This window comes from Carettochelys insculpta, chromosome 23, assembly GCF_033958435.1.
Source record: "Carettochelys insculpta isolate YL-2023 chromosome 23, ASM3395843v1, whole genome shotgun sequence".
NCBI classification, from domain to species: domain Eukaryota; kingdom Metazoa; phylum Chordata; order Testudines; family Carettochelyidae; genus Carettochelys; species Carettochelys insculpta.
In genome coordinates, this window is record NC_134159.1 from 15,964,672 (window position 1) to 16,035,565 (window position 70,894).

The 70,894-nt window shown below is 52.2% G+C and overlaps 1 protein-coding gene across 1 annotated transcript; it reads left to right on the forward strand.

Moving 5' to 3' along the window:
* The first annotated feature begins 3,291 nt into the window (after positions 1–3,291).
* Positions 3,292–39,293, forward strand: TMEM278 (transmembrane protein 278). Its single transcript, XM_074975908.1, has 2 exons — positions 3,292–3,561; positions 39,024–39,293. Exons 1-2 carry the CDS (start codon positions 3,292–3,294, stop codon positions 39,291–39,293), a joined length of 540 nt encoding a protein of 179 aa, XP_074832009.1.
* The last annotated feature ends 31,601 nt before the right edge of the window (positions 39,294–70,894 follow it).

Below are 70,894 nucleotides of genomic sequence, written 5' to 3' on the forward strand. Positions count from 1 at the left end.
TCTCTGAATCATTCTGTGTCTTCAGCACCAACAACGGAAACGAGCAGTTAAAAGCAATCCTCCCCTCTTCAAAATAACCCCCCGACCACCCGCCCGGACGCTGAGTGGGAACCAGACAGCCGTTTGCATTAACACCCAAAGGTCCCACTCAGAGTCGGGGCAGGGTGGCTTGAGAAGCAGTGGGAATAAGCAAGGGCCTGTCCCGGCTGCCCAGGGTGGCAGGGTGTTACACACATTTCATTTGGCCCAACGGTTACAGGGTTGTACAGGGAAGGTCTCCGATCATGGGGCCAAGGCACTCCACTAGATCAGCTTTCAGTTCTCTGTGTGACATCGGGCAAGGCACAAAATCCTTCCACACCTCCATTCCCTCTGTGTGAAGAGGGGATCATGATCCTTCCCTTGGCTGGCGTGTCTATTTAGGATCCTTGGGGTGGGGCCCATCTCACAATGCGTGCATAGTGGGGCCCCCGTTTCCACTCATGCGACTAATGAAGACTATCCCAGACCACATTCTGCACTGAGACTGTGGTGCCTGCACTCAGCACTCACATGCTCCTCGAACCCTCTGCTGCTCTCGAACAGCCCTGCTCGTGGCCGAACACAGCTCAGCAGCAGCAACTGCCTGTGAATGCTGCAGTTCCTTGGCACTGTCCGATCAGGAGCCAGGGTTTCCAAGCCCCGCTTGTGGGGGGGGCTTCTCTTCCTGTGAGTGGATCCCATGCACTCTTCTGCCTGCCTTGCCCAGCCCCAGATTTCAAGCCCAGAGCTGCATGAGGGGAGCCTCTCTGGTGCTCTGGCGTCTCACTCCCAAGACAACCAGCTCCGTAATGGGGAGCAAAGAAAGTCAGTGGGTGCCGCTACGGGGGAGACATCGCTTGTTCCAAGACCCTCTTACCATGGCCTTTGTTTGTAATGCATGGACATGGATTGAGTTGAACAATGTTCATGTACGTGTGCTGGAAAGACCCAGGACTCTAACAAGTCGAGACAGAAGCCTACACACTTCTCTGCTCCCCCAGCTCAGCTGTGTGAGAGGCCCCATTGCTGAGCTCACATGCACGACAGCCTGATTTTCCCTTTCTCCCCTGTGCAAATCAAAATGTTATTCCTCAGTGTCTCCCTGTTCTTTCTAGTGTCGCCATCCCAAAGGTGCTGCAGCCACTCCTGAGGCTTCCGGCTGGCTGGTAGAACTCTGATCTGCACTAGGCAAGGAAGTTTATTGAGGACACACAATTCTAGATACAGCAATTGTGTAGCTGGAATCAAGTTATCTAAGACTGACCGTCTTCACAGAGGGAGGTCGATGGGAGAAACTCTCCCGTCGAACCTCACGATACTGAGGAGTACAAGGATCGGCTGCTGAGCCCAGATACCCTCTACCAGGCACGTGAAATCCAATGCTGGAAGATCGACCCTGGCTGGGTCCACCTTCAGCCTAATGTAGATGTACCCTTAGTCTGCCTCCCAGGACAGCTCAGAGCCTGTCTGGCCAGCACCTCCCAGCAAACTCTGGCTACTCTGCCCAAGCCTAATATTTCGACTGCGCTCATCACCATAACAAGCCGGGCATGCTACAGGGCCTCAGAGTAGCAACAATAAGACGAAGAGAGTTGTCAGGGCCAAGGACACCAATGCAGGAGTCGGTCCAAGGTTTGTCACCTGAATGTATATTTCCGAATGAAAAAGGCTGTCTTGCCCACCTGGAAGTCATCACACAAAACGTTTGTTTTTGTTGAAAAATGTTTGGGGTTATATTAAAGGCTGGAAATCAGCCCTGGAATTCTGACACGTTTCCTGGAGGAAACATAATCATTTCCTGACAAACTTTAGCCTGTCTCTTAGAAACCATTTTTTTTTTTAAGCAATGTTTGCAATTGGGCATATCAGGTAAGGTTCGTACGGTAAGCCCAGCCCGGAGCAAAGCAGTGCAAAGGAATGAGAATTGGCCTGCACTCCAGCACCACTGGGTCCCATGCCCAGCCAAGACAGTGATTAGCAGTTCACCTTGGGCCAGACATGCCATGTGGGTTTGCCTCAGTTTCCCCATCCGTTCAGTGAGTGTGTTTCCTTACTCCCGGGTGCTGAAAACACATAGCTGAAGTGCTGTATAAATGCTAAATATCATCTGGAGAGACAAAACCTGTATTTCTTCACATGGGTCTGATCACAAGTTAGCAGAAAAATCCTCCATTTATTGCCGTTCTTGCTGCCTAAAAAAAGCGTTTGTGTTTACAGAGCACGCTGAGATGCCTGGCTAGGAGGTGTAATGGTTATCATCTGCTGCAGTCTTATGATCTTTTGTCTGCAAGGAAACTGGCTGTAGAGTTGAGAACAGAGCAATTTCAACATCAAAAAAGACCATCCTGACCTGAGAAGGTGGTCGGAGTGTGTACCCTGGGGCTGCATGCTAAGTGGCTTGGGTGGAGAAAGAAGCAGCAAAGGATTGGCTAGCACAGGAAGGGAATCTGATGAAGCTGCTGGAGAGCCAACACTGTGAACAGTACAGCATTGCAAAGCTCCAGAGCCGGCTCAGAAGGGAAGACGCGGCTTGTGTCTGTGTGCCAGGGAACGCAGACAGCTGTGTGCACCGAAAGCACACACCCTGCTCCCATCAGCTTTTGTCTCTTTGCCTTCAGCCTGCACAGTGCGCGCTGGGCTTCTGACAGGACCAGCTCCCTTTGGCCTTTTAATCAGGCACACCGATTGGAAGAAAGTTGGATAATGACTTGGTTCAGGGATACAGACCACAAATGGACGATTCACAGGCAAGCAGCAGTTTTTGAAAGGGCCTGAGCCTGCCCCTCTAACCAGCAGGATATGCTGAAAGCTGCAAGGGGAGGCTAAAACTAGGTGATCGCCCAAGCTGTGCCACATATCAAGGCTAGGACAGTGACTGTGGGGACACAGTCCCATAAGGAAGAGCCCCAGAAGACCGCAAGAGCCTGCAAGAGAAAATAAGGAAACACCGTGGATTGAAAAGCAAAGTGATAGCCTGTGGCTGGTTCAGGACCAAACGTCCAGCAGGTGCAGCTCTGTTCTTGGACTGGAGCAGAGGCTGTGGTGGGGAATATTCTGCAGGGCATGATCCTGCCCTCGCCAGGCTGGGGTGCACTGGGTGGTCCAGCAGGGCCAGTCCATCTCTAGGGGTTGATGCTATTGAGCTAGTCCTTCTCTGCTGGCTGCCAGTTGACGAAGGAAAGCCCCAGAGCTCCCCACTCAGGGTCAGGACTGGCAGCAAAGACAGGAGGAAAGAACAAGGGAAGGAGGGATAAGGAAACTCCTCTGAGAATGTCCGACCAAGAGACGGAGGACTTTGAAGGGGACAGTCTGTCCGACACATCCCACATGGTCCCCGGCCTCCCTCCCTACGATATGGATGACCAGCTTCTTCCCATGGAGCCTCGGAGCACCTGCTGCTGCTGGGTGTGGACCCTGCTGGTCGTCACCACCAACTCGCTGGTCTTCCTCGTGAACTTGCTGCTGGTGGTCGCCATCTTCGCTGTCGTGCTGCTGCCAACGATCGTGGTGGTGTACTTCGGCTTCCAGTGCCACTCCCGGGTAAGTGAGCATGGCCTGGCCCCTGGGTGGGCCTTGGCACCCCCAGTCCAGGACAGGGCCCTGGCTTCTCTGGGGTTCTTGACTGAGCTCCTTTGAGGAAAGAGAGCAGGGACAGAGGCTTTAAACCCAGGCTGGGATTTGTCAGTTTTAGCTTAATTTTCAAATGGGGTGTGTGTGTGTGTGTGTGTGTGTGAGAGAGAGAGAGAGAGAGAGAGAGAGAGACAAATGGACAGACAGAATGTACTTTGGGGTTTGAGCATCTGTGCACACCAGCCATTGCAATGGCTTCAAATTCCCCACCCACAGGAGCAATGTTCTCTCTATTTTTTCTCCACCCCTGTGCAGAATAAATTTTGTTATGTGCACCAAGGGATCTGTGGATGTGCACCACCCATAGAAACACACACTGCTGGCTGTGGGCGCTGTGGGAGATCTGCTAAACAGCTGGGCAGCATTTGACTCTCTCCTGGCTGGCTGCCCAAGCGCTTTGCTTACAGGGAACACTGCCAGAAGAATGGACTTTAGCAACAGCTCTCCTGTAGGGCCTGATCCAAAGCCCTTCCCAGCTGTTGCTTGCCTTTTCCTCTTAGCAGAGGCCACTAAGGTGCAATTCATGGGTGGGAACAACTGGGTTGGTAAGAACCTAACAAACAAAAAAGCTGGAGACCAACTTTCTCTAGACTAACCAGTCCCCACCTGGGCAGAGTCCTGGCTTGAGCTGGGTTGGCTTTAAACCCATCCCTGAGCTAGATATGACAGAGTTGTTTCCACTAGTAATGTGTTTCTTTGGAGCAAACACACCAGTGGTACTTCTGGGCCAGGCCACTTGGAACCTGGCGTGTAGCTAGACCCTGTGCACCAGACAAGCAAACCTCTTCTCTCCTGTATGCAGAAAGTTTAACTCCAGCCTCTGCAGGTGGAGATTTCAAGTTCCCTCTCTGCCAATATTAGAATCTCAGCAAAGAAATCTGACCTTAACCCTGTCCCTCCTCAGCTGCAGCAGACTGGTAGCAGCCTGACAAGCTGGCTGTATTGATTCATAAAGGGATTTTACAGCAAAGCACTCCCCATTCAGGCAAAGGATCACAGGTTTTTGGGGTGCATAGCTGAATCAGGGCTTGACCTTCGGTGTTTTATATTGCCCTGAAATGTGTGGGGCATTCAGAGAGGTTCCCTCCCCTTCAGGTGCATGTGGGGAGACTCCCAATTGCAGGGCATGTCCAAGTGGTTTGATAGAGGACTGAGCGTCTATATGTCCTTTAAGACTCTTGGAGAGCTGAGAGAAATTGGGTCATCTCATGCACCCACTGTCCAGAGTGGGCACCAGCCAGCTCCTATCTTCATCCCAGAGCCGCGGAGACAAAATTTCCCTCTAATTTTTAACACCCATGTGCAGAATAAATTTTCTTATGCGCACCAAGGCATGTGCAGCTGTGCACCGCCAGTAGAAACACACACTGCTGGCTGTGGGAGTTGTGAACACTCTGCTCATTGTCTGGGTGGCTTGTGACTCTCTCCTGTGTGGCCACCCAGGTGCTCAGGTTGCAGGGAACGCTGGTGGAGACCTCAGCAGAGAGCAGACACGCTGCACCCAGGGCTGTGCTGTGAGCCAGTAAAGAGCAGCCAAGGAACGAACGTAGAGTCCTGCGCCTCTGTGGCTTTCCCTCTTTGCACTGATGCCGAAGGGTCAGGCCAAGGGCTTTGCGTGACGCGCTTTTCCGTTCATTCAGCATGCATCAGCCTTGTTTCTTTCGGCGCTGATTGCGTCTCAGTTATGTGCAGGATTGAGAGGGCGTGTGCGCAGCTGGCATGGTGATGCACGGTGAGGCAGTGCCATGGGTGCAGATCGGGCACATACCCTCCTGTGAGTTCCTTTGTCCAACCACGGGCAAAACGCCGTCCGGGAAAGGGACAAAGGAGTTCTTCAGATGCTCTCTCCTCTGTGGATAAGCTCAGCTTATAGCACTTTTCATCAGTGCTACAAGGGGGTCTCACCCCTGCTTCCAGGCTTGGGCTCCCACCCAGCCCTGATGCTCAGGGCAGGACTGGACGGGTGATGGTTTGCATGAGATGGGAACACGGAGGCCCCTTTGGGCCTGGAACGCGGGGAGTGAAAGACCCGCGGGCTGTGGCATTCCAAGAGACGTTTGCGATAGGCTGATGTCCAACGCACGAGGGCTTTCTCTACAGCCGTGTGAAGCTTCCCCTCGCTGAGCTGTGCAGTCCAGGGCAGACGTGCCTGCAACCTTCAGCCCTGCTTGGGCAGTGGGCATGTGAATGCAGGTGGGCTGAAGAGTAGAGACTGCCAACATCACACCCCCTAATCCTGCTCTTGCCCCCCACCAATACCATCCCCCTCCTCCTGACAATCACAAGATGCTTCCTGGCCCCCGCAACACCATGCAGGCAGGGCTGAGGATGGTGAGCACAGCCCTGGGCCCCCAGAAGGGGTGCGGGCTCAGGCCGAAGGGGCGGAGCTAGAAGTTAGCTCCCCCTGCCAGCCCATCAGCCTCACTCTGGTGCCCATTTAAAGGGCCCTGGGCTCTGGCTGTTGCCACTGTTGAAGTAGTGGTAATGGCTTCCAGGAGCCCTGGGTCCTTTTAAATCTCCAGGCCCTGGGGCAGCTGCCCCTTTGCTCCCTTCCCCACATCAATGGCCCTGCATCCAGATTCTCTGGGGCTTGTGGGGAGATCCCCTGGCAAGTCCGAGTGTGTTCTGTTCAAATCTCCCAGGGCACCTGCAAGTTTCCAGGGCCTATGAACTGTGCAGCAGGGCTCTGATGTCCCTCCTGGTGCGACCTGACCCCAATGCAGCTGCCGTGGCCCTCAGGTGCCAGAGTACTCATCTGCTACCCGCCCGTTAAGTCTCTCCTCTTCCAACACTGGCAGGTGCCAGGTGAGCTCTAGGGGAGCACCTTATAGTTCTACTGCCTGCACTTCCCATCTCACCTCACCCGGACACCCCCTCAGGGTCCACAGCAAACCAACCCTCTTCTTTTCACCCACCCCAGTCTAGCAAGATTGTGGAACAGCTCCGACTGAGAGCCACCGTGGCTCCCTTCGGATGGCAAACATTAGTACATGGCCCCTGGAGACTGAAGGCTGAGCACACCTGAGCCCTGCTGCCCTAGGTGGGGAGACCAACAGGCTTCAGCCCCAGGTGGGGATCTGTTAGCTGACCCCCGCAGAGCAGAGCTGAAGCCCATGGTGGTGTTGTTTTGGTTTTGGCTCTGATCATGGGCAGTGGGTGAAGGCCCATCTGGGGAAGGCAAACCCCAGCCCCAGCCCTTCTGCCCTGAGGCCCTGCCCCATCAGCAACCGTTTCGTCCCCCCATAAAGCCAAGCCCTGCCACGGCCACAGCCCACCCCAGCAGCTGCCACATTGCGCCCCCAGCCTTGTCCAATGGCCGGGAAGCGTAGGCAGTTTGAGGAATGGCCATGTCTTTCCTTGCCTACATTACCCACCACCCAGCAGGTCAAACACCAGGCCTGGTGACTCTGCTTTGGGGTCCAGGCCCACAGTTTGAGAACCGCTGGGTTACACCAACGTGCCTCTAGTAAATACACTGGAGAATTCCAAAGACATTTCTGCTTCAGGTGCAAATCCAGAGCCAGACTTCAAAGCTGGGGCCTGTTTTGCAGCTAAAGAGGTGGGGTTGTATAGTGGGAGAAGCAACTGGGTCAGTTTCCAACCTCTCTCATCTGTTTCACGTGTGTCAGCAATACTTGGGCAGGTCTGGAGGAAAGGCAGGTTTCTGTACTGCCAAGTTCTCCAACGCCCCAAATCTGAAGACTTTACTTAGTGTCTTCTCTACTTGCTTAGGCAAAGTTCCCGTGAAGCCTGTGGGAATTTTGCTCAGGAAGTGAGAAAGACCATCAGGATTTGGCCCCTTGTTATTCAAGGAGATTTTGCACCCATATTGCACCAGCATAACTCCACTAGCTTCACTGGAATTCCTCCTGGTAAACACCAGTGTGAGGTCAGAATCAGGCTCTGCAAGATGCCAATCACATGGAGACGTGCTCTGCTCCACACAGGAAGGGGTTAACCCTGCGACTGGTGACAGGAGCGCTCTGGATTCAGGGAACTGTATGTGCAGGAGCTCTATCTCTACCAGGCCTCATTTTTTTATTCCTGTTTTAATTAACAAGCAGCTGCAATACAGATAGCATAAACACACTGCCTGGGTCGACGGAGAAGTCTGAGCAGCTTCTGTTACTCACTGCAGTTTGATGTCACAATATTGCTCTGTACCTCCCCTGCAGCCTTGACACTACAGAAGCAGTAATAGCAGACGGCTCACAGCCCTCCCCTGTGATTTGCAGACCCCCCCAACCTCAATTTATTTAGTTAATTTCATTTTAACTAAATCCTCCTCCTGCAGGTGTCATGCTCTGTTATCTACCTAACGATAAGGAGATCTCATAAAAGATGCATACACACTGCAAATCTGGACCAGCTTCCCAGACTCATAGGCTGCAGTTTTGATTTATTGCCATTGAAAAACTCTTTTTGTTCCCGTTCAGCATTCTGTCTCCGCACATGTCAGCTTCACTCGGATGCTCTGCTCTGAGGTTTTCGGGGGGATTTTTAAAAAATGTTTATGGATTTCCTTTTCTCATCATATTTCCCTATTTTGCTGCAGCCTCGTTTGTCCAATGAGGGACGTGATAGGGACATCTCTGTCCTCATGCCAATGCACATTTGGTTTTGGGTCTGGATGAAAGAACATGAGAGACTATCTTAGCCAATAAAGACTAAGGCCCAAGTCCTCAAAGGTATTTAGGGACCTAAGTCCTGTTAAAATCGATGGCACTTAGGCAGAGGCAAAAGTGAGTGGATGTGCCTGAGTCACAGCTCTGGCTGAGCTGTGTAAAAAAAGCCTGCAGGGAGCTGTTTAAAGAGCTGGCCCGGGTTGCAATGGGACAGGACCTGTAAGAAATTCAAGTTACTTTAACTCCTGGAATTAGGCACCCAAGTACATTTAAGGATCTGGGTCTAATGCCTCAATCCTGCTTGCAGAAATGGTGGGGTACAGTTCTGAGTCCATGCAAAGCTCCCCTGATGTGACTGGAGCATAGTGTGGGCAGAGGGTTTCACACATCCAGGTCTCAAAGCAGGACCAGGAAGGCAGTCTCTGGTTTACTTTTCAAAAGTCACAGAGCTTCTGGGTGTCTCCATTTTTGGGGTGCCCAGCTTAAAACCCCTGAAAAAAGGATGGACCTCAGTAAGTGCTCAGCACCTGTCCTCTGAGTTGGTTTCCATCCAAATACTAATCTGGCCTGATGATTAAAGTAAGCCTCAAGTCAAAGGACAAATTCTACCGAGGTTGCAAGACTAATGGAAGCCAGATCAGATCACTCAGTAGTACAAGGGATCCAAGTCCCAGTAGCTGGTGGAAAGGAAGAACCTGCTATACGCTGCTCTGGTTTGTGCCTCGAGCCTGAACTGCACAATTCATCCGGTGCTTGAGATAGTAACAAACCTAATAATGACTCAAAATACATAAACGAGATGAAGCCATTTGTGTGACTAATATCCCTTGGATCCGTCCACTGCAGAAAATGACAGCCTCAGTGTTTTCTCTCTTTATTATTCTATCCCAACACAACCTGAAATCAACAACACCAAAGAAAAAGTCTTTCTATTGCTTGGTCTAGTGGTTGGATCAAGTCTGTCTAGTGTGCACATTTTAGGATCTAGCGATCCAGCCTCAGGCTCTGATTCTGCATCTATGCACTGCTTAAAGCAGCACTTATTCCCGCTACCAATCCAATGTCACCACCTGGGAATACTGTATTTGCACTTCTCTGCTGTAATTACTGATCAGTGATTGTTAGAACAGTGGTTCCCATCCTGGGCTCTGTAGACCTCTGGGGTGTCCGCAAGGACATTGCAGGGGGGTAGTGAAAAAAAAGAAAAGAAAAATAAAAATGATCATAGAAAATAAGTTTTAAATAAATTGCAAAGTTACAATCAATTATTATTTTTAAATTAAATATCTTCTGGTCATGTTACTAATTGCTGTCTGGAAATCTATACTGTGGGTTCCTTCTTCATTTCATGAAGTGTACACGGTGGCTAGAATTGGCTTTGATGGGGGGGTCCTCGAATGGTTTAGGGGAGGTCGGGGGGGTCTGCGAATGGTTTGGGGGGATGATTGGGGATCTGCGCCAGTGAAAAGGTTGGAAACCACTGTGTTAGAAATAAGCCATCTAGGCGTACATTTCATCTTCCTCTCTATCTCTACTGGTGTCTCTGTCTCACATATTAGGGATGGGCTTTTGTGGGACAGACCCACTTCTTTAGACCATAGCCTGGTCTGGCTATGGTCTGAAGAAGTGGGTCTGTCCCACGAAAGCTCACCTAATAAACTATTTTGCTAGTCTTTAAAGGGCTACTTGACTGCTTTTTGTTTTGATAGTGTATAGACTAGCACGGCTTCCTCTCTGTTAATATTAGGGATGGATCCCAAACTGCGTATGCAGGGACAACACCCATTGACTCCACTGTGAATTTTCCCTGCAGGACTGGTCCTTAAGTATAGTCAGTGTCAAGTATTTCCCAGAAATCCTTTGCTCCTTTGCCCACCAGAATTTGAAATTAAAAGCACCCACCTCAGCTTGATTTACTGCGCCCATTTCACTGAAAAATATTGAAAATCAGTTGTCTCCCTTCCTTTCAATAACATAAACTGCGACTCCTAATAGATCCTCTGCCTTCTATTGCTTTTCCCATCACTGTCCAATGTCATAGCGTGCCTGGGCTGGCATGAGACTTTATCCCATCTCTGCAGTGAGGTGACTTTATTGGAGGGCTTGCATCACGAGAGAGAATTAGAAGCTCTTATTGTAAAAATACACCCAAGTCAGATCCTCAGCTGGTGTAAATCAGTACAGGGAGCTGACCTGACCTCGAGGGAGCAATGCAGAGTGACACCAGTCCAGGACTTGGCCCAAGATTTGCCTTGAACTTAGGAGCTTACTTCATCACCTCTGAAGCACTTCTAAAAAATGCCCAGTCTGGGCACGAATATCTGCTAGCCGGAGATGAGAGCTGGATGGTTCAGTGCTGGTAGAATCCAGGACAGCTCAACCTGGAAATAAATCACCTTCAGAACTTGTCTTTAATTAATATGGGGCGTTGAGTTAAATCACTCCTTCTCCCTGCCGCAAAAGGTTGCTCCTGGTTCTCCTCCTGTTTACACCAGCACTGTTCCATTGAAATGAAGAGAGTTCCTCCTGATTTACACCAAGGCTAAGGAGAGGGGAGTTACCTGTCTGCTTCTCTTCTGTCTGGCCATTGTGCTTGTTCCTGTGCTACACATATCCCCCTTAACATACAGAGGGTGAGAGGGCACAAGGTGTCAGGTGTAGACCAGGGGTCAGTGACCTTTCACAGGCAGAGTGCTGAAATTTGACCTTCTGACCTCTATGTACGGTCCGAGTGCAGGTGATACTTTTTAAAGTCACTAATTGTCCTACTGAAAACAGCTCCATTAATAACTAACAGAAGTGCAGAGCTTTACCATTTAGGCAGTGGTTGGTAGCATTAGCTGGTCTTTTGTTAATCCACAGGCTTTGAGCAAGCTCCTGGCTGTATGGGGGGAGGCGGGGAGGGGCTGAGCTCCCTCCTTGCATGCCGCTGAAAATTGGCTTGGGTGCTGCTTTTGACACGTGTGCCGGAGGTTGCTGACTCCTGCTCTAGGCTCTGGGCATTTGCTTCCTATTACTTTGCCCATGGCAAAAATCAGGAGTAAAGGTTCAGTTTGCCCCCAAAGAAGCCTGCTGCAAGTTTTAAGCATCTTTTTGGACACTCTTTAACTAGGGTGACCATGGCTGTGTCTACACGTGCCCCAAACTTCGAAATGGCCATGCAAATGGCCATTTCGAAGTTTACTAATGAAGTGCTGAAATGCATATTCAGCGCTTCATTAGCATGCGGGCGGCAGCCGCGCTTCGAAATTGATGCTCCTTGCCGCCGCACGGCGCGTCCAGACGGGGCTCCTTTTCGAAAGGACCCCGCCTACTTCGAAGTCCCCTTATTCCCATGAGCTCATGGGAATATGCATTTCAGCGCTTCATTAGTAAACTTCGAAATGGCCATTTGCATGGCCATTTCGAAGTTTGGGGCACGTGCAGACACAGTCCATATGTCCTGTATTTGGGATGCCAAAAAGTCATCCCAACTTATTTTTTAAAAGGGACAATTTGTCCCATATTTGGGCCCTCGGGGGGCTGGGGGTGGGAGCAGCAGTGCCCACATCCGCCACTTCCCCAGGGATCTAAGCAAGGAGTGCCTGCAGCTGCCACTTCCCTGGGGCTGGGGAGGGGGCGTCTGCTCCCTGGGGTTTGGTGCAGTGGGGAGGAGCTGCCCCTTCCCCCCATACCTCCCCGTTCCGTATTTGGGACAGGGAGTTGGGGCTGCCCCATCTTGAACAGTGTAAGCGTTCGTAGAACCAGGCCTGCTGATGAGAGGCGGAGAGGAGGACCAGCAAAGGGGGCACTTCCTCTTGGGCCTGGTGTTTCCAGAGCTCTGATCACTGCAATTGCTACTTCAGAACGGAAGGTGGCCAGAGCTCTGAGCCCCTTTCAAAGACCCCAGCAGCACTGCTTTGCGTGCTGTGTGAATCTAAGGGAGGGGAAGGAGGTCCTGAGCCATGATCCAAGCCCTGCTTAGGGTGAACTGCCTTCGGTCCCACCTTTTCTGCCCTAAGTCCTGTCCCATCCACCCTGGGCCCTGCTCCTCCTAGGACACGGAGCCAGGCCCCGCTCTCAACTTGCCCTGGGGCCCATGGTGGTTGTCAGCCCTGCTGCGTAGAGCTGCAGATGTGTTAGTAATTGTCGAGCTTGTGAGAAAAGATAAAAATAAAGTAACTAAGCGTCAAAAGGATATGGTTTGAGCTCACCCAAAAGCTGTGCTGATGGGGAGGAGAATTAACATGGAAACGAGATGCTAATACATGGGAATAAGAAACAACAGCAAAAAATTATAAATAAGTTTGTGTAACAGAGAGGTCAAAGCCATGTTGTCCGTTGCAGGAGGTGACTATGATGGGTTTGTTTTTCTGAGCCTTCCACTAGTAATTGATCACAACTGGCTGAGAATTTTGGCTTAATAGAGATTTGTTAGTCCCAGAAATGGATCTTAGGGCAGTTCTACACTATGGGGCAAAGTCGACTTAGTTTATGCAACTGCAGTCACGTGAATAGTGTAGCTGGCACTGATGTAGCTTAGGTGGAGTTACTGTGGGGGCTCCACTGTGGGAGGGCGACGGGAGAAACCCTCTTCTTGTCTCAGAGGCATTTCGGAGTGAAAGGGGGAGTGTTCAGTGATCCATTTGGTGGGTCTTCACTAGACCTGCTAAATCGACCCCTGAGGCAGACTGATAGGGTCTGAAAACACAGGAGCGGAGCCTCTTGCCTTCCTTTGGTGCTGGGGAAGACGTGGCTGTTCTTGAGGGGAGTTTCTGATCAGTCACACCCATTTCAGCAACCAAATAGCTGCCGCCCACTGGTTGAGAATCTATTGCCAACATAATAACCCCTCCCACCTACCAGAGTTAATGCTGTCGTTCAGCAAGGATATGCTCACCACCACTGAAAACAGGAAAGGCTGATTTTGGGGGTTCAGGCACTGGGATGGGACCTCAGGAGATGGGAGGCTCCCAGGTCTGCCACAGGCTCCCTGCATGACCCTGGGTCAGTCACAGGATCCATCACTAGAGCCCTGCATGGATACAGAATTTGTATTTGCATCCAAAGCCACAAAGCTAAGCCATAGACATCGGCACCCACACCCCCAGGTGTGGGTGTCCGCAGATATAAGGTGGTTATCCACCGTTTTGCAGGGCTCTATCCATCAGGGCCACAGAGCCTGCCTGTAAAACAAGGTTTTCTCCCCTCCTGGGCTATTCAGGCAAGCTCTTTGAGGCAGGGGCTGCCTCTGACCATGTGTGCGTGTAGCACACAGCACAACAGGCCCCTGATCTCGGCGGGCGTTTCTAGGTGCTGTTGTAAGAGTACATTCCCCATTGCCCATGTTGTCTCCAATGCCTTCTGGGTGTGGGCATTGAAACAGTGGATGCCCAGCCCTTGAATACACCCTCCCAGGTTCACGCCAAGTCCCAGGGTACCCTGTGACAGGGTGCAGCTGACAATGGTTGGCAAGTGGCAGACAGACATCCAGCCAGAGCGGAGGTATATGTCATTAAGCAGTTTGTTCACCTCAAACAAGGAGCCCAAATGTATTCATTTGAAAGTCTCTGACTGTGCTCCCTGCAAGCTGAGCGCTTGGACGGCCACCCAGGAGAGATTCAGGTGCCACCTGGCTGATTAGCAGAGCAGCCACAGCCGGCTGCATGCGTTTCTAGTGATGGTGCACAACCACGCATGCCTCAGTGCGCAGAACAAAATTTATTCTGCATGTGGATGGAAAGAATTAGTGGGAAAATGTCTCCCTGAGTGCGGCGATGCAACAGCACCCAGGGAGCACACTGGCGACTGCAGGCGTCTGTCCCCTCAAGGGTGATAAAACCTGATGGTGTATTACGCAGCTCACGCCCCTGGGGAAGGACTGAAAGCGGCCCTGCCTTGCGCTTTCCCTGAGGTGCTTTGCTGCTTGAGTAGCCAACACAGGCGCTGTTCCAGGCGTTTTCGCTTAGGAACGTTTCCAGCGCGGGAGCGTTCAGACACAGTGGTGAGCGGCAGCTGGTACACAAAGCGGCTGTCGAGCCCGGTCACTCGTGAGCAGAGCAGCCTTTGTCAGGCGGGCACAGACGTGGCTGCTGCTAACACACATAAGTAATGGCTGGCTCTGGCACAAGACAACCCGTTGTGCCGTTGAATTGTCCAGCAGCTCCACAATCTCTCTTCTGTCTCCCTGCCGCTCCTGTGGCAGACAAGCGATGGCCGGGAGCCCCGAGGGGTCTGAGTCAGTGCGGCAGCCCTGTCAGTCTGTAACTTTAAAAGCAACAAGCTGTTCTGTGGCACCTTAGAGACTATCTGCTTTGTGAGGTCATGGGCAGGCCTGCTGATGGGGGGAAGGGGCCCAGCATTTCTGCAGCAATGGCCGTGGGGCCGACAATTGCCATGGCCCGAGGGCCAGGGGGCCCATCCCCCGACCCAGCAAGGGGTGGGGCCAAGGGTGGAAGGGGTGTGGCTTAGGGCTGTCAGCCCTGGGTCCCTCCGCACCACGCAGAGTGGCAGCACAGTGCTCTGCAGCATTTCAAAGGGGCCTGGGGGCAACTGTCCCCTTCTGCCCCCTATTGGCGGGCCTGGCAGTGTGTCCGGCGCACCAGACCCCTTTGAAATGCTGCACTAGCGCCACTCCATGCAGCGCCTTGGTCCGAGCTGCACTGAGGCTGACAGCCCTAGGCCCCGCCCCTTCTAGCCAGGGCCCCTCCCACTTTGCCCCAGGGCCGTGGGGGGCCGTCAGCCCTGCTGGTCGTGAGAACTCAAGGGTGAAACCCACTTGATCGGCTGTTTAACCCCCGGAAGCTCCATAACCTAACACATTTGTTGGTCTCTCAGGTGCCCCAGGACTGCTTGTTGTTCTTAAGGGGTCTGACTGCGTGGGAATGGCGGGGAGAAAGGCACCGGGGCCAGTGGGGTTATGCAATCCAGTCCCAGGTTTCTTGCCCTCTGTAGGGAGTAATCACAGGTTCACTAGCCTTGCCGGCTGCTCCATTGCGTAGAAATACCCCTCTGTGGGCCACACCGCAGGGCCCTGACTCACGCTAACCAGGCCCTAGCGACGCGAGTCTCCCATTGAAACGCCTGTGGAGCGTGGCCTTAGTCCTGTGAGGACAGCGACGGCTATCTGGCCCCAAACCAGCTGAACGGCCAAACCCAGCCATCCCCAGCTGTCCCCGAAGCCCCCTGGAGACAGGCGTTACGAATGATTGATCTCCTGCCACGCCCTGCCTGGGATGGTCGGAGATATTTGCCTTCCACTGGCAGTAGCTTCATTGAGGAGATAAATTACTAAACTGAGTGTCCAAGGGTAGCGCTACCTAGTAACAAAATGAACAAATCACCCCGGCTGAGTCAGAACCAGTCTCTGCAGAGCAGCAATCGCAGGCGGATGCCTCATATTTTCTTTGGTGCAGTGTGCATTTGTCTTGTAAACATGGAGGCGGCTGACTAGCAGCATTGATTTTCCTGCAGAGCTAGGGAAGTTTATCCTGATTCCCCTTCTGTAGCTTTCCTCCGGTGACTTTTTTAAAGGGACGGGCCCTTATCTGCTCAGGGGTGATCCCCATTAGTGGGGTCGGAGCAGATAAAAACTCTGACCTGCCTTGGAGCACTGTGTGTTTCTAGAATCAAACCCAGGCAGTTCTGGGGGCTTTTCCTCCTCACATCAGCGTGCCCGGCCTTGGCCCAGACCCAGAGAAATCGGGAGGAGATTGGCCACCAAGAGAAAACCTCTTCCCTGGGATTTCCAGCCCGGACTCAAAGCAGAAGCACACTAGTCTGGCTGGCCTGTTTTCCTGAGGTTTGCAGCCCAGCTTGGCAAATGGAGAGCCCCTGGTAACAGGGCTGTGACTTTCTATGGAGAAAGCCGCACCTGAGCTTTATTGATCTGGATTGAAAATGCTCCAGAGCCCCCATCAGCTGGCCTGAGCGTTTGCAGCTCTGCTGAGTGGTGGCTTCTCGCAGCAGCAGCGAGTGCGTCTCAGCAGCTTTGGCAGTAATGACTGTCCAGGCATCGCCCCCGGCCCTAACTCTGTACAACCCTCCTGTGCTTCCAGGGCTTTCTCACCACTCAGAGCCTTTCACGTCCTGGGCTCTTCCTGGCTACTCAAGGATCCCTTGAAATAGATGATCCTCCACTCGTGTGTGATGCTCAAGGTACCAGCAAGGGGGTCATAAGCTCAGAGGATAGAGATAGGCAGGCTTCCTGGGCGACCCAGTCTGTCCCGCTGCCAGTGCAGGATGGATCAGAGCCCTCCCTGCCCCAGGAATTCAGGAGGAGGTCTGGAAAGGCTGGTGTCTTCAAGGGCTGGGTGCTCAGGCAAGCCAGGCACCTACGTGGAGTAGCTTTGGTGGAGTCTCTGGACATCTCAGACACAAACAGGGTCATCTCTGTGAAAGACCCTGGATGAGGTTCTGTCCCTGCAAGGGCCATCCCAAGGGTGGGATGGGGCCCGGGGCGACCCACAGCCAGTGCCCCAGATGCAGGACCCTGGGTAACAGCCCCCCATGCCGCAGGTCCTGCCCCTTCCCCACCTGACCCCTGACCTCCTCCCTCATCAGCCTGCCCCGGGATTACCTGAGGCAGGTGGACAGCAGCAGAGGGTCACCCCCCCCCCAGCCACTTACCATGAGGCGTAAGCAGCAGCCTGCTCCGCCCTGCCACGGCCGCCTGGCCTGCTGTGCACCTCTTCTCTGCGGCAGTCAGAAACGGCCTCCACTCCCAGCTGCCTGCGGTGGAGCAGAGCTGGCTGCCACTTGTGAGGGACAAGGAGAATGACCGGAAAGGGAGGCGACCCCCTGCAGCTGCTGCTGCCTGCTCCTGTCCAGGTAATCCTCCCACTCCTGTACATACAGGACCCCCAAGAATGCAGGGCCTGGGGCAGCCGCCCTTCCTCATCCAATGGCCGGGCTGGCTCCAGCCTCTGCCTCTCTGGAGGGTTCGTTGGCAAACGTTCCTTTGCACAGACATTTTCCAAATGCTGGCGGCTGCGGATGCTCCCAGGCTGCTGTGTTTACCGTGAGCAATCCAAACAAGGGGCGAGTTCCCTCGTCAGTCACAGCCCCTAATTACCTGTCATGCTTTCCAAATACCAGCACAGCCTCCCACGCTGCACCTCGACAGCCCCTCGCACGGGCTCGAGCTGGGCTAATCAAGCCCCACGACTGCCAGCTCTGGCATTTGGATTCGGCCAGCAGAGGTGGAGCGAGAGGCAGAGGGAGTGATCTGCAGCATGTTTACAGCACCCAGACAGCGCCTCAGTGCCTGAGTGGAGATCCTGCCTCCCGGCGCAGGGCCCCTGGGCTCAGACCACGGCACTGACAGCCCATTAAGCCTCCTGTTACATGTCCAGTCACGTTGGTGATCTTCCAGCCGATGTGTCCCTCTAGGCCTGACCTCCCTCCCTCCTGATGCTTCCTTGCCTCCTCATTTCCCAACGAGCCTGTTCTCCTCTCTCAACCCTTAAAAACAGCAGCCATTTGGAGAAGGCATTTTTTACACTAGCTGTGGCCTGTGTGGACCATCCGTCTCACAGCTGGTGTCAGGTCCCCTCCATTAGACAGCTGAGAGGGGAAAGCTCCTTCTGCTGGTGGGGGTTCAGAAATGGGCAAGCGTTTAGCTTAGGCCTGCTAAGTGCCTGGCGGCACGTCTTCACTACCCAGAAGATCACCCCAGGCAGGGTCCATCTTCCAGGGGTCCACTTCACGCCCCTGGTAGAGACACACGAAATCAAACAATCGGGGTCGACCGTTGATCTCTGTACTCCTCAGTCTCGCAACGAGGAAGGGAGGTTGACGGCGGAGTTTCTTCCCTCCGCCTCCCACGCTGAGGACGGCCAGGTAAGTCGGTTGCTGCTGCGCATTTGCTATAGCTGGGATTGCGTATCTAGGGTTGATTTTCAGATCTAGGGTAGACCTGGACGCAGTCTGGGTGTCTCGGGGAATCGGTCCCCTGTGGGGAAGAGAAGGGCATTCCCAGAGCTCACAGGCTGGTCTTTTCACTGCTGGCGTCAGTGGCAATGCGTGGGGGTGCACACAGGGTCACATTCGCCCCGCAGTGTCTCCCCCCAACCAACAGTGCCAGGCCACGCTACTTCCAGTGAGTCGGGGGCAGTCCTGCCCCTTCCCTGGAGCGGCAGAGCGCAGGTGGCTGGTGCTCCCCCAGAACCACATCACCAAACACAGGGTTCGCTTTTGTGTGCCAACTGGGGACACATGAAATCGAACTATCAGGGCTCAACAGTCGCCCCCTGTACTCTTCATTCTCACAAGGAGTAAGGAAGTTCGACGGGAGAGTTTCTCCCATTGACCTCCCTCTGTGAGGACACCCAGGTAAGTCAACCGTGGGTGAGTCAATTCTAGCTATGCAATTGCCGCAGCAAGAATTGTGTATCTACAGTCAACTTTAATGTCGAGTGTAGACCTGGCCTAAGAGTCAGTTATGTTACAGGGATGTGGCAGCTCTTAATTCATGCTTGTAAGAAGCTTTGAAAGCCAAGGAGCTGTAGGAAAGCCAAGAAGTAAAATTTTAATTATGCAATAATTACGCATGGGAGAGACCCTGCTTTCCTTAGTAAGTCCTTACTCCGGGACGATTCTTTTGGAACTGATTGATCTGGCCTTTTATTATTGTAGGGTATTGATATATGGAGCCTGTTTTGTCCTAAGCCTGAGACAAGCTGTGAGCCAGCCTCTGCGAAATGTGACTTCAAAGGGCGTTTCACTGGTAGTCATTGTGACAGCAGCTATTTCTGAAAGCTCCAAGGCAGATGAAACCGTTGCTCTGTATTGGTTCCTCTTCTGCTAATAGAGAAAATGTTGGATGAATAACACTTCGTTGACGTTCTGACCTCAATTATGGAAAGAAAGGAAGAACAGAATTCGATGTACAGTCCAGCTGGGCAGAAATGCAAAGCAGTTTTCTGCGGCTGCTGCAGGGCCTCAGGAAATGGGCTTGCTGTTCATACAAAGCGGAATTTTGTCACATATGGCAATGTAGGAATTCCAGATCAGACTCCTGGTCCATTTGGTCTACTGTCCTCCTGTCTCCATCAGCCACCAGATGAGCCCAACCCAGGGACCTACAACCAAAAGAGCGAGAAGAGACATTTTTTTTCAAATTCAGTTACAAGATCAACGAGAAGTCCTGTGGCACCTTTATAGACTCACGGGAAAGCTTACGCTCCAGTAAATCTGTTAGTCGATAAGGTTCCACAGGACTTCTCACTCTTTTTGCAGATAGACTAACACGGCTACCGCTCCGATGCGAGTTACAACATTAATAATTCAAGACCTGCCATGCATGGGAATATGAGACAGTCCTTAATAAATAAGGTCAAACCATACTTTTTGCAACCCCTATTTTAAGCACAGTGCACACACAATGATCTGCGCCAGTTAGAACGATTCACTTACTTTCACCCCTGGATGGGAGAGCGAATGAGGACGAGGAAAACACTGCGCCTGGGGACAGGCTCTTAAGCAGAAAGGAGCAATGTTTGCATCACCCCTTCATGTCCCCTGACCCCTATCCCCAGGCTTAACCCCCCCTCCATCCCCAAACTCTTCCCTAATGTCCAGGCTTTACCCACCTCAGCCCCCAAACCCACTCCCACCATCCCCAAACTGGCCCCTGGGACTAACCCATCCCTGGTGCTGACTGGGGAGCCTATGCCGGGTGGCCACATGCACCAGCAGAAGGAAGGCAGGTGTGGAAGTGTTAAGCTGATGGGGGTGAGCTGAGCCATGCCCAGTGGAAGGGTGTGGCCATTCGGCTAGCGGGGCGAGTGAGGGGCTCTCTGCGGCTCCCTGCCCTGTCGCCGCTGAAATAATGGAACTCAGCTCAGGGGGTTTAACAGACGGATCCCTCCTGCTGCCCTGCAGGCCATTAAAGCAGCTGAATTTAGTTCCACTGTTTCAGCAGCGGCAGGGCAGGGAGCCACAAGAGGAGTCAGCCATGACAGTGTCCAGAGCCGCAAATGACTCCTTAAGGAGCCACATGTGGTTCTGAAGCTGCAGGTTTCTGACCCCTGACAATGACAATGGGCACAGAAATGGAACCGAATCCCAGTTCACCCACTCTAGATCTTTCATGGCACATTTGCGCACCAAGGTACGGATTTGGTTGCTCTCTGGACACGGACACTGTGGGACCTGGTTCTCTGACGCCCTGCACCTTGTACCCCCATATAACATCAGTGCAGTGAGGGGTATGAAGTGCTACCACAGCAGACAAGGTGACACAGGATTGGGCCCTGCGTGCATGAGATAGACTCAAGCCTGCAATGGAAGGAGGCCCTGCTTACATAATGGAACGCGGGAATGTTCTTTAAAGTGTCACTAAATGATCCCAGGTGGGTTTTGCTCTTTGCGTTGCCATGATAAGAACTGGGATTGACGGCAGTGACTTTAAAGCAGCTCTTCCCAGCAGTCTGTGGTGATGAGGAGATTGTCTCTTTCCGACTCCACTGGAGGTTTAAAGACCTCTCTGAATTTGTTCTGTGTTAACAGAGGATGATGGGCAGATTTCCACTGATGGCTCGTCAGGGGTTGGAGAGTACAACCTCTCAGAACAAACCACAAAGCAACTGTCTCTGGCTTCTGGCTGTTGCCTTTAACAGCTGAGAGAACATATTAACCAAACGCCACCATCACCGGAAGACTTTGCGTCCGAACCAGCGAAATGCAACCAAGGAGACAAGAATCACTGAGAACATAAGCTCACAAGAATGGCCATACTGGGTCAGACTGGGTCCATCGAGCCCAATATCCTGAATTCTGACAGTGACCAGTGCCAGGCATTCCAGAGGGAATGAACAGACCAGGGAATCATCAAGTGACCCATCCCTTGTCACCCAGCCCCAGCTTTTGGCAAACAGAGCCTAGGGACACCATCCGTGCCCATCCTGGCTAACAGCCGTTGCTAGACCTAACCTCCACGCATTTATCTTGCTCCTTTTTGAACCCTGATAAAGTTCTGGTCTTCCCAACATCCTCTGGCGAGAAGTCCCACAGCCTGGCTGTGTGCTATCTGAAGACATACGTCTTTTTGTTTGTTTTAAACCTGCTAAATATTAATTTCATTTGGTGACCTCTAATTTTTGTGTTATAGGAACAAGTCAATAACTTTTCCTTGTTTATTTTCGCTACACCCATTAAGATTTTATAGATCTCTATCAAGTCACCCCTTAGGTTCTTTTTTACTAAGTCGAAAAGTCCCAGTCTTTTCAATCTTTCCTCCTATGGCAGCTGTTCCAAACCCCTAATAATTTCTGCTTCTCTTTTCTGAACTTTTTCCAATGTGGCTTCAGTCTTGGTTCAGAGAGATCCCAGGAGGAGACCAACGTATCAGGGTAGCCATATTTCTGGCCAAGACTGGTGTTAGACATAAACCATGCAAGCATCCACTTCAGCATTGCATGCTCTTTGGCAGTCCAAAGAAACCCCTCTGGGACCCTCTGCACACATATGGCAACTGCCACTCTAGTCTGATCTAATCTACTGTGCAGTGGCAGGACCACGGCAGTCACAGGAGTGCCTGCTGTCACACAGATTGCAGGGAGGGCTGAAAAAAAGGAGGCAGATCTGAATTTGTGCCCTGTGGTAGGCAGAACGAGGACGTGCGATGAGCAGGAAAGTCACGTGCTAGAGAAGAACGCTCTCGTGAGTTACACATTAATAATCACCAATTATTGCTGATCCACTGTGTAATCAGAGGCAAAGCCATGAGGGTTTGAAATAACGAGACAGGAGCATCTTCCCCTATTGCTGCCTGGAGATAATAAAAGTACAACATGCTGAATTCATTAAAAGATTTTTCACTTCTCTGTTTCCGAATTAGAGGTATAAAATGATCTCTCTATCTCAGAGGTGTCTTTTGGAAATTCATCATTACTGACGGTGTGTTTCTAGCTTCGCCTGCATACGTAAAGATTTGTAAGGCACAAAGCCAGCTACAACCGAGCATGCTTTCAGCCACTTCCTAAAATGTATACTCAAGCATTATCCATGGCTACAAAGTCTTTACAGGGGAAGAACCCAGCTCCTGCAACGACTTGTCAGATGTCATTTATTCAATGCTATTATCTACATTCTCCTTTATTTCCTCACCTGTCAAAGACAAAAACTGTACAACGGGTGAGCATTGTCTAATTAGCGATAGAAGGGGTCCCAAAGAAACACCGATACTCTCCACAGCAATGTAAACAAAGCGTGCTTTTTAACAAGGTGAATAGGATTTCAGAAACTGAGCTGTGGAGACAGCTGTAATGAAATGCCACACAAAACTGCTGGTTGGGAAAGGGAGAGTAAGAGGCAGCCCGTCAAAGAGCGTTATCTGCTGCCTGTTCCCTGAAATAGATGAGCAGAGAAAAGCATTAGGATAGTCTTTAGATATGATTGACAAGGAAGCATTGTCTATGCCATTCCTGCGCTCTATCTACTGGAAACCAACTGTTCTGAAGTACTCAGAGATGAAGACAGAACTGTCCATTCTGTTGTGCAGCTTGACCGGCACAAGTTGAAGTGGTGACTCTATCTGTAGAGTTTAACAAAAACCAGACAAGCCCAAAGCAAACCCAGGCTCAACGTCAGCTGGAGGATGCACCTGGCTACTGGCAGGGTTCAGATCACAATTCAATCCTTCAAATCAGTTCCTGGATTTTGATGCTGACCATGAGATACTGTAGAGTATCCAGATCCCAGTCTGGAGCTCTGAGTCCAGCATCCGGCTTGGGGCCATCTCTTAAACCAGCTGTGCTATTACCCATCCAGTAAAATTGCTGGATGGATATGAGTTTATGGTTCAAGGAGCAGCATTTTAATCCTGCAGCTGTTTCTATAGGGCTGCAGCTCACTGGGAAATCTTTTAACAGCAGGTAAACTATTTGAGGTTTACTCAGACCCTCACCTACTGGGTGTGGTTCACACTTGGAGGGAAAGAATAAGTATCCTCTACAGCCGTAGCTGAGAGCCAGTTGGCTTTAGCTCAAACTGTAGAGCAGGGCTCTGCAACTTTTTTGAGGCAGAGTGCTGAGATGTGACTTTTTGACCTCCATGTACGGTCCGAGTGCCGGTGATACTATTTAAAGTCACCAATAGTCAGCCTTACAACAGCTTCATTAATAAATGAAGGTGCAGAGCTTTACCGCTGAGGGGGTGGTTGGTAGCATTAGCTGGTCTTTTGCTCATCCACAGGCAGCCTGGCTTTGAGCAAGCTCCCGGCTGCATGGAGGAGCAGGGGCGGGGCTGAGCTCCTGCCTCGCGTGCCAGTGAAAATCGGCCCCTGTGCCGCTCTCGGCACCTGCGCCAGGGGGTTGCTGACCCGTGCTGTAGAGGTTCATGCCCCAAACTCCCAAATCCCGTCCTGCTTGTTTCTGTTACGCTTGCAACGGTGCTAGTCTCACAACAAGCCTTACCACGCCTGCCTGGTGCAAGAGCTCTTGACGCTGCCGACTATTTTAGAAACCACCTTGCTGACGAAGGAGCAAAAATAATCAGGTGACGGATGTACGAGGAGGAAACCAGTGGCAGTGGAAGCAGAAGTGGAAGGTGAGTGCAGCGTGCCGCTGTGATGGGCACCCCTCTCTCCTACCCACGCCCAGGAGGGAGAACAACCAGCAGACAGGCCCATCACACCAGGATGAGGCCTCAGGAGTGCGCAAAGGGGCTGGGACGCACGCTGCAGCCTTACAACTCGTTTCAGAGCAGCCTGTTTAAACAGCCCCTTACATAGGTAAGCCACATAGATCGCTGTGGTATTTGCACAGCTCTTTTACCATGACTTACCACAGCATAGATTTTCGGACAGCAATTAATAACGTGACATGAAGATATTTAATTTAAAATCAGAATTGGTTACAACTTTGCAATTTATTGAAAACTTCTCTTCTATGATCTTTTTTTTATCTTCTATTTTTTTTCACGGATCGCCTGCAATAGGGTCTGCGCAGCCCAGCTTGGGAACCGCTGCTCTAATGAAATCAACAGGGCAGATGCTCAGCTGATGCTCATTGGCTTCGGCAGAGCTCTGCCAATTTACATCAGCTGAGCCTATGGCCCTTTCCTTTTCACAGGCTGAACACAGTCTGCTAATTGATCAAGGCCAGGCTTTTAACTGCCATCCCAGCCACAGGTTGAAGGGTAAGTGCTCCTGGGAATTGCCGCTGTTGCCGGCCTTCTGCATCCTGGCTTTGGTTTTTGATCCAGCCTTGTGGTAATTAGCGTAAATAGTTTTGACCCAAAGGTTTCAAAAGACTCATGAAGTGGCTTCAGATGCTCTCAGCCCCTTTCTTTTTATAAAACACAGCAGGAAGCTATCAACAAGGCTCTTGCAGCTTGGAATGGCTCCCCTGCTGTCTGGAGTGAGTGGGCGAGAACTGACGGCATCGGACAGGGGTGAATTAAGAGAGCACCTTAGGAAGATGGCTTTGCTGTTGATGGTGCTCCCAGCCTCAGAGGTCATGGGCAGAGCAGTGCTGGCTTTGTGAGGGAAAAGTTACAGAAAATTATGAAAAATCAAGGTTCTAACAACAACAACAACAAATCTCACCACTAGTTCCATGTTCGAAGAGTGGTAAATTAATCTCTTTTTTTTTTTTCCCAATTCAGAAAAATAATTCCATAATTCAAGAGCCACGGTGCACGGGACTGCGAGATGGTCCTTAATAAATAACGTCAACCCCCTATTTTAAGAACAGTGCACACACGTATCCCACAATGCACTGCACATATTAAAAGGAGAGTTATCCAACATTTGGAGATCACCTGTCGTTTGCTGTTTAGATACGAGTTCATTATGAGTTCAAACACTGGAATAAATTGCCTGGGGAGGTTGTGGAATCTCCATCTCTGGAGATATTTAAGAACAGGTTAGATAAGTGTCTATCAGGGATGGTCTAGACAGTACTTGGTCCTGCCATGAGGGCAGGGGGCTGGACTCAATGACCTCTCGAGGTCCCTTCCAGTCCTAGCGTTCTATGATCAGTGATCTTTTAGACGTTCATTTTTTCTCAAAAATAATCAGGAGGTTGTTTGTTTTTTTTTAACTTTGCAATTATAGAGTCAGGAGCCACAAAGAACTCCGTAAAGAGCTGCATGCAGCTCTGGAGTTGCAGGTTGCTGACTCCTGTGCCAGGAGATTTGGCAGCGAGCTCAGAGGCCGTGGCTCAGTGGGCTCTGTCCTGCACTGCTCACCATTGAGGGGACAGATGTGTGTGCTAGGAAGGAATGACCTAAAGATAGCAGCAGTCAGTACTCAGCCCTGGGAATGGGGAGGAGACAGGCTGGAGGGAAATAGATTTTTGACAAAATCAGCCTTTCTGAAAAAAAGAGCAAACGCGTTTGTAGAAAAGTTGAGTTTCTTTCAACCATTTCAGTTTTTTTCAAGAGAAAGACGAACCATTTTTCAGCTTTTGTTGGCTTCTGTTCCCAGAACCCACCCCCACTGCTTATCATGCTCTGGCGGGCTGTAGGAAGCTGACCTTGTGGTGCAGGGGCAGTGTGTCTGACTCTAGCTCGGATGGCTATGTGTCCATATCACAGTGGAGCCAGGTAGGTGAGTGCTGTACCTTTGTCCTGGTGCCTGTGAAGCAGACCTGGTCCTCCTTTGTAGGGAGGGATTGCTCAGTGGTTAGCACGCTGACCTTGTAAAGCCAGGGTTGTGAGCTCAGCCCTTGCAGGGGCCTTTCAAGGTTTGGGGACAGGCTAGATTTGAAAACAAAAATCCATGAGGGATGGTGATAGGGACTGTACTCAAAAACCTCTCAAAGTCCCTTCGAGCTCCACGAGATATGTATATGTGCACATTTAGGTATGCACACGCTGGCCAGTGCAGAATAGGATTTTCTGAGGATGATATGGGTGGTGCCTGTTGAATTCATCAGAGGGGTGTAAATTGTTTCAGGAAAAAGGTAGAAACTCTGCTGAGTCTTTGCATGATTTTAGGACCTCTGAAATGAGCCTATTAGGAAGTTCTGAAATGCTTCAGTAACGTTTTTTCCCCTGTATCCCATTCTGTTCTATCCTTTACAGGCTCTTCTTATGCGGTACTTAGCTCATGGTACCCAAGGCCCAGATTAGGCACCTGTCTCTTTTGAGGCTTTATTCCGCTCCAGGTGTCTTTTTTTTCTCCTTATTTTCAATGTTCCTGGCTGCTCCTGTATTTTCTGCTTCCATCAGGAAAAGGAGCTAAAAGCGTTCCTGAGCAAAGCCTTTCCCATGGCATTTCCTACTGGGATTTGTACCACAAACTGTCAACTCACAAGGCCAAGGATGGACAGGACTATGGGATTTGCTTCGACACAGAGCCAGTTAGGAATAATGTACTTTATTGAGTTTAACTACTCCATGCTATTACAGTTTCACAAGGTACACATTAGCAAGCAAAAAATACAACAGGACAATGCACCCAACGGGATAAGAGGCTCTTTGGAATGCTTACCGCCCTTTTGCCACGGAGAATCCCTATTCTGAAGTGCCTCATATCAGGGCCGTGGAAGACGAGGTTCCAGTTGAGGAGGTGAAGGCACTTCTGAGGCTGAAAGTCCCAGGTGAAACTCAACTCGGGGCAGGGTTTCCCGAGCGTTTATCCCTTAGCTGTTAATGGTTGTGTGCGTACTGGTTCAATGCAACTTCTAGTGTTCTCACAAGGCTGAAGACAAGATTGCCCTCTTTGCTGGTTTCCTAGGTTGCTAGCTCGAATGCAGGTCTCAGGGCTGATATGGCCATCTGGTATTTATGTTTGCGAGGTTTAAGGCTGTAAAGTTGGGGTGGGCACTGGGTTGTACTACAGGAATGGAAGTTTCCACTCTTGCTCTCTGCGGCCTGCAGGCTGCTCTTTAAGGCCTGCAGACAGGCCTTCTGTTGTATCACATGACACAGACCTCAGGGAGTCCCCCAGACCTGCAGCCCCAAGAAGTTCCTATAAGCATCCAGACTCTGTGGTGTTTCTCTGAAAGCCAACCCTGAACCTCTCGTAGTTCAGCCATCGCTGGATGAACTCATGTCATCTGTTGAGAACTGGGGTCTTCTCAGGGGCTGGACTTCAGCTGAGCCATTCCAGGAAGTGAACCACAGCTGGTGCTGCCACTGCTGCTCTTCTCTGCCGGGACGGATGCTTTTTGAAAGAAGAGCAGAGCATCCTGCAGCCCTGAGGCCTTCTCAGTCCCACACCTACTTGAGTACTGACAATAAACAAGCAGTCCTGCAGCACCTCCTTCAGACTTTCAGATGTGAAAATCTGAGCTGGGTCTGACCCATGAAAGCTAATAAATAATTCTGTTAGTCTTTGAGGTGCTAAGGGCCTGCTCGTTTTTTGAGAAGCTACAGGCTGCCCCTCTGTGACTGTGTTGGTATTGACATTTGCCCTCCCATACCAATGTTGTATGCCCTAATTAGGCCACTGTGTTTTGCTTTTGGGCCCAAGCATGGGGAAACTGCCCTTTTTGTGTCTAATTAAATACAGGGTGATCGCCACTCCCCTGCTTTCATCCTCCTTCTCCAAGGCTAGCGCTACCTTTGCTGGCTCTGCTCACCTCATTAGCTTCATCCTTCTGACAGCATCTGTGGCACGACTGAATCTGTAGTCCACAGAGGCAAGGCTGAGGGCATGGTAATTGGGAAGCAATGCAGCAGGCTGTGTGCGGGACCAGGGCTGGATTTGCCCTGCGGGAGCTACACTTCCAGGCATCAGATTTTGAACATGCCGGCTCCCTCAGCCTGCGTTGGAAAGGGCCCTCCTCCGGCTGCTGAGCAACAAGTGGGTGCTGAGCAGCAGCTCGGAGAATGGAGAGAAAAGCAGCCCACTGGCAGGACTGGCAGAGAGAGCTGGTGCTGCGGAGAGGAGCCCAGCCCTGTGTGAAGGGCTGGGAGCCAGGTGACAGGGCTGCCTTCTCTCCTCTCTGGGAATCAGGAATTTAGCTCGTGGCTGTCAAGAGCTGCAGACAGCCCAAGTCTGGCTGTGTTAGCAGGCAAGTCCTTTGTGGTGCTCTGGATAGAAGACACAATAGCATCTTCTTGCTCTTTGGCCCGAGCAGCTAGCCAAATTCCAGGCCTTGCAGGGTTAATCTGGGATAGGACTCCAGCCTGCTTGGCGTACAGCTGTACTGATCTACACAAGTCCTGCTTCCCTGGCCATGGCAGACACAAGCTACAGCAGAAACCTTCACGTCTGCCACGCCAGCCAATTCTGTGCACACAAAGCGGGGTCCCTGCCTCTTCGCAGCATCACACTCACAACTGCTCCTCTTCTTTTTTTGTCCCTAACATACAACCTGCAATTGACACCTGTGTTTATAACCAGGAAAGCCCCTGTAAGTCTGTCTGGACAAGCTCCGGCCTCGCTGTGTGACTCCATGATTTGGGGGGCTGTCCTCATTATCTGCAGGTATTTGGGCTAAATTGTGCCTTCTGCTGAGCTTTCCAAAGTACAGGTTGAACCTCTCTATTCCGGCACCCTCGGGACCTGACTGGCGCCAAAGGAGAGAGTTTCCCAGACTACAGGAGGTCAATATTGTCTAGCACTTCACCAACACTTCCACTGCTTCCTGGGCTCTGAGAAATCATTTGGGGTAAATTACAGCTAAATAACAGCCCTGAACACTGAGAGCCAGGCCTGGTGGCTGGAAACACACAGCAGCTGGGGCTTTTTTTCTGGGAAGCAGGTGAGGCTTGGTTAGGGAGTCATGAAGTCCTGCTTGGTGTCCAGCTCCCAGAAGCCAGCTGGTCACTGTGAGGACAATAGTGTGAGCTGCAAAACCCCCATGGCCCGTGGGTGGCCGGAGGTCAGATTAGGTGAACACAAGGGTCTCTTTGGACCAAGAATTCATACGGTGAGTAAAAGACACAAACAACCAAACCACCTCCAACACCCCAGCCTGTGCCACACAGCTCCCAGCTTCACTCCTCCTCAGCCCCTGAGGCCTGGAGCCCCACAGATATTGCTGCTAGGTGGCTGTATTGATGCCATGGAGTGAGGAGAACCTGGAGGGGGACAGGAGTGGACTATCTCAGCACTAGCAAGGATGTTGCGGGGACCACACGTGGAAACGCCTGCCTCAGGAAACAGGGGAAAGAACCTTCAGGATTTCTCTGACATGGCCGTTAAAGCACCTGTCACAGCCCCCACACTCAGCTCTCCTCTGCAACAGGACCCGTTCAACCTTCATCTGCCTCCCCAGAGGCGGCTGCAGCTACGCTTCTGCTCACCCCAGCTGGAGCAGATGAAACAGGGCTCCCCAGCCAACACGGTGCAGGGGTCCTGCTTTTTCTAGCCCACTTTCTGTAGCACTCGCATGTCCTTTCTGCCCTCAGTGGGGGCCCCTGGCACAGGAGCAGGTGAGACCGGCTGGGACCCAGACCCATCTCCTGCCCTGCTCCCGTCTTGCCCTGGGGGTCAGGAAGCGCTGGGGCTCTGAGAGTGTTACCAGCTCTCCCCTGGATCTTGCTCAGCTTGCTAAGGCTTTTAGTCCATCTGTGGGTGCACTTAACGAGAGAAGTAAGTGTGGGATATGAACCATTACAGGGGCAGGCACAATCCAAGCTTCTCTCCACCACAGCCTGGCTGGTGCAGTGCAGTAACGGCCACTGAGCTGCAGGGAGGCCTGGCTTTCCTGAGCTGGCCACTCACGTAGCTCTGCCACAGGCCCTCAGTCCCGACCTGCAGCCCGCCTCTGGTCCATTCTTGCCCCTCAGCCCCCAGCTGTCTGCCAGTTAATCTCAGTTCTGATGCACCTACTGGTATTTTACTTCCCCTGCCTCTCCCCATTACACCTTCCTCCTGAGCTGGCCCGAAGCCCCCCACCCTCCCCACCCAGGGCCAAAACAGCAGGGGTGGGCTCACTCCTGGGGAGCCAACCCCCCCACTCTCCCCACATGCTCTGGGGTGGGGCTCTGAGGTTCCAGTCTGGGCCCATCTCTGACTGTATCTCTCTGAGTTCCAGACCTCCCCCTGACAGCAGGGCTGCCTGTCCACTGGGGCTCATGCCACTTGCCTTCTGCAAAGACCTGTCCCACCCAGAGTCCTTTCCCTAGCAAAACACAGTGCCCCAGTCCATGACATGGGCTGGGTGCTGGTGCTGAAAGGGTTAAAAGCCCTGCCTCAGAAGGGTCTCCATGTGGCTCACCCCAAGCACCTGTGAACACCTACAGGCCATCTACTAATTAGGGCCACTCCCTCCTCAGAAGCCACATGGGGCTACAAAGCCCCACCTCCTCCACTAGCCCTATAAAGGCACCCTGGGCCCAGTGTGTACACATCAGCAGCCTCTTGTCAGGGTAGGAGTGTGGGTGGGTGTCTGGTTAGGTACAGACTGGGCCCAGGGTCATTTCAGCTGGGAGGCAAAGCTAGGGGGTTGGAGTGGTTGAGGGCTCTGCTAGCAGGAGGGCCCAGAATCGCAGGGGGCTCCTGCTCTGCCTGGCAGTGCCTGAAGACTGTTACCGGGGCAGGGCTAAGTCTGGGCTAGGTTTGCAGTGGTACTGGAGGTACCTCTCCCCTAATCCACTGCCTGGGCAGAGGGGTGAGCTAGGCCTGCCGGCTCTGGATGGACCCATGCGGGGTGGGGGGGGCAGGCAGTCAGGCTGCTTTGCAGGGGTTTATGCTACAGCTGCTCTGGGGCTGAACGGAGGGTTATGTCAGCCCTGAGGCGACTGTGAAGTGCAGTGTGCTGCTACTTCCTGCTCAACAAGCATTGCTGTATCGTTTGGCAGAAGCACAGTGTGGAGGGGCCAAACCCACCTCCAGTGTTCCCCGGAGGCTTGGTGCTTGTGTGGCCACTTGGGTGGGGAGGGGGAGGGATGCAAATGCTGCCTGGCTGATTAGCAGGGCCCCCTCACTGGGCAGCATGTGGGTCTCCTGGTGGTGCACATTGGTCCATGCTGCAGTACACAAAACTTATTCCACACATGGATGGATGAGATTAGAGGGAACATTGCCCTCTGCCACCCTCAACATGGCTAATAATATCTGATCTACATGCATTGTTTATTGACAAATATAAAGTATCAGAAAGCTTCTGATTTGTAGCAGGCCTGCTGTGAGGGGGTGTATTTAATCTCCAGAGTGCCAACTGAGCCTGTTTCATTGCCAGAGGATGTGACACTTGTCAGATTAAAGGTTTAATTAGACCATTATGTCCATGTCCCCCACTTATAATTCTGCAGACTTGCCTATAGCTTAGGTCAACAGATATTTTGGCCAGCTGACAAATTGGCTCATTTCCCAGTGAAAGGTTTGGCTGGCTGGAGGGTGGGCTGGGAAGAAGGAGTCTTAGTTGAGAAGTTTCCAAGGTCTCCGCCAACAGTCAGTTCCCATGTAGCAGGCAGTGGGCCTGATCGAAAGTCCTTTGCAAGCAGTGGAAAGACTCTTCCTCGATGCAGAATCACAGCAGTGGTGGGCAGTGAACCTTGCCTTGAAGATAAGCCCTTAGATTGTGTAATAGAGTCTGAAAGTGAATGGTGTGTCTGCAAAGGGCTGATCATCAACACTGCCTCAGGAGAATCCTAAATAGCTCTTGGGAGGACAGGTGCATGAATACAAATAAGCATGAATACGAATAGCAGCTTTCAGCTTCCTGGAGGGGGGCTCTAAAGAGGATGGAGAGAAATTGTTCTCAGTGGTGACAGACAGCAGAACAAGGAGCAATGGTCTCAAGTTACAGAAGGAGAGGAGTAGGTTGGACACTAGGAAAACTACTTCACCAGGAGGGTAGTGAAACACTGAATGCGTTGCCTAGAGAGGTGGTGGATTCTCCATCCCTAGAGATTTCTATGCCCCAGATTGACAAGGTCCTGGCTGGGATGACTTAGTTGGGGTTGATCCTGCTTGAGGCACAGGACTGGACTAGATGACCTCCTGAGGTCCCTTCCAGCCCTATGATTCTATGATAACAATAGCTCCCTGAAAGAATTGAACATGACCATCAATGAAGCCATTATCATTCATCAGCCACTTCATTGGACTGGTCATGTGGTTCGAATGTCCGATCTGCGCCTCCCAAAACAAATTCTGTTTCTGAGTTGGGGAAAGGACAGGGAACCAGTGGGGTCCAGAGGAAGTGATATAAGGACCTGCTGAGGGTGCACATGAAAAAGTGTGACATCGGTGTTGACACTTGGGAAAATGTTGGCCAGGACTATCCCCCCTGGAGAGCGTAATCTGTGAGGGGGTGGCACAATTTGAGAGCTCCTGCCACAGTGCAGATGAGGAGAGGTGTAGAAGGAGAAAAGAGTCACAAAACTGCCTAGTGCCCCTCCAACAGCTACCAACACCTGCCCCTTCTGTGATAAGAACTGCAGCTCCGGAATCAGGCTGGTCAGCCACAGATAGGAGGGTGACATGAAGACTTCCTACTCATCACTGAGTGACTGCGAAGAACACTTGTCACTGCTGCAATGGTTTAAGTGTAGACACAACTCCAGAGCCAAAATATGCAGCCCAGACCCATCGAGTTGTAGCTTCCTGCTGTGGAGAGACGGGTTTGCCAGGCACTTACAGCTGTCGAGTTCTTAGCAATAGTTGCCTGTTCTCTTATGTGGTTTATCTAGCACTGGCTTATGTAAATACTGTTAAGCATAGACTGTTCTGGTTAGACGCACCATTGCCATGGTTTCAGGATAGCTGGAACCTAGCCACATCAATACAGACAGAGAGGACAGCTAGCTAACGTGCAGGTAGCAGTGCAAATGCACTGACAACTTAAAGGAGAGGAAATGTGGAAAGGTAAGGGAGAGTTTCTGCATCTGATCTGACGCATGTGCCACATCCTGAGGACTTTGCTTTGTGTTTAAGAAAGGAACCCAGCAGTAAGAGAACAAGAATGATTCAAGGTCTAGAGAACATGAGCTATGAGGGAAGACTGAAAGAATTGGGCTTGTTTAGTTTGGTAAAGGGAAGGCTGAGAGGGGACTTAATAGCAGTTTTCAAGTACCTAAAAGAGGCTTATAAGGAGGAGGGAGGAAAATTTTTCTCCTTGGCCTCTGAGGATAGGACAAGAAGCAATGGGCTTAGACTGCATCAGAGGAGGTTTAGATTGGACATTAGGAAAAACTTCCTAACTGCCAGGGTGGTCAAGCACTGGAATAAATTGCCTGGGGAGGTTGTGCACTTGCTATCACTGCAGATAGTTAAGAACAGGTTAGACAATACCTGTCGGGGATGATGCTTGGTCCTGCCATGAGCGCAGGGGACTGGACTTGATGAGCTTTCAAGGTCCCTTCCAGTTCTAGTGTTCTGTGATTCTAAGAAGGCACACCAGGCTGCAAGTGGCATTGCCTCTGCTGAGAACCTTCCTCTGCGTGAAAAGACAAACCAATGAGGTTACAAAATTGAATGAGGTCATTTGCCTTTTTAGCAGCTGGGGTCCGTGGAGGGAATCTAATTCTGGAGACATTTGGGAACAAGGATGTGGAATGAGGTTTATATAAACTCTTTTGCTGCCTTCGTGCAAGTGGGATGCTGTCTGCTTTTGTAAATAGCTTTCCTGGCTGCCCAATGGAGGTTTCAAAAGTTTGCTGTTTGCATTTCTGCTTCTCCTCACTACAGCTAATGCCTGAATTGGGCAGTTCAGTTTCATCTCAAGGCTATGAACAGCAAAAAAAACAGGTAAACTTCTTAGTGGTCGACATTAATGGTTAGTAACCAGGAGCGATGGGGCAGGAAGGCTGACAAGCAACATGCCATAAAAGGTTCCAAGTTTTCACCCCGTGAAGCTGCCAGGTGGCAGCTGGTTAATAATGATCACACTCAGGCAGACCTAGAGGTGGTATTAGCCTAGGTTTTGCAAAATCTGACTGGCGGAGGTTGGTATCAGCAGAATCAAAAGCCAGGTAGTTTGGCCTTGTTCCTGTTTTTTCTAGACACCCACAGCTCACTGGGTTTGGATGAATGGCTCCAGTTTTGGCCCAGTTCTCACAGTGTTAGGTAATGCAATGGCCTTGGTTAGAAATAAAAAAATCGGTTATGTACACCAGGGCATGTGCGGATGTGCGTCACCATTAGAAGCACACACTGCCCATGGGAGGGGCTATGTGCACTCTGCTAATCAGCCGGGCTGCATTTGATTCTCTCCTGGGTGGTGGTCCAAGTGCTCAGCATATGGGGAACACAGCTCTTCACTGAGTCTATTTCCACCTGATGCCTAATCTGTAATGCATTCTCTGGCTGGTTAGTCCAGGCTGGAACTTTGAAAGAACCAGAGTGTTAGTCTGGGAGCTAAAGAGTTCTGTCAGCAGCCCCCAATCGGCTCTCTGCACACCATCCCCAAATTTGGTCTTTCCTCTAGCCTAGAAGGTGCTCTCACACCTGGTCAGCCCAGCGCGGAACTGGATCCCAGGTAAAATGAAGTGCAGAGACCCCGAAGGAGGGATGTGAAAGGCAAAGGCAGCTGGAAGGGAACCAGCCTGTCGGTGAAACAGTTCAGAGCACTTGACCTTTTTAGAAGAGGGCTGCATTTGGCTGAATCACCGTGGGTTGATTTTTAATTTCTTGCTTGGCTGGGTCTAAGACATACTCCCCAGTGGCCAGTCACTTTTGAGCTGAGGTGTGGAGGGGGGCACATCTCCTTGAATTTTCATTTGCTTCCATCCCCCAGTAATCGATCAACTTTGACTTCAAGCCCATCAGCTATTCTCTGAAAACCTCCTTGTTCATTCCCCTCCGTACCTCCTTCTTAATTCTGCATTAATTATACATGAGTGGCTAGCTGGGCAGGGGGGCTGAGATAAAAAACATAAAATCAGCCCTTCAGCTGAGTGCACCGAGGAGGAGGGGAAGCAGGAGAGAGACCTGTTTTGAAATTGCATGGCCTTGAAAATGAGCTCTCAGCGAGGAGAAGTGGTTTAGAGAGGTCGGCACTGCAGAGGTTGAGACAAAGGGGTCTGGACCAACAAAGGCTTTTTGGACAAAACCCACAGGTTGTAACAGGCCACCAAACTTCCTCTAGATGGAAACCTCGCTTGTTTCAGGAGCATTGGCAGCTGCTTTTGTTGGATCTCCCCGCTTGTTTGTTTCTTCCAAAATTGTTGCATTTCTGGCTCAGTTCAGGGGCCCAAGTGGCGGCTCTGTTCAGACAGGCTGCGGTGCAGGTGAGGAATGGAGGGTTTTGGCTGGTTGCAAGTCAGCTGCCAGTGCCGGTTGTGCTTGGCACTTGTATTGAAAGTGCCACTAGCGAGCAAGTGCCAAGACACCCTTGTGAGCTAGGGATGTGCCTGAGCACTAATGGTAAGGCAACAGGAATTGATTGCACCAACCATCTGTTAGCAGCAGTGCATACAAAAATCACCCAAAGAAGACCCCATCTCTCTCCTATACCCCGCTGATGAAATAATGCTAGGAAGAGAAGGCAGCAGAAGGCTCTTTGTAGTACCCTCTCTCTCTCCTATACTCTTCACTGTGGTATCTCACAGCCCCTTTTTACAGATGCACGATTTGTAAATAAATGTTCATTGGCTAAACATGTAGGTGCAGTGAGTTAAACCTGCTTTGTTGAAACCATCTAGGCTGAAGGGTGTCATTTTCACATACAAATGGCAGTTGGGTAGGTGCAGACCCAAAGTGACTTTTGTTTTAGATTAAAGAAAAAAATCACAACAAGATTTAGCCATAATACAGTCTCTGAGAGAGTGAGAGCACAGTGTGTGCGCTCCCTCTGTAACAGGGTGCAGCAGCTATGAGAACAACATGCCTGCTCCTTTGGCTCATAAACAGAGGGGCTGTGTCAGTTAGGTTTTATAGAAGAATCTATGTGCAGACCTTAAGTGTTGGGTCTCCTGTGACTTGGCAGCATCCCTGTGAAATCATAAACCGAACCCACAAACTGAGCCCAAGTCACGAGAGATGATGTAGCAAAAACTGGAACAGGCAACAGGACTGTCCACATTGGCAACAGGATAAACAGGGAATAGATTTATTGAGTACTAGTATTGCCAGCAGATTGAGGAAAGTGATTATTCCCGTCTGTTCGGCATCAATGAGGTCACATCTGGAGTTCTGCATCCAGTTTTGGGCCCTTCAAAGGGGATGAAAGGATGTGGACAATTTGGAGAGAATCCAGCAGAGGGTAACAAAAACTGATTGGGGGCTGGGTGCGTGACTTGTGCGGAGAGGGTGAAGGAACTGGGCTTGTTTACTATGTGGAAGAGAAGAATGAGTGTGGGGGGATTTGATAGCAGCCTTCGTCTACCTGGGGGTTCCAAAGAAGGTGGAGACAGGCTGACCTCAGTGGTGGCAGACTGCAGAACAAGGAGCAATGGTCTCAAGTTATAGAGGGGGAGGTGTAGGTTGAATATTAGGAAAAACTACTTCACAGGAGGGTGGTGAAGCACTGGAATGTGTTACCTAGAGAGATGGTGGGACCTCCATCCCTAGAAGTTATTAAGGCCTGTTTTGACACAGCCCTGGCTGGGATGATTTAGTTGGGGTTGGTCCTGCTTTGAGCAGGAGGTTGGACTCAATAACCTCCTGAGGTCTCTTCTATGATTCTAATATCCCTGGATGCATTTGTGAGTGTATCAGTCAGATGAGAAGACAGCCAGGGCCTGCCTTTTCCACAGCCGGCAGGATCTTTCTACACGGTCTTTTCTGCCTTTGAATGGGTGCAGGAGAGAGCCATGCGTTGGCGGGGTTGTCACAGCTTGGTGAGAGCCTTCCTTCTGTCTTTAGGCTCATGCTTTCCATTGCCTTCCCTTTACTTACTTTCATTGCCAGCCCTTTCCACGGCAGGAGGCATTTGAGGATTGTGTGTTTGAAACCGGATGGGCTGTTTTTGCTGTACAGCTCCAGCAGTGTGGAGAGAGAAAGAGGAGCCTTCTCAAAGAGAAAGAGGCAGCACAAAATTGCTATCAGCCGCTCACACAGTGTTTGGTTGGCTGCACTCGGAACATCTGTTATTTTTATTAGCGTTTTAACGGTGCTGTGAGGCCTTGACTGAGACGGAGGCTCCATTGTGTGAGGCACTGTGCAGACAGTGGTGAGAGACAGCCCTTGCTCTGAAGGGCTCGGAGCCTGAGGAGAGGCTCGGCGGGACAAAGGGATCTGATAGAGGAGGGGACTACCACAGGTGAGGCTAGTGCGGATGAGTGCATGGGTTCTGTGCCAGTGATGAGAACTGAACTGCTGGCTTGGCTGCAGGACCCAGCCCGCTGCCTTAACCCAAAGCCCATCTCTCCTCTCCCCCGTCTGTCTCTCTCACTCAAGGCTAAGATCCCCCAGTTTCGGCTTTATTTTCTTATCATCGCAGCCCGTGTCACTGTAACATGGGGGGAGGGGTGCCTTTTGTATTCATTTTATCACTAGCAGATACAAAAGTATCTCATTAGGGGTGACTCAATGCAATTAACATTTCCTGCTCCATTATCTGCATTCTGCGCCCTGACCTTGTGATGATGGCTGATTAACTAAACGCCTGATTAACGTGATTCTGTGAGGCAGCTTGGAAATTGCCAGATCTGTCTCAGAAGAGGGAGGAAGGCTGGTCTTTGGGCTAAGGCACTGCATGGAGACCCAGGGAGGAGCTCTGTTACTGGCTCCATCTGACCTGGGGCAAGTCCCTTAACTGATGCATATGTTTTCGCTGAAGAAATGGCCGAGGTATAGCCTTGCTTGGGGGCGAGCAGCCACATTGCAAAGGCATGCCATGGTACTGTGTTCTCCCAGTCCCACATGTTGCCCTCACCCCTGTGTATTGCTTGAACTTCTGGGGCATATCTCTGCTGCAGAGCCCCTCTAGGATTCTCCCCCAGCGAGTTGCTAAAAGAACTCTTCTGCCCTTGGATATAGGTGGGGATTGTGGGAAGGCACTGGAGGACTATCAGCACTGGAGTGGGTTAGCCTGCGCCCATGCTGCAATGTGGATGGGATAGCAGCAGTGTTACCTCTAATTTTTAACGTCCACGGGCAGAATAAATTTTGTTGTGTGCACTGAGGCATGTGCAGATGTGCACCACCCGTAGAAACACGTGCTGATGTCTGTGGCAGCTGTGGACGCTCTGCGAATCAGCTGGGTGGTCCGTGAATCTCTCCTGAGTGGCCGCCCAAGCGCTCAGCTTACAGGGAACACTAGAGACCAGCCCCAGTGGAAGTGACACCTCACTTGTAGCCAGAAAGCACCACCCTGTTCTGGGGGGAGGGCTGTGTGCGTGGATGGGAGGGGCACTGGGGCCAACACCCAGGCTAATCTGTGCAACTAAGACGCGCTCTGTGTCTTGGCTGCCTTCTGTGCGCAGCACTAACTGCGCTTCCGTTAGCGATCTAGCTGGTGAGGTCTTTGGGACAGGGCTTTTTATTCTGTGTCTCAATAGCACCTAGCGCTAACCTTGTCTGGGCCACTCAGAACCATAGTCACAGGATCCCATCTGCCAGGCGGATGGGCTCTTTGCCGGGAACATTTAACTCCTACTCTACGCAGGCCACAGAGCCTTCACCTCCCGGCTCACGGCCCCGGGCGTTTCCTTCCTGCCAGTGGTGGTGCTGTTCAGCGGTGGGGTGCTGGGCTTGTTTCAGAAGTGCCCTCCTGCATCAGACTGGCCCTCGCTGCTGAGTTTTCCTTTGTGCTTCTGGTACAAGGGTCACTAGTGGTGTTTACAAACAACCCACTGACGTTCCTCTTAAGATCCCATCGACCCCAGGCTCTGGGCCGCCAGCAGCAGCTGCCTGGCTGAGCACAGAGGGATGTGCGTCCAACCTGGGGGACGTCCAGGAATGGGGTACTGAGACTGCACCAGGGTGCTAAAGAACCTGCCCCCAACCCGCTGTGCTTTCTCTCCCGCCTCCTGCAGGTGCTGCATTCCACTGCCTACTACTGCAAAACCGTCCTGGACGACAACAGCTCCTCCGCCCTCATCATCCTCGGCTTCGTCATTATGTCTCCACTCGTCGTGGTGGCCATGGCGGTCTACTGCAGCCTGGCCCGGCGCCTCCGCCTCTTCCTGTGCTTTCAGCCCTACGCCCGGGCCGCATACAAAGGGGTGAAGTGGCGCTGGTATGAGGAGGGGGGGCTGTGCAGCTGTGCCAAGGAGTGGGGCGCTCAAGTCAAGGCCTGGGTCTGAGCTTGCTGCATCAGTTCGTCCCCCCACCAGCCCCTTAGCACAATGCACCCCCCAGGCACCCCCAAACTCCTGGAGTCCTGGTAGGAAAAGGCTCTCAGGGCCCATAGGGCGAGAGCACTGTAACTGGGTCTCAAATAACACCCCCATAGCTGTACCTAGGGCTGTAACCCCCACTCTGATGGAAGGATTGATGGAAGGGCTCTCCCTTAGGCAGGGCCAGGCATGTCCCAGCTGCTACAGGAGTGGCAGGACTCACTGACGCAGAAATGGGGATATTTCATTGCGGCTGCCGGACGCAGACCGACCCCTCAGCTCTCCCTGGCACCCAGCCGTGCGCAGCTTGGTCTGACAACAGAGTACCCCTACGTCATGACTAGACGGAGCAGTGACGGGAGGGGCTGCTGTGGATGCTACAGGCAGCCGGGCAAGGTGGGAGGGAGACCCTGCTCTGTGCCCCTGGAAGGGGCGTGGCCTCCTGCAGAAGGGGCGGGGTCAGGAAAGCCAGCCTTCAGCACCACCTGGACTGCTGCGAGACCCACCAGCCCTCAGTGCTGCCTGGGGCACAGTTTGTGGTACTCCAGCAGCCATTTAAAGGGCCCAGGGCCCTGGGCCTCAGGACAATTGCCGCCTTTGCCTCTCCCGCCCTCAGCTGGCAGGCCTGGCTACAGGTGCAGGGGAACGTAACCCCCTCACGCTGCTCCCTTTGACACAGAAAAGTGTCCCCCATAAAACACATTCAGCCAGGAGGGGTCCATGGGGTTCCCTGTCCGCCTCTCCATCTACAACCCGTTTGTGGCGGAGCAGATTGACTTTTCAGCTTGGGAAAGACATGCCTGAGGGGGCGAGATGACTGAGGTCTATAACATTGTGGCTGTTGTGGAGAAAGTGAGTAAGGAAGAGTTATTGACACCTCCCCTGAACACAAGACCTAGGGGTCACCAAAGGAAATGAATAGGCAGTGGGTTTCGAACAAGCAACAGGCGGTATTTCTTCGCCCAATGCACGGTCAGCCTGTGGAACTCCTCGCCAGAGGATGTTGTGAAGGCCAGGACTGTTATGTGGTTCAAAGAGTTGCTTGATAAATTCACGGAGGATAGCTCCATCAATAGCTGTTAGCCAGGATGGGCAGGAATGGAGTCCCTGGATTCTGTCTGAAGCTGGGAATGGGTGACGGGGGAGGGATCACATGATAATTCCTGGTCTGTTCATTCCATCTGGTGCAGCTGGCATTGGCTGCTGTCATAAGACAGGACACTGGGCTGGATGGACCTGTGGTTTGACCCTTTGGCCGTTCTTATATTCTTAGCAGGTCTCCGACCCCTCAAATGTGCCTGTGAGTCTGGGCGCTTGGGAGCCTTTGCTTTGCTGCACCTGGACTCTCCCTTCCGCTTTGCACAGCCATTGTCCTGGCAGGTGATAATACTGACTCTGTTCCTTTAGTGATTCATGGTTTGGGGGACAGTTTCTGCTAGGCTGTGGGCACCTCCCCCGCACCCCGCCCCCAGCCCAGGTACTGGCCTGATCTCTGCCTACTTTAATGCTGACCATTAAAACCTGAGAGTCACTCAATGACCTGCTAGACGTTAGCTGGTGTTTGGGTCAGTGCTCCCCATGTGGTGGAACCTGAGCTGCCCCTGGGTCTCAGGAAGGTTCTAGGGGGGTTGTGAGTCTGGTGCGAAGAGGATGCAACAGGCTCCCAACTCTGGGTATTCATGGCAGGTCAACTGGGCTAAACCTGAGTGGTTCTGTGACCTGTTGAGTGCAGGCCTGTATGTGGTGGGGGTGGTATGAAGAGTGCAAACACACCCCTCCCCTGACATCCAGTTTCTCTCCCTTCCTCCCAGCTGCACTGCACAGGGGGTGGAAAATGCTGCAGGGCATGATGGGGGAACCCAAGGCACCCTGGGAGCTGTAGTTCCTTGGCCAGTTCCCTGCTTCATGAGCTAGCCCTAGGGCAGGGAACGGACTACTTTTCCCAGCATGCCCTTGGCTTCTAGCAGTGGGAAAGGGAGGGGGAAAAGGAAACATTGTTTTCTACTTCCAATATTGCAGCAGGATCCCAGAAGGTAATTTCTATAAAACCTTGATTACAGTATCCATTTTTAGTATGTTATAACAAAATCATTTTACCAATCACTGTTTCCACTCACATTTTTTTGTTAACCTCTCTTGGGCAGGACTATTGTGGACTCCTTTCAATTTTAAACAACTGTGGTCTACATTTACAAAAACACCCACACCCCCAGAAATTCCTGCGTATGGGCCACAGATGGGTCACAGTGCCCGTAGCAAGAAGCTGGGCCCAGCCCTGCAGGATAGCAGAGACCAATGCAGAGTGAGCGTAGGCAGAGCTCTTTCCCCACCCCACCCCCAGTTCCCCAGAACCTCTCTCCCCGGTACTGGGCTGGGATTCAATTTTGGTTTTGGCACTCAGTGCCCCTTCTGCAGCGAGAGAAGGACAGAGGGAGTGACAGTGGAGGAGAAAGGTGCTGGCCAATGATTTTGGCCCGCCCCTGAATCTGAGTCAGGATCAGATAAAATGGTGGGTCTGAAAACAGAGAAACGCAGCTGGTGGGTCACCAGCAGGGTTCCCTCTAAGCTGAGCACTTCAGCGGCCACCCAGGAGAGATTCAGGCGCTGCTCAGCTGATTAGTACAGTGCCAACAGCTGGGAGCTTGTGTTTCTCCTGGTGGTACACATCTACACATGCCTTGGTGCACACAACAAAATTTATTCCATGCATGGATGGAAAAAAATAGAGGGAACATCGGTCAGCACCGTAGGAGACACTGGTTTGGTAGACAGGGCTTGGCAGGCACCCTGGTACCTGGCACTCGCTAACCTGTCTCATGCCCCGTCTCTGCCCCAGGGCTGAATGGGCCACAGAGGCGACGTTCCCCATCAGAGTGCAGAGCCACAGCCCATGAGCAGGGCAGGGGATGGGGGCCCTGCTCATACCAGAATCCACCTGGAGACACAGGAGGGGTTTTGCTCTCAGGGGCTCTCCAGACAACACGTCACCTGCAGTTAGTGGGGGCTTGTTAGGAGCAGGGGAGGAGAGCGGGGCGGGGGAGGGGTATATTCTAAACCTACTGAAACCAGAGATCCAGCTTAGCTCCCCATCCCCATCTTACAGCAGAACTATCCCAGGGCTTGGAGGTCCATTGCCTCGCGTGATCACCAAGAGTTTCTCTCTGGGCTTTGACCAGGCCTGAGGAGAACCTTTCTGAGCTGGGTGACTCTGACCACTGGAAGCTGCGTATCCCCAGCCACCCTTGTTCTTCTGTCCAGTGCAACCCTCTCAGCTGCTGCTGTATAAATAAAGGCCACGCTGGGGGCTGCACCATAGGGGGGCTGCTCTTCATTCACTGTCTGAGCACCAGGGGGACAGGCTGTTTGTGTGTGGTGCCCATTGTAATGTGACCAGGCCACTGGGCCCCTTGCTGTATATTAAAGACTAATATATGTATTTTCTTGGGGTTTGGTTTTCATTCTCACGGCAGAGGGCTCCGAGGCCCTTCCTGGATATGATACATGAGTAAAGGCACTATGGGAAGCTGAGGGGGGTGGTAGCTGAATACTAGCCATCAGTAGGCCAATGTTAGTCCATGAGGATGCAGACTTAGCACCCCAAATGTGTGTGGTCATCAGAGGAGCAGCAACCAGGCCCCATCCCACCTGAGGAGTCCTCTGCGGGACCATGGCTGGGTGCTGCAACAACTGTCATGGGAAGTGACATCACTGACTGTCTTAGGAGACAAATAAGAAGACGTGATCGATGTCTCGTTGCTAGAGGTAAGGGGAGGCTGGAAGGTCTGTGCAGGAAGAGTTCTGAGTCCAAAAGGCAAATCCCCACCGCCCCCGCCCCCAACGTCCGTCCAGGTTGTGTTTTCACTTTTGTCTGTTTCATGTTGTGTATCTTACAGCATTTTCACACATTTGAAATACAGCGGCAAGCGGCTGGTCCGTTGACAGAGAAAACTGATGAACCCCTCACGGGGGGAGACTTTTCTGCTTTCCTTTTTATTGGTTTTGCTTCCCAGTTCTGAGCATTAGTTCTACAGGGAAAGACCTTGCCAGCTGCTTCTGTGTTTTCTCCACTGAGTCATTCCACCAGCTTTTACTGTGATTCCTCCCCGCTTCCAGAAGCTGCATCAAACCAGTGCCTAGGCAGGTTGCATCCATAATCCTGAACCTGCTACTCAGAACATTCTCCAGTATTATAGCTATTAACCCAGCTTCCATTGCAAAGAGATGCACACAACAGAACTCACTGGCTACTGTACTTGACACAGCAGAGGGAGATTGCTGCAGCCAGCTAACCGTGAATCCTACAGCTCTGGTATAATCCTATAAGCCATGCCTAACTGCATCAACCCAGACAGGCCGGCTCTGGCATTTCTAGGACACCTGATCCACTCAAAGCATCCACTGATTAACTGGGCAATCTAGCACAGATAGCCCCAGACCTAAGGCAGATCAAGTGGTTTAGCATCTGCACAATTGCTGGCCCTTCTGTTCTCTTGGCTGCATTTAGAACTGGACCTGAGTGAAATGACAGGGAAGGATGGGAGGCGAGAGAGCTGCACTCCATTCTGCTGGTGATTAGCGCAATGGCATCTCCCCTGGGGCACAAAGGGCTAAAAGGGCATACAACTTCTATTTTTGGAGGCAGTGGCGCAGAATCTTTAGATGGGAGAGACTCTACACCCATGCTCCCTGTAAGCTGAGCACTTGGGCGGCTGCCCAGGAGAGATTCTGGTGCTGCCCAGCTGATTAGCAGAACACCCACACTCACCCAAAGTGGGCAGTGTATCTTTCTATTGGTGGTGCACATCCATAGATGCCTTAGTGCACATAACAAAATTTATTCCACCATACACTGCTCTACACCAGCAGTGAGCAAACTTTTTAAATTAGAATCCTAGACTCATAGACTACTAGGGCCGGAAGGAACCTCAGGAGTTCATCGAGTCCAGCCTCCAGCCCAAAGCAGGATCAACCCCAACTAAATCCTTCCTAACTAAATTGGGCCCCACTTTTCATCCCTGCAATTAGAAGGGCCTGCAACCTGCCTAATTAAGGTGACCATCCATCCCGTATTTGGCAGGATGGTACCGTATTTGGGGCACCAAAAAGGTGTCCCTAATTATTTTTTAAAAGGGATTAATTGTCCCATATTTGAGCTCTCCCCCACTGACCTTTTCTGCCAGCAGCTGGTCACTTCCCTGAGCCTCAGGAAAACGTGGGAGCATGGCGGCTGCTGGGTCTCTGCTGCTTCCTTGGGGGTCCTGGGGTGGACTGGCGGCTGCTGCTTTCCTGGGCTCCCAGGGAGGGCCAGCCACAGCCAGCTCCTTAGCTGCTCCCAAGGGCTTGGTGGAGCCAGGAGGAGTTGCTCGTCCTGAATTTGGAGCGGGGGATATGTTCGCCCTATGCCTAATGTAATCCAAACAGATGGACATTTCAGTTACATTCATATAAAAAAAACCAAAACCCTTTTGGCATTTGTAAGAAAATCAGTTTGTAGAATGTAAAAACTTTCTTCATCAGTGAATTCATATAAATGTGAACACACAGACACAAAACCAGGCATGGATTCCAACATTTTAATGAGACCGATGAGCCTGAGACCCAGCAGCCGATCGTGCTGTGCCTCACCTTGTGAAATTTCACACCACCCCAGAGTGGACCTGTCCCCCACTTTGTGCACCCCTCATCTATGCCATTAGAGGGTGCTAGGGACTAGCAGAAAGGCCATGGAGCACGTGGCTCTGAAGAGAGGAGGTGTGGTTTGGGCACAGCCAGCCAGAAGCACACTCAGCCCAGGTAAAATCAGTATAAATGCCATGTCTCATTCATGGCAGCCCCATCAGGCACTGCACCATAACAAGGCCAGGCTGGGCAGGTGAACTCCCAGTCTCTGTTTAATCCATGGTTAATGGAGTCAAATTTGCAAATAAATTGCAAAGCTCAGAGATTTCTCTCTCCATTTGATTTTTGAAATGTTTTTGTTTCAGGACTGTTCAGGACAGCTTACAAAGGCAGTTTCTCTGCTCTGGGTGCTATTATCTCCCCATTAGACTCTCACAAAGGCTCACATCCCCCTGTCTGTCAAAACAAAAAAGCAGTCAAGTAGCACTTTAAAGACTAGCAAAATGGTTTATTAGGTGAGCTTTTGTGGGACAGACCCACTTCTTCAGACCATAGCCAGACCAGAACAGACTCAATATTTAAGGCACAGAGAACCAAAAACAGTGAGCAAGGAGGACAAATCAGAAAAAGATAATCAAGGTGAGCAAATCAGAGAGTGGAGGGGTGGGGGGGAAGGTCAAGAATTAGATTGAGCCAAGTATGCAGACGAGCCCCTATAGTGACTCAGAAAGTTCCCATCACGATTAAAACCATGTGTTAATGTGCCGAATTTGAATATAAATGTCAGCTGGTCCCCCGTCTGATCTGACTTGTTTTTTCCTCTGTTGATAAGTACTGTTGCTACTGGGCCATTTCCATTTTGCTGAATAGACCTCGTCAGCTCTGGCCCTCCCTCTTACTGGGATCCCACTCTTTAAATACCCCTCTCAAACACCCCCCTCACTCATGCATCTGCTGAAGCAGGTCTTTGCCCACCAAAGCTTATGCTCCAAAATATCTGTTAGTCTACAAGGTGCCACAAGACTTCTTGTTCTCGAAGCTACAGACTAACTTGGCGGCCTCTCTGATAAAGGATCAAAAAGCACATCGGAGAGTGAAAGGCTCCAGAAGTCCAATGTGTTCAGTCAGTCAGAGGGAAGGTTCAGGGGAGATTTGAGCACCATCTAGCCCAGTGTTTAAATTATGTTCTGCAGAACACTGGTGTTCTGTGACCAACTCGCAGGGGCGCTGCGAGCATCTGGCACTTTTTTGATAATATACAGGATGGTATTTATTTTCTGTTCTGAAAACCAGATACAGTGTTACTTCTTCACTGCTGTGAGACTGGATTAAATTACTTCCTTTTGGTTTTGGCGGATATGTCGCTCTTTGGGGGTTTTTTTTGTTTTGTTTTGTTTTGTTTTGTTTTTTGGTCTGACAACAAATTTTTCATAGGGGTTCCACATTAAAAAGTATTATTGTTTGGGGTTCTGTGGTCTCAAAAAGTTTAAGAAACACTGGTCTAGAAGTATTTATGTTGGGAATGGATCTTAGATCACAGAGGGCTTGTCATATTAGCAGAAAAATGTGTCATGGATCCAATTACTGGAAGGAGAAGCCAGACAAACTCAGACAAGAAACAGGTCACAGAATTTTAACAGTGAGAAGAACTGAAAATTGGGACAGCTCATCAAGGCTCATGGTGGCTTCTCCATCGCTGGAAATCTTTCAATCAAGATTGGGAGTGTTTCTGGAAGAACTGCACTGCTTCCAACAGGAGTTAACTCATGACAGTTAATACTGCTGGTTTTGCAATCTGCAAATCTATCCTTCTGGCAGAGGATGCCCCTCTGTCTGAGCCAAACTGCGCCAGCATCCCAGCAGGGCAGAATAGGGCACTGCTGTCTGCAGGAGATGCTGTCCATTGTATGAAATCTAAAACTCATCTCTTGACTGCTTGAGGTCACTCATGTTTCCACAGCACTTTCCTCACAAGTAAAGACTTGAACGCCAGCATTCTGTTTGGGGATTTAAATTCTGCCACCCTCAGGTCCAGCTGGCTATGGTATTTGTCACTTGCTGTTCTGTTGTGTCATGCTTCTGTGCAATATTAAATCAGTTATGGTCCCCTTAGAGGTGAGTGGGATGGGTTAATTGATTCTTCGATGCGATCTTGGACTTGTGTGTAAAAGAGAGGAAAAATCAGGCCTCCAGTTTGTAAAGAAAGTTCTGAGCACTTTTCAAGGACATTAGGAAGGATTTTCCAGGGGGAAAGGAGCTGACTGAATATTTTCTCATGTCATTCGGCAGCACCAGAGCTTTGTGCAGGACCATCAAAGACAAGAGGAAATGGTTTAAATTGCAGAAAGGGAGGTTTAGGCTGGACATTAGGAAAAACTTCCCAAGTGTCAGGGTGGTTAAGCACTGGAATAAATTACCTAGGGAGGTGGTGAAATCACCATCACTGGCAATATTTAAGAGCAGGCTCAATAAACATCTTTCAGGGATGAGCTAAATCTGGGATCAGCAACCTTTCCAAGGCAGAGTGCTGAGATTTGAACTTTTGGACCTCTGTGTACGGGCTGAGCGCCGATGATATTTTTAAAAGTCATTAATAGTCCTCCTTACAACAACAGCTTCATTAATAAATAAATGAAGGTGCAGAACTTTACCATTGGGGTGGTGGCTGGTAGCATTAGCTGGTCTTTTGCTAATCCACAGGTGGCCTGGCTTTGAGCAAGCTCCCGGCGGCATGCGGGAGAAGGGCCGGGGCTGAGCTCCCCCCTCACACTTACATTGGCTCACATGCCACTCTTGGCACCTGTGCCAGGGGTTGCTGACCCCAGCTGTAAATGACACTTGCTCCTGCTGTGAGTGCAGGGTGCTGGACTCAATGGCCTCTCAGTGTCCCCTCTGGTTCTAATATTCTATGATTATTCTATGATATTCTATGATTAAGCCTGGGTGAAGGACACCCTGGCCCCAAAAAGGAAAACAGATCAGGAGTGGCTGGAGATAGAATTGCCTTAGGCCTGTTTGTTTTGAACTAGAGACACCCTGTCCTTGCATACTAGCACGTTAGTTGTTAGTTGTTGTTACTATATGCTTAGGCTTTCTGGAGCAAGAAAAGGGGAGGGTTTCTGTCCCTTAACCCCTTGGATGCTGGCAGATTTATTAAGCATTTATTAAGATTTATTAAGCAAGCCTGAGCTGAGCACAACAGTTGCAGAGTTGCTGCTTTTGCACACAAGTGTTGTTCACAGGGCATGGGAAGCATTGGTTTAGCCCACTGTTGTGCCATCTTGGTGTTCACACAGCAAAAATATCACAAAACCCAACAAGTGTGAAGTTGGGTCCCACGGACCCATGTTTACTAAATGCACACAAACATGCCGGATTTCGCAACATGCCTGTGAGGCTGTCTGGGCAGCTTCCAAATAGTGCCGAACACGATGGCCACTAGGGGGTCATGGAGTACCCAGAGGAATCCTGCCCTATGCCTCATGGTCAATGGATGGTCTGTAGTGAATTTATTACAGTGGGGAAGCCCACCTGGCCAGCTGTCTCTTGCTTGTCTTTTCTCTTATTGGATGCTGATAGTGATTTCCAGCCTCACTCACCTGGGAAGAGTTTAAGTAAAATTTATAGCAAACCATCCAAATTCCTCCCTTCCTCCTTAAAGTAGGCAATGTGGTATTTTGATTGTAGCCTTCCAAATGTTGATCTGAAGCTGATTGTTCCTGGGAAATCACTCAGATGTATATCCCGGTTGCGACACATGGCCAGAAAGGGTTAGGCATCATGCAGGATAAGTGACCCATATTCAACCTTGTTGGACAAACTGGTAAATATTGTGCTTGTTTTGGGGTGCTTGCATATATATTGTTAGAGGCTAACACGGTAGCCAAACACTTCCTGCCTACACTGTATTCATCCTTCTCTGAAGTGTGTAGCAAACCACCTGCAAATGGTGGGAACCTGCTAATTGTTGATCTGTGCAGCTCATTACCAGTGAGGCTTAGGAAGTAGGTCCACTTCAAAGTCTCCATGATTGCTTATCATTCTCTGAAGGACTGCAAGCTGTCAAGAGCAGGCCTGGAAGTGCATAGGACCCCTGTCTGGATCATTTTATTTCAGAACCACTTGATGCTTCATGCTGGGGAAGCTTAAGTAGTAAGATTGAGCTCTCCAGTTCCATCAGGATCACCCCAAATACGGACATTGGACTCTAACCTATGGACTAATTCTCAAAGAACTATTTGCAGCTACAAAGCTGTGCTATGAATCTGATCTCAGACCTGTACATATGTCTGTATGTAAACTGATAATTTAATGAATACACTTTCTCTTTTCCTTTTTTAAAATATTTGTTAATTTGGTTAATAAAAATCAGCTAAGAGTGTGTATTTGCATCAGGTCTGGAATACTCATTAACCTGGCAGGTAATGTGTCTAATTTGTTGGGGTTGGTAGAACTTGCTTCTATGATGCATAAGATCTTCAGTGATCCTCACCATATTTGCCTTGGTTGCTTTAAGGGAACTGTGCTGTTGGCTTCCGGGTAACCAGTAAGGTGTTAGAGAAGCTGTTTTGTGCTGGCTTGGTACAGCTGAGTGTTGGATATCCACCAGCTTTGGGGACTGTCTGCCCCTTTCTTTGTAGTTTACCCTAATTAAGTAACTCCAGTGCGGATCCCCTGAAATCCCTGGCCACATGAGCAAAAGGTTTGCTGACACTATCTGGGCAGACTCATCACCGAAGCGGTAGAGAAGGGACTCCCTCTCACCCATATGGTTCTGAAATCTGAGATATCTGAAACCCAGATCCAGAGTTGATGTTTCCGTTTCTGGACTTCCTCTAATTTAATCACAGGATCCAGCCTGAAAGAAGCATAACTATTCTGTTTGCTGCAGCACACCTGGCCAATGTCCCCATCTGCCATTGTTTTCCTTCCTATTGTTATGCATTCCCAGAGGAACAGGATTCTGATAGCAGCACTTTCTTGTAGACTTGTTCTTGACTCTTTTAGACACATGTCTGTAGCTACTGGCATGGAACTTGGAGGGAGGAGTGCAGGTTGCAGGAGGGCCGAGCTTGGAGGAGGTTCCAGGAAGTCAGTCTGGTGCACATGGCTGGAATGCTGCCCGCGGTTCCGTCATGTCTGTAAAACGTTCTCATCATAAGAGATCAGCTTAATTTTAGAAACATGGAGTCCTGTTTTGCTGTTGCACATGAAACATCATCTAATGCATGCAAGACACTATGGCTTGTTTCCCCAGGAATTCCTAGCTGGCTGCCATTCAACCAGGCATTTGAAGCCTCTTGTCAGCTGTTTTCATTGCCTCCTGTCCACAGTGCCCCTCCAGTCTCCGTGTGCAGCCCCTCCCATCGCAACCAGAGCGACCACTAATTCAGCAGGTGCTGCTGGAGACAGAGGCATCAACTGGAAGAACACAAGGAAGTTGCTTTGCATGGCAGGGAATGTTACATCCACATCCACTAACATTGTGCATCACATGTGACCAGGCCAGGCCAGAGGGCTCCTACAGAGTAGGGAAAAGGCAGCGCCAAAAGGGTAAGAGGCCTGGAGGCGGAGGGCTGCAGGACGATGAGGAGCAGCTGGCAGGGAGCTGGCCCAGGCAGAGGGGGGCCAGCAGACTCCACTTCAGGCTTCTGGAAGCCTTAAAAGCCTCCCGGTTAGAAGGAGGGGGCAGATGCCGACACCAGGATGAGTGCCATCAGTTACAGAGTTAGAGACAACCGGGGAGGGAGACCCTGAAGAACTGGCTGGGCTCCCAAGCCAGGAAACCAGCCGTTAAGCCCAACCCCTAGCAAAGGAGAAAGTCTGCCGGCCCAAGCCTGACCAGGGAAAGAGGGGCCCTTCTACACATGGCGTACACTTACCAACTTACTCCTCGGGCCACACAGGGCTTTGGCGAGCTTCCAGCTGTGGGGATGGCGAATGTGGCTTCACTTGCTCTTCTCCCTCGCAAACCCAAGCACAGGTCCTAAGCAATTAAGAATCAGACTTATTGACCTCACCAAGGGAGCGGGACCAGCCCCTGGCTCCTCAGAGCATCTCTGTGTTGTCAGGCACGCCACTGAGTTTCTTCTCTAACTCGGCGTGTGCCCTGGCCCCGTGACTGAGGCATGTACGTGATCACTGACTGCAACTGACACATACTTACGGCAGCAGGAATATTTTAGAGAGACGCCTGCTTGCCTGTCACTTAATGAAATTGGATTTATAAAACAATATCCTGTAAGCTACTTTGGTGGTAAGTAATCTGGTGCGCCCTTCCTACCGTTCGCTAGGCAGGAGAAATGAGCATTCACTTGGCAAACAGCTGGGTTCATAAAAATGACTCTGATTTAATTTACGGTTTTATTTTATAGAGGGTTTTAATATCAGTGAGGAACAGACTCCATCAGGCTGGATGAGCCATCTTCTGCAGCATGGGAGGCATGTTATTAAGAAAAATAAATTGTACAAAATAAATTGCCTAAGGAGGTTGTGGAATCTCCATCACTGGAGATATTTAAGAACAGGTTATAGAGACACCTACCAGGAGTGGTCTAGAGTATAGACGGTGCTTGGTCCTGCCATGAGCACAGGGGACTGGACTTGATGACCTCTCAAGGTCCCTTCCAGTTCTCATGTTCTCTGATTCTATAGTCCTCCAAAGACAGGGTGAGATGGAGTCTCCTGGTGCTCATCTAAACCAGGAATCATTCATTAGAAGTCAAAAGAATTATACTGCGGTAACATTGAAGTGATAACAGGTGAACCAGGGCTTGAGTAAGGAGGTCGGGAGGTAAGGAGCTCTTCACTGAGGGTTTTGTGCACAATTAGACAGTACTTAGATTGTAAACTCTCTGGGGCAGGGACTCTTCCTTTGTTTTGATTTAGTACAGGACGTAGTGCCTTGTGTCCAATCCAGGGTGCCACATATCAGGAAAGCGGTGGACAAGTTGGAGAAGGTCCATTGGAGAAGAGCAACTAAAATGATGAATGGATGGAGTCGAGATGAACCGCAGGCACGGCCGCCTTCCGTCAGCGAGCCTGGAAGTTCATAGAATCATAGAAGAGTAGGACTGGAAGGGACCTTGAGAGGCCATCGAGTCCAGCCCCCTGCCCTCATGGCAGGACCAAGCACTTTCTAGACCATCCCTGAAAGCCATCTGTCTAACCTCTTCTTAAATAGCTCCAGTGATGGAGATTCTACCACCTCCCTTGGCAATTCGTTCCAGTGTTTGATCGCCCTGACAGTTAGGAACTTTTTCCTAGGCTACGTCTACACGTGCACGCTACTTCGAAATAGCTTATTTCGATGTTGCGACATCGAAATAGGCTATTTCGACGAATAACGTCTACACGTCCTCCAGGGCCGGCAACGTCGATGTTCAACTTCGACGTTGCGCAGCCCGACATCGAAATAGGCGCAGCGAGGGAACGTCTACACGTCAAAGTACCACACATCGAAATAGGGATGCCAGGCACAGCTGCACACAGGGTCACAGGGCGGACTAGCGCTTCCGGGGCAACAGCTAGCCGCTCCCTTAAAGGGCCCCTCCCACATACACTCAGCCTGCACAGCACGCGGTCTGACGAGCCAGATAGGCACACAGACCCCGAGCGCCGCAGTTATGGACCCCCAGCAGCAGCAGCAGCAGCAGCAGCCGCAGCAGCAGCAGCTAGAGGTCCAGCCAGCCCTCCTGGCAGGAGCAGGGCTTGCCCTGGCTCTTGTCATGTTGGGGGCAGCTGAGCACCTTCCTGCCCCAGGGGAGGAGATGCCCCCGGGGCAGCAGGGCTTAGCCCCTACCCCTGCAGCACCCCGCCCCACCCCCCGCCTCACACGCCGGCGGCTGTGGAGCCACCCCACCAGCACCGACTGGTGGGAGCGCCTGGTGCTTGGGGAGTGGGACGACGAGCACTGGGTCCGCAACTTCAGGATGACCCGACAGACATTCCTGGAGCTGTGCCAGTGGCTCAGCCCCGCACTCCGGCACCGGGACACCACCATGCGGCGTGCCCTCAGCGTGGAGAAACGGGTCGGCATCGCTGTCTGGAAGCTGGCCACTCCGGACAGCTACCGATCCGTGGGGCAGCAGTTTGGCGTCGGAAAGGCCACTGTCGGGGCCGTCTTCATGGAGGTAAGAGAACCCACAGGGGGAGGCCAGGGCAGAGCAGGGGGGCCAGGGCAGAGCAGGGCAGGCCAGGGGGGCCAGGGCAGAGCAGGGGGGCCAGGGCAGAGCAGGGGGGCCAGGGGGGCCAGGGCAGGGCAGGGCAGAGCAGGGGGGCCAGGGCAGAGCAGGGCAGGCCAGGGGGGCCAGGGCAGAGCAGGGGGGCCAGGGCAGAGCAGGGGGGCCAGGGGGGCCAGGGCAGAGCAGGGGGGCCAGGGGGGCCAGGGCAGGGCAGGGCAGAGCAGGGGGGCCAGGGGGGCCAGGGCAGGGCAGGGCAGAGCAGGGGGGCCAGGGCAGAGCAGGGCAGGCCAGGGGGGCCAGGGCAGAGCAGGGGGGCCAGGGCAGAGCAGGGCAGGCCAGGGGGGCCAGGGCAGAGCAGGGGGGCCAGGGCAGAGCAGGGGGGCCAGGGGGGCCAGGGCAGGGCAGGGCAGAGCAGGGGGGCCAGGGGGGCCAGGGCAGGGCAGGGCAGAGCAGGGGGGCCAGGGCAGAGCAGGGCAGGCCAGGGGGGCCAGGGCAGAGCAGGGGGGCCAGGGCAGAGCAGGGGGGCCAGGGGGGCCAGGGCAGGGCAGGGCAGAGCAGGGGGGCCAGGGCAGAGCAGGGCAGGCCAGGGGGCCAGGGCAGGGCAGGGCAGAGCAGGGGGGCCAGGGGGGCCAGGGCAGGGCAGGCCAGGGGGGCCAGGGCAGAGCAGGGGGGCCAGGGCAGAGCAGGGCAGGCCAGGGGGGCCAGGGCAGGGCAGGGCAGAGCAGGGGGGCCAGGGCAGAGCAGGGCAGGCCAGGGGGGCCAGGGGGGCCAGGGCAGGGCCATGCACACCCTGCTCACCCCTCATTGGGGCTGTCCCATGTGCTTTCCCTGCAGGTCGTGCGTGCCATCAACTCCATGCTCCTGCACAGACTCGTGAGGCTGGGGGACCCAGATGCCACCATTGCCGCCTTTGCCACCCTGGGCTTCCCCAACTGCTTCGGGGCTCTGGATGGGACCCACATCCCCATCCGCGCCCCGGACCACAGCGGAGGCCGATACGTGAACCGGAAGGGCTACCATTCAGTCGTCCTGCAGGCCTTGGTGGACAGCCGGGGACGGTTCCAGGACATTTACGTGGGCTGGCCTGGCAGCACCCACGACGCCCGGGTTTTCCGCAACTCGGGCCTGTGCCGCCGGCTGGAGGCGGGGACCTACATCCCCCAGCGGGAGATCCCTCTGGGGGACACCACCATGCCCTTCTGCATGATTGCGGATGCGGCCTACCCCCTCCGGCCGTGGCTTATGCACCCCTACACGGGCCACCTCTCCGCCAGCCAGGAGCGCTTCAACGCGCGCCTGAACCGTGCGCGCCAGGTGGTGGAGCGCTCCTTCGGCCGCCTCAAGGGACGATGGAGATGTCTCCTCACCCGCCTGGATGCCAGCCCCAACAACATCCCCCAGATTGTGGGTGCCTGCTGCGCCCTGCACAACCTTGTCGAGAGCAAGGGGGAGACCTTCCTTCAGGGCTGGGCCGCCGAGGCCGGCAGGGCACACCTCCAGCCACCTGCTGCCCCCAGTCGGCAGGTGGACCCAGAGGGGACCCGGGTCCGGGAGGCCCTGCGGGCCCACTTCGACAACCAGGCCGCGGGGTGAACTCTGCCCAGGCCCCCGACTGCCCGCCCCTTCCTCCCCCACACTCCTGCCTCAACGCCCACACCACCATGGGGCACCCCACCGCCCCCCCCCCTTGTCCAGGAGAAACGACAGATCGAACTTGTGGGTGAACGTAAATGTTTTCTTTGGCTGAACCTTTTTTTTTTTTGAAATAGAAAAATATACACATGTGAAAGGGAAAGCAAAAAGGAGGGACAAACATGTAACAAAAGCAAGATGGGCACAAATAAAACTATGTACAACAATAAACTCCAAGCAGGGTGCGCCATCCACAAAAGGAAACCAAAAAGCAGGGAGGAGAACGGGGAGAACTATTTACAGGGGGAACGGGGCAAGCAGGGGCAGCACCCACCCACCCAGTCCCCAAAGTCTGTCCATCGGGGGGGGGGCCACGTCCCGGGCCCCTCAGCCCCTACAGGCCCCCAGTGGGCGTTCCCGGCCGGGAGCTCCGGCGGGCCTGCAGTCTGGTCCGCGGCTGGGTGGGAGCGGGCTCCACCAGAAGATATCGGCGCCGGCGAGTCTCGGGTGGCTCCAGGGGTCCCTCGGTGCGGTGGCCCTCGCGGGGAGGTGGTGGGGCGACGGCGGACGGGCCGGCGGCGGCTGCAGCAGCTGGTGGTGGGGCTGCAGGAGCGGCCATGGTGGGTGGTGGCGCGGCTGGCGCGGCATGGGGGGCCAGGAAATCAACCAGGCGGTTGACAGTGTCCACCAGGGCCCCCCATGACTCGCGGCGCCAGGCCAGCGCCTGCTCCTGCAGCCGGATGTACTGCTGCGACACCTCCAGCTGCCGCTCCGACACCTCCAGCTGCCGGCGATGGATGGCCAGCAGCTGGGGGTCTGTGGCCACCGCCGGCAGTAGGCGCGGGGTCCGCCGTCTTGCCCTCCGCGGGGCCGGTGGTTCCTCGGCCGGGGGGCTTCCCTGGAGCGAGGGTCCCGGAGGACTCTCCGGGACGACCGACGCCTCGCCGGCGCTCTCTTCCGGTCCTTCGGATGGTGCCGGTGCAGGTGCAGGACACAGGAGAGGAGGGGGGAAAGAAGAATGGAGACAGGCGTTAGTGTCGTCCCCGAGCCGTGGCCTTTGTCCCCCCCCGCCCTGTGCTGCAGGTTCCCCATCCCCGTCCCCGGGAGATGCTGCTGTGATGGATGGGGTTCAGAGGTCCCCCTGCCCTGCAGCCCGTCCCCTGGTGGGAGCGACTCTCACTTCAGCCCGCAGGGTCTGAGAGCAGGAGAGGTTTCTTAGGCCACAGCTGGCCAGTTTCTGGCAGGAGTGACAGCACCAGCTGTCGGAAGAGACAGTCCTTCCAACTCGTCGTGGGGAGAAGACCCCAAGGGGGGGGCCCCTCTGCGATGCAGCTTTCCCCCTCCTCTGGCTGGCTGCCTACCAGCTCTCCCTTCCCCTAGCCTCTACCTGTGGCCCCCGCCCTCGCCCCCCAATTCCAAGCCAGCTCGGCTCCATCCTCCTGTTTGTTCAGGGCACAGGTGTCACCTGCCAGCTGTAGCGCCAGGATCCTCCTTTGGCCCTGGGAGCTCCTCGGCTCGGGTGGCTCATCTGTAGCCTGGGTCTCCCTTTGGCACTCCCCCCACTCCATCGCCTGCTGGTGTTGCGGGGTGTCCCACCCCCTCCGCCCGGGGGCCCCTCGAGGTTCCGCTCCCCCCTGGCCTGGGGATGGGGCAAGGCACTGTCATGCAGGGTGGCGGGGGGCAGGGGCTGCTGTCTGCAGTGCTGTGAGGGCCCTGTCCCTGGTGTCCTTGGGGCCATGGCCATGTGAGCGTGTGGGGGGCCCTGGACACATCTCTGTTCCCCCCGCCCCTCCAGCCCCGGGGTATCCACCAGAGAGGGGTACCTACCTGTGGGTCCGCTCCCATGGTCCGGAGATCCCCGGGGGTCGGAGGCCCTGCTGCTGCTCCGGGATGGCAGGAGGAGGATCTGCAGGCTGGAATCAGTGGAGGAGGAGCCCCCCTCCTCCTCCTCCTCCTCCCCCTGCCGTGATGTCCCGGGGATGGCCTCCGGGGGGGACCCCCGGGGTGCGGGGCTTACCTCCGGGCTGGAGCCCGGCTGCAGGGCCTGCTGGGGCTCGTCAGCCGAAGTGTCAAGGGTGGCCGGAGGGGAGGAGGTGTGCCGGGAGCCCAGGATGTCCCTGAGCTCCCTGTAAAAGGGGCAAGTGACTGGGGCGGCCCCAGATCGGCTGGCCGCATCCCGGGCCCGGGAGTAACCCTGCCGCAGCTCCTTCACCTTACTGCGGACATGGTCAGGAGTGCGGGCAGGGTGACCCCGGGTGGCCAGGCCCTCGGCCAGCCGAGCGAACGCATCCGCGTTCCGTCTCTTGCTCCCCACTACCTGGAGCACCTCCTCCTCGCTCCAGAGCCCCAGCAGGTCCCGCAGCTCGGCCTCCGTCCAGGAGGGGCCCCGCTGCCGCTTCCCAGACTGCTTGGTCCTCTGGCTCTGCTGGCTGCCCTGGCTGCCCTTGGGGGGGGTCCCCTGGGGGCGCTGGGGGGGCTGCTGGGCAGCCATGGCTGCTGCAGGGGCTGAGGGCTGGGCAGGCTCTGCACCGCGTGTGCAGACAGGAGCCTGCACGTTCCCTCAGCCTCCTGCAGTCAGGGCGGGGGAGGGGCCCTTTAAGGGGCCGCTCCACGCGGCCACCAGTGAGCTGCGGGGCTGGAGAGAGCGTCTCTCAACCCCCCAGCTGATGGGCGCCATGGAGGACCCGTCAATTTCGACGTTGCAGGACGCGGATCGTCTACACTGTCCCTACTTCGACGTTGAACGTCGAAGTAGGGCGCTATTCCCATCCGCTCATGGGGTTAGCGACTTCGACGTCTCGCCGCCTAACGTCGATTTCAACTTCGAAATAGCGCCCGACGCGTGTAGACGTGACGGGCGCTATTTCGAAGTTACTGCCGCTACTTCGAAGTAGCGTGCACGTGTAGACGCAGCCCTAATGTCCAACCTGAACCTCCCCTGCTGCAATTTAAGTCCATTGCCTCTTGTTCTATCCTCAGAGGCAAGGAAGAACAAGTTCCCTCCCTCTGCCTTATGACACCCTTTTAGATACCTGAAAACTGCTATCATGTCCCCCCTCAATCTTCTCTTTTCCAAACTAAACAAGCCCAATTCTTTCAGCCTTTCTTCATAGACCATGTTCTCTAGACCTTTGATCATTCTCGTTGCTCTCCTCTGGACCCTCTCCAATTTCTCCACATCCTTCCTGAACTGCGGTGCCCAGAACTGGACACAATACTCCAGCTGAGGCCTAACCAGTGCAGAGTAGAGTGGGAGAATGACTTCTCGTGTTTTGTTCACAACACACCTGTTAATGCATCCTAGAATCATGTTTGCTTTTTTGCAACAGCATCACACTGTTGACTCATATTTAGCTTGTGGTCCACTACAACCCCTAGATCCCTTTCTGCTGTACTCATTCCTAGGCAGTCCTTTCCCATTCTGTATGTGTGACACTGATTGTTCCACAATCAGTTGGTGGGAGCTGTCAGGTCCTTCATAGCCACACGTCATTACCGACTGCCAGCTCTGCAGGCTGCAATCTGCTGCCTACCAGGTACAGTGCAGACAGCAGCAGGGCGGGCCTTGCCCAAACGCCAGCCCTCGGAGTCAGAGGATGGCCCACAGACTGGTTCTCTCTGTGGAGGCTGTGAGCCAGGGTGTTGTTCAGAACAGGGTGGCAGCACACCCAGGTCATTTCACACAGGGTATTGAATCCCCTCAGATAGCTCCATGGGGACTCACCCTCACGGGGTCTCTCCAGGAAGCTAAAGACAACTGAGGCAGATGAAATTCACTCCCAAGCACCCAGCTGTCTGAGCCAGCAGGGAGACACTGTTTCCCACCTCTTGGTGCCACCTCCTAGTCCATACTGGGCACCCCCGCCTACTTCCCACTCCAGGGAAACTGAGTCACTGGTGAGCTTCTGCCAGACTGCCTTTACCTCAGTGGCTGAGAGTGATGGAGTGACTCAGGCTGGCAATGCTGAGTCTGCAGCACTGGGCACACAAGACCCAAGAACATATGCAGAAAACCTCTGAGTATCTGTCAAGGGTCCCTCTAATTTTTTTCCCATCCAGGTATGGAATAAATTTTATGCGCACTGAGGCATGTGGGGATGTGCACCACCCATAGAAACACACTCCCTTAGCTGTAGATGCACTGCTAATCAGCTGGGCAGCGTTTGATTCTCTCCTGGGTGGTGGCTTAATGGGAACCCTGGTGTCTGTGGACCTCTCCATTGACATAAGGAGCGTAGGCTCAGGCCAGGTATGAAGAAACTTTAAAGTACTGGTGGTGACCCAGGGACTGTACGGGGGCCTTTGAGGAAAGCCTGCAGGGAAGGGTCACAGCTCAGGTCCTAGCGGGAGCAAGATCCTCCACAAAGCCGTCGCCACAGTCCGCACCACTTGGCCTCTTTTGCAGTGGTCTCAGCAGAAAGGCCCCTGACCAGTGTTCGCTCTGCGCTGTCAGATCACTGCCCCGACGTGGCTCTGATGTGTTTTGTCAGCCCTTAGTCTGCGCCAGAGCTCAGGAGCCTGGCTTCATGTAAGCAGCCCGGGTGCCTGCTTTTCACTTCACAGGAGCACCCCAGGCTGGGGGACACAGGCCTCGGTTACTATAGCAATGCTGCTTGCCTTAGCTGCTGGATTGCAAGACTCTATTGGCATTTGCCACTTTGATTCAGGTCCGTCTGGAGGCAAATGGCAGCCAGTTTCTGGGCAACACTCAGGTGGGGCTCATGGGAGCAGGTGAGGCAGGGGACAGGCCCAGTGGGAAAAATACAGGAATAGACCCATATTTTGCAGTAACACAACTGTGAGTGGTAGTGTTCAAGGCTATTGCTGCAGCACACAATAGCGGTTTTCTAAGAAGCAACCGTTGCTAACAGAGATCTTAACTGGCTTGTGCATTACAAGAAAATGTCCTCACCTTCCATATATGCAGGAATGAGACACGTCCAACTGAATTTGCTGGTCCCACTCGTGACCGGTAACTTCCAGACCTCCTCCCCCACTATATAAACCCTGGATTCTGTTTTTTCACTCCATTTCCATCTGAAGAAGTGGGTTTTACCCACGAAAGCTCATGACCTAATAAACTGGTTAGCCTCTAAGGCAGGAGTCAGCAACCCCCAGCACAGGTGCCAAGAGCAGCATGAGAGCTGATTGTCATCCATACACGAGGCAGGACCTCAGCCCCACCCCTCCTCCCCCAGGCAGCCGGGAGCTTGCTCAAAGCCAGGCTGACTGTGGATGAACAAAAGACCGTCTCACGCTACCAACCACCTCCTCCACTGTAAAGCTCTGCACCTGCATTTATTTATTAATGAATCTGTTGTAAATAGGACTGTTAGTGACTTTAAAAGGTATCACCAGCACTTGGACCCTGCATAGAGGTCAAAAGATCAAATATCGGCACTCTGCCTTGAGTTATCCGCAATTGACTTACTTTCCCTAATGTAGACATAGCCTCCCAGAGCAGATAGAGAGAGGCATTCTTCGTAACTACAGAGCCAAGTGTCATGCCTTGGACGCTAGATAGACTAGAGCATTCTTCTTGGGTCTGCCATACCAGTGTGACTGGAGTTCACTCATCCTCTTGGTTGGAGACCATGAAAGGGGACTGCATGGGCAGCTCTGGTGCAGCAACGTACAGGTCTGAGCTCCCCTCGTGCTCCAAAAGATTTTTTTTTTTACTTTAAACTTCATATACTTTCCCATGCTTGTACCAAAAGAAAAATGCTGGTCAAATGGTTGTGTATTAACCTTCCTGGAATGTGTCTTCAGTTCCTGCAATCCCTCGTGTGACCTTGGTCAAATTCTTGGCCACTCCATGCCTGAGTTTCCCATCTGCAAAATGGGAGTGGCAGCACGACCCTTCCTAACAGGCAGGTGGTGAATATAAATGCATTCAAGATTATGAGATGCTCAGGAAAGGGGCTTATATGTACCATAAAATAGAGAGGACCAGCACATCTACTATAAAGCTTAAACCAACTTTCTGTTTAAACATGACTTTCCTAAGTGCCCTAAAACCTTCATGGTTTCACATCTTGCCTTGAAATTTGGTGTGCCTCATGGTGACATGGGGTATGGTCTATGACTCACATTTGAGATCATTTGACCCAACAGTTCCCAGATTATATACTTCACAAGGGGGAAAAAACCACTTCTTAAAAGTAGACATTCTACCAATGCATTTTTACCTGAACTTGGGGATCAAACTGTGGCCCTGATCCTGGCACAACGGAGTGAATGACACACACTGTCCCTCAGGAAGAGCAGAATTCATAGGAAGGGCGAACAAGCCTGCAAGGTAAATACAATCGACTTTTTTTCTGGCTGTGGCCCCTCTAAATGAAAGAAGCAGAGGGAAGGTTCAAAGCCACCACAAACATCCTCCAAGAACCTTTTCCGAAAGGTTTGGATAACAGTCACTGTTCCTCGTTATTTTCCTTTCGCGCTCTCACCTCCATCTTTGGCAAATATATTGCCAAGTGGGATGGGCACAAAGGGGCAATCACACAAGATTAATGGGAAAAGGGTCAAATTTCCTGCTGAAAATATTGGTGGTGTTATGAGAAATTCTCTGACATTTTGCAGTTTTTCTTTTCTGCTGCATGAATTTCAAAGGGGTTATTTAAAAAAACACAAACAAACCCGCCAGCACCCAAAACCCAGCTGCATTTCTGCCTCTCCGATCCTGGCAGTCTTGCAGCCAATCTGTTGGAGATAGGCGATAGCCTCGCTTTTAATCACGTCAGCCATTTTCTCTGTGCGAGATTTATCCGCAACAATTTTGTGCAATGCAGCAGAGCTGCAGATTCTATCCCCTGCAAAGGGACAGAATAACACAAGCAATTGGGGAATAGAAAACATAGCTATCCAAGGGGGGATTATACATGTTGGCAGCAAATAAATAGCCCTCAGGCACTCCTGCACGTGACCTTGAACTTGACTCGCACTGCAACATTCTTGTTGTGTCCGACAGAAATTAGCTTTTCCTCCTTTGTAGCTAGAAATGAATATAAAGCTTAGACTTACTTGACTTAAACCCTTGTACTCCAAGTGGAGCCCAGGTCATCTACAAGCATCCTCCCCCTTCACCCTGTCTTGGGACAAAACTTCTAGCTGACTCCAAGAGTGCCCCAGTTGTTGTTCCTCAGCCTCAGCCGATCTTCTCCATGTTGTCCGAGGTCTTCCTCTTTTGTGTTTTCCTTGTGGGTTCCATTTGAGCACTTGACAGACTAGGCTGGGTGATGGTTTTCTGAGAGTGTGGCTCAGCCATCCCCACATTCTTCTCTTGATTTGAACATCAATTGGTTTTTGTCCTGCTCCGTTCCAAAGCTCCTCATTTGTGACCGAGTCCTGCCATCTGATACGAAGGATGCACCTCAGGCATCTGTTAGTGAATGGCTGTAGCTTGTGATTTGAAGACTTTTTAGTCCGCCAGGTCTCGCATCCATACAAGAGCACACTCCACATTTGTGTTAAGTATCAGAGGGCAGCCGAGTTAGTCTGTATCTTCGAAAACAACAAGAAGTCTTGTGGCACCTTATTGACTAAGATATTTTGGAGCACAAGCTTTCGTGGGCAAAGACCCGCTTTGTGAGATGAAGGCCTGGTCTACACTAGGGGACAAAGTCAATCCCAGATACGCAATTCTAGCTAATAAGCATAGCTAGACTTGACACACCAGAATCAACTTTCTTTCCCAGTGTCGTTTGGGGATCTTCGGGCTTGTGCCGACTTCTCTTACTTCAGCAAACATTTTCCTCCCGTCTGCCGTGACCTTCCAGGCCAGGGCCAGAGGAAAATGTCCTGCAGGCCCAGCCAATGAGAGCCACGAAGTTGGTGCTGGGGGCGGGAGCTGCATTTGGAGACCCACCGCTCCCCTCCCTACAAGAGACATAGAGCAACTCACCGGCCAGCAGCACAGCAGCTTTGGTGGGACCACGAAGGCATGGAGGCCACCTGCCTGCTTGCCTGCCTGCCTGCCAGCTGCTCTGCACCACCAGCTTTGAACCACCTCTAGTGAGTGCCTCCTGGAGAGGGCCAGAGCCTGCACCTGGTGTCTCCTTCTGCACCCCAACCCCTGCCCCAGATCAGAATCCCCTCCTGGACCCAAACTCCCTCCAAGACACTGCACCTCCTCCTACACCCCTGCCCCAGGTCAGAACCTCCTCCCAGACCCCACCACCCTCTTCTGCACCCCAGTTCCCTCCAACCCAAACTCCCTCCCAGATCCGCATACCCCTTCCATTAAGATAACAGAAAAGTGAAGCCCATGACCACTTACCAAAATTCTTGGAGTGGCCCCCCTGCAAAAATTATTGCCCTCGCCTGATGTAGCTAGACCCACCTAGAATCTCGGGCATTCTCTGCTTTCTGTCTGCTAGACAAGAAACTCCGAAGAAAGGTCTGTGTTTCATTTTTTTTGGCTTGCACCCTCTCTGCTGACACTGCTTCATGGATCACAATAAACAATAGAATAAACAAGGTGCTAAAAATAACCAGGATGAAAGCCTTTGTGTAATTTTTTGCACACAATCTGATGTCATCTCTGCCTGGGTGCCGTAACTGTAATGTGTTATAAATGGGTTTATACGTTACTGAGACATTCTGGAAGCCTGTACAATTTCTGCTATTGCTAATTGTCGAGGCGTCTTGGCTGCTGTCCATGTAATGATGTATTTGTTTTCCTGTGGTTGCTGAGATTCATGCTGGTTTCCAGTCCAATGAGAAATTTAATAAGGCAGAAGTAAGCAAGATATAGACTCCTTTAATCAAAGGGAGGCGCTGGTGGCATGCAAGAATGGTCCTGTTTTCTTGCTCATGCCCGAGAGAAAGCTGGGTCGCTCCAGATTTGATTCTGATTTCACTTAGAAGCTGTTGTAAATCAGGAGCAGCTCTGCTGAGATTTGATTGGTGTGAACATCCCACTTCTGCCACTATGTAATTATCTGGGTGCATCCTGCTGATGCCAGTTAACGGTTTGTTGGAGGGCTTGGATCTAGCCCTGTTTGGACCAGGACTAGCTCAAAGACAAACAAGGCCCACTCGAACCACCTGCAAGCAGCAGACCTCACAAAGAACCCAGGGATATCAATTCTAGGCAGCTGGCCAGCAGCAAGGCTGGCAAACCACTCTTGGGCAAAGGCAGAGGAAGTGTTGCTGTAACACTGCATGTAGCTCCCCCAGCCCAGCTCTTTGAAAATCAATTGGAGCAATCAGGAGTGAGCTGAATTCAGAGAGGGTTGCTCCACTTTCCACCAACCCCTTCATCAGTGTTGGGGAGGCCCAGTGAGTGCTATGGGGCTTACGCTTCAGCTGGGCCCCTAGTCCCTGGAAGTTGCGACGTGCAGGAGTGTGACTTCAGGGGTGCACACCTTGTGTGGGCCTGCAGGAGGCGCCCTGCAATTTTCTCCTTCCTAACTGCAAAGCCCATCCCAACAAAAGGTTCTAGAGTGAAGGAACCCAACTGACCAGCTGGGCTCTCTGCCGGGGGAGCACTACAGGCCAGGAGCCAGCAGTAGAACCTAACCCGGATCCAACGGCCTAAGGCTGGGCTGTCAGGGGACCTTGTGCTGCTCATGGTGCCGTTGGGTTCTTAGCTGTCCAATAAGAATCGGGCTGTTTACCAGGCCCCTTTGGGAGAGTGGGTAGCAAGCACGGTGTCGGAGCGGAGACCGATTATTTCACCCTGTGCTGTCAGGAACACAGCGGAGGTTGTTCTTTATCACCCCTGATAGAGCGGCTAATAGCTGTTCAGTAGCATAGCGGGCATGAGCTGCACAGGCAATAACTATTTAAGGCCGTATGTCTGCCGCTAGCAGCTCCACCCCCACCCACATCATCCACCCTCTTGATAAGCGGCTGAGCAGCTCTGCCAATGCATTGCAGTCCTCATCTTCACACACACCCCCACCGACTCAGCTGTGGCACTAGGCCAGGTGTGTCAGTCTTCACCTGCCCAAGGCAACTCCCCAGCCAACCTTGGGCCAGTTGGGTCACCCCCGGCAATGGAAACTGGGCTGAGAAGACCCCAGCTGGGTTTAAGCTCAGGCCTCTTGCAATCAAGACAGAGGGTCCTAACCCTGGGGCCAGCTTTGGGAGAACTCCACATCAGATCTGTGCAGAGCAAGGGGGGGTTCTGAAAGTGTCTCAGTCAGAGGCGACCTGGCCTTGCAGAGAAAAACGAGAACCTCACAGGGGGAGGGATGGTGACACTGCGGTTGCTTTGGGGCCCAGTGGGGGAAGTTATTGGCCTTTCCTTAATGGACAGTGACCCCACTCAGTAAAAGAAAACAGGGGGGCATGAACTGATTACACAGGTGGGTCAGACCATGCATCCATCTATAGCCTGCCTTCCAAAAGTAGTCAATGCCAGCAGCCCCAGAGGGAGTGAACAGACCCGGGAATCATCGAGTGATCTATCCCGTTGCCTATTTCCAGCTTCTGACAAACTAAGGTTAGGGACATCATCCTTGGCCATCCCGGCTAATATCCATTGATGGACTTAACCTTCACGAGTGTCTCTAGCTCTTTTTTGAACCCTGTTATCACCCTGGCTTTCACAACATCCCCTGGCAAGGAGTTCTGCAGGTTGACTGTGCACTATGTGAAGAAATGCAGATTGACCCTCTCTCATCTGGCACCCTCAGGACCTGACTGGTGCCGAGCAAGAAATTTGCCAGACCTCAGGAGGCTGATATTGTCTAGTACATTATTGGCACTTCCACTGCTCACTGGGCCCTTAGAAGTCATTTAGGGGTAAATTACAGCTAAATAACAGCCCAGAACACTGAGAGGCAAGACTGGTGGCCGGAAACAAACTTTCCGAGACCAGGGGAAGCTTGGCCACATACACAATAACTGGTCATCTGGTTAACTAACATCATGCTGGATTACGGATGTTGCCGGACAAGAGAGGTCCGGATTAGAGAGGTTCAACATGTACTTCCATTTGTTTGTTTTAAGCCTGCTGCCAATTCATTCCATTTGGTGGTGGGAGGAAGTGCAGCAGGAGGAGGATGTGGAGCCGTGTCCAATGGGATATTCAAAGGAGCTCAGACCCAGCTAACAGTGGTACCATAGACACCCCTCCCCCACCCCCTGCGGCATCAGAGCCGGGCCAGGGCCGGGCCATTTGGAACATCCATCTTGTCGTATTAGCGATGCTCCGAATATGACACGGAGTCCGTCTTGCTCCAGTACGTTGTTGATGTGACAGCATTTGACTGAAATCTGCTACTCTGTGTTTTCACCAGGGCAGAAGGCTGGGAAGGGAACCCAGGCCTGGGAGGTCTCTTTTGCTCCTGCCATGTTCCATGTCTGGGGCTTTGTCTAGACTGCAGGTGTCTGGGAAGGGGTCCGCCGGGTTGGGAGCATCCTATCAACATCCCTGGAAACCTCGTTGCACGAGGCAGAGGGTTGTCTCGATAGGGACATTTGTCTGCCATTTGGCCCTGTGTGGATGGGCCAAGCCTCTCTTGCCAGAAATGTCAGAAAAGATTTGCATATCCTTAGCTGACAGTTCCCGCCAGTCTGGACACAGCCTCTGCTGGGCCTGATACAGCCTGGATAGAATCTGGACGAGGTGGGGCTGGCAGCAGAATCTAGGGCATTCTCAGCTCCAGTAGCAAATGATAGGTCAGCCACAGCGACAATCAAGGTGCTTTAATAAACCTGTTCTTGGCAGGCCACCAAGTCACATCCTTTGATTTTAATCCACCAAGTGGAGACACAAGCACCCTGGCATAGTTCCCAGCTGGGGTGGGGCTCCATTCTGAGATGCCCAGGACTGCAAAACCTACATGCAGAGGCCTCGCTGGCTGTTGCAAACAACTAACCTCCGTCTCAGCATGAGTAAACTCAGCAACACTGATTAATCAGCTTCATTTGTACCACAACCTCTGTAAATAAGACCAGAAGAGCAGCAGGATATATTGAAATGGAGATGAATGTCAGCAGCAGCAAAAATATCCACTGGGAAAAATAAATTTGAGAACCGTGACTTTTATAGGCTTGGCTACTCTTAGTTCCAGGCTTTCCATTATGCTGAGCTAAGCATTCTGCTTCCAAGAGAAGGCCAGAGACGCCAGCTCCGTTGTTGATGTAAATGACTTGTCCCTGGATAATTCTGTGTAAAAGCATATTCATTAAGCTCCTTGGGCTCTCTGGAAGGACTGTGTCTCCTGATCTGTCAGGTGCTCAGCCCCAAAGGGGGATACGGATGCTCTCTCTCTCACACTCTTTATTTGCACGCAACTTTCAGAGAGGCCTGTCTCCTAGATTTCTAAATGGGGTGGAGGAAGACATGGCGCTGCTGGGATAATGCTGGAGGAAATGAATTATTGTTTGCAGAGGTGGGAGAAGTACCCAAACAGTTACTTGAGTACAAGCACAGCTGCTTTGGGGGGAGGGAGCGTTCTTAAGTACAAGCCGCTGATGTCCCGCTGGAAAAGAACTTGAGAAAAAGTACACACACACACACGTCACATCTAGATTGTACTCAAGTATCCAGAAGTGAGAGCACCCACACTTTTACTCAAATAACTATTTGTGTACTTTTTTCACCTCTGATTGTTTGACATAGATGCTTTGTCCCTGTGTAACATTGTTTATTGTGTGTGTTATTGTGGCAGCCAATGATCCCAGCCAGGATGAGCACCACATAGTACCAGGCACTGCACAAACCTATGAGGATACACTCCTGGCCCTAGTGCAGAGGTGGAAAAATACCCAAAGAGTTATTTGAGTAAAAGTGCGGCTGCTTTCACTTCTGAGTACTTGAGTACAACAAAGCAGTGACATGTGGGCATGTGTATGTAGTACTCAAGCAGGTTTCCAGAGGGACACTGGTGATTTGTATTTAAGTACCCCACCCAGCAGCTGTACTTTTACTGAAGTAACTTTTTGGGTAATTTTCCCACCTCTGCCCTAAAGACTCTGCAGTCTCAGGTGCTGAAACTGTCCCTGCTCCATGACTATGGATTTCTGTGCCCACACAAAACCCCGTTGACCATCACAGCAGTCCATGCAGGTGTGCAGCTCATCGGTATGACTTCTGGCCACTGCTATGGACTGAGCCTGGAAGCACACATCCGAGTCTGCTGGCTTTGCCGAGGTGTTTCCACCCAGTTAAATCTCCCCCAGTGTCACTGCCTCTCACACACGATATTCTCCTATGGCCATTCCCTGTGGGGAATTAAGACCAGTGAAGGGTAGGGGAGATACCAGGAGATTCCTAGGGTGTGGGAAGCCAAGAACAGGGAGAAGAAGCAAACCAAAAAGCAAATCTGGTCTCTAATCCCATCAGAGGCCAGGTCTGCATTTAGAGAGAACAAACCCAACTATGTGAACGTTCAGCTGGAGTTGATGTACCTTCAACCAAATTTCTATGGCGAACCCACGGAGGAGGGGGGTGATGGGAGATATTGTCCTGTCAATGTCCCTTTCTCCTCATGACTCTGTGGAGTACCAGGGTCAGTGGGAACACGATCAGTGATCAATTTAGCATGTCCTGACCAGGCTGAGCTAGCTGGTAAAACTAAACAGATGAGGCTTACCTGTTAGGAGTAACCCCCATCCACAGCAGGGTCGCCACTCCAGCCCAGCGCCCCTGGTTAAGCAGTTACCTAACATTCAACTGGTTAACTAATTAAATGGGGTTTTACATCCTTCGTCTGTACTAGACCCACTAAATCAATCCCCGGGCAATTGATCTCTGCAACGTGGGTCTCCGGGTAAGTGTAGGCAAGACCAGTGTTGAGATTGTCGTTCATACATCAGGCACTGGAGAGGACCGGACCCCAAGCCAGCCATGAACAGCTTTGGGAATGAAAGGGGCTGGCACCCTGGATTCAAACTGCCCCAGTAACTTTCTAGATCTCTACTTTCCACCCTGGCCCAGTTCGGTCAGTGAAATTCTCGTGGTTTATAGGAGAACAGGCCAGAAAGCTGTTCTGGCCTGTAAAGGCTCCATTCACAGTCCACTGAAATGTCTTTCTGTTCACTCCAATTGGCTTTGGGTCAGACTCTCGTACTTTGTCCAGCAACATAAAACACGTAAGGACTAAAACACTCAGCAGCACTTCCAGGCAGAGGAAAACTTGTCACATGCATCATCTCTGGAGGGGACAAGCGTCTGGAGGGTGTCTCCTGAAAGGGGAGTCCTTGGGTTCTGGGTAATGAATGTGTTTGCATTTCTTACAGGTGAACCAGCTCTGGAACTCAGAACTCATGACACCAAGGCAGTGAGGCCATGGCAAACCCGCTCACATAAATGCCTCGAGACATAAATCGCTGCTGGGTGGCGTCGGCCCAAAAGAGAAAGATAAAAATAACTGGCTGTCCCTCGACAGCACCTCATCCATCACAGCGTCACACAGGGTGAACATACCAGCTTGGTCCTTCATCTCTGGTCACATTCCTGCCCTGTGCAGGTCAGAAGTGGGTAATCACCCTGCTAACCAAGCCTCCTGTATGCCAGAAGAGGGTTGTTGGTATCACTGTGTCTCTCCTGGCAAACCTGCCTCATGGAGTGGCAGCTAAACATGCTTTTGCTTGGGTTGCCTATCCCAGTTCCCGGAATGAAGTGAGCAGCAAGCCTGGAGAACACTCTTTTCTGACAGTTTAATTGCATCCACAGCGGGCTGCTTGTCGGAGGAGAAATGTCGTAGAATAATCACACCCCTACCGGCCATTGACAGGTTTCTAGCATAGCTGTGGCCTCAGGACAGGTCCACACTAGGCATCTAAGTCAGCTGTAGATGCACAGTTCTAGCCACGGCAGTTGCATAGGCTAGAATCGACTTATCTGCTATCGACTTACCTGGCCGCCCACACAGAGGGAGGTTGACAGGAGAGCAACCTCCCTTTATTCCTTGTGATATCGAGGAGTACAGGGATCGACTGCTGACCTCAGAGGGTTCGATTTTGCACATCTCGACCAGGCGTGCAAAATCAAACCCCAGAAGATTGACCCTGTGGGGATCGCAGCCAGGGCAGAAAGGAAAATGAGGCGTCAAGTTGATTCTGCACCCCAGAAAGAGCTTTATCCCCAGTCTTTGGCTGATTCCTTTGCATCCCAGGCTACCGGGGGAGTGGCAAGGGGGGTCCCTGCTCCAGAAACCTGTTCCCCATAAAGTTTGGAAAGCAAATACCATGGTGGGGGAGGAGGAGGACAGGAGAGGAAAGCTCCTGAAAATGGTCATCTGTGCACAGGCTGCTCTGCCAGCCCAGGTCCCAAACCCCTCTGCTTGTCCTACAGCAGGCGGAGAGAGAGAGAGAGAGAGAGAGAGTTGTGTGTGCAGGAATACAGAAGATGATGCCCTTGCAGCGAGAAAGCTGCAATGCCTGGTGCCTCTGGAGGCTGTTATCCGCCCAGCGTCTGGAGGCTGTTATCCCAGCAGCATCTGGAGGCTGTTATCCGCCCAGCGTCTGGAGGCTGTTATCCGCCCAGCGTCTGGAGGCTGTTATCCCAGCAGCGTCTGGAGGCTGTTATCCGCCCAGCGTCTGGAGGCTGTTATCCCAGCAGCGTCTGGAGGCTGTTATCCGCCCAGCGTCTGGAGGCTGTTATCCCAGCAGCGTCTGGAGGCTGTTATCCCAGCAGTGTCTGGAGGCTGTTATCCCAGCAGCATCTGGAGGCTGTTATCCGCCCAGCGTCTGGGGGCTGTTAGCCAGTTTGTGCCTTTGATAGACGCCGTTACCACAACCTGCTTCACGTCTCTTGCCCTCTCTCCTGTGCTTCTGGTTCTATGCCTTTGAGAAGCTGCTGGCAGGAGTCTGGAGGCAGCCAGCTCTCAACCCAGAACTCCAAGTAGCAGAGCAGGCGACAGTCATGCCCCAGGAGCAGGGTGCACATCCAGCTGGGGTCACAGAGGAAGGGAGTTTGCTTTGCCGGAGGCCAGTTGTGGGCAAGATCTTCGGCTGGTGGAGGCTGGCACAGCACAGGGCAATGCTGGTTTATGTCAGCTGAGGATCTGACCTCATTTGTCCCCGTCACGAAGATCACTGTGCAGCGTGTCCGGCTGCAGTTCTGCGGACAATGTCCATGCCCAAGGCAGACTGGATGGGAGAGCCAGGGGAGGCAGCAGGCTAGCACAGGGGGAGATGGTGGAGGGACTGTGTGTGCAATGAGGCCAGAGG

Excerpts from the sequence above, each read along its gene's own strand:
- TMEM278 (XM_074975908.1), top strand. The coding sequence starts at position 3,292 with ATGTCCGACCAAGAGACGGAGGACTTTGAAGGGGACAGTCTGTCCGAC. Across the intron at positions 3,562-39,023 it reads GCTTCCAGTGCCACTCCCGG|GTGCTGCATTCCACTGCCTA; the intron begins GTAAGTGAGCAT and ends CGCCTCCTGCAG.